We start from the raw sequence: 72089 nt of genomic DNA on the forward strand, positions 1-72089 counted from the left end.
AACGGAACTCTTATAGGATCACTCGTGCGTCTGTCTGTCTGTCCGTCTGTCACAGCCTATTTTCTCGGAAACTACTGGAACAATTAAGTTGAAATTTGGTTCACATATGTAAATTAGTGACCCATAGATGGACATGTAACGTAAACAAATGAATTTTAAACATGGGGGCCACTTTTGGGGGGTAAATGAGAAAGTTAAAAAATAAAGTTTTTCTAACTATATCGTGTTATATATCAAATGAAAGAACTCATCTTGAGAATTTCAAACATATTTTTTTATAATTTTAAAATATACAGGTTCGAAGATATTTCCGAAAATAGCCAAAAAAATGACCATTCCCCCCGCTCCCTTTATGTCCGAAACTACGGAGTCTAAATTTATGAAAATATACACTATTAGTTATTTACCTATAGATAACAGGAAAACCTATTAGAAATGTGCAGTCAAGCGTGAGTCGGACTTAATGTACGCGAAACCTTGAAACGCGAGTCCTATTCGCACTTGGCCGGCTTTTTCTAAAAAAAAAATCGCTCCATACAAACTTTCAATCCTCTTTTCACCACCTTTTAAAAAACATACTTCGCTCCCGATGCAAATTTTCTACCGTTTCTTCACCATGAATTGGGGAAAGGCAATTTAACTCCCTTAGGGAATACATTTCTAAAAACGCTGAACAACACAACAACAACATACATACACACAACATTTAAAATAAACACATTTAACATTTTAAAATACGTCTCACGAAAGTTTAATATTGATTAATATCGACGCTGAAATCACTTACTTTTTTCTAAAAAAAAATAATTCGCTCCATACAAACTTTAAATCCCCTTTTCACCACCTTTTAAAAAAAATGGTGTCTGTAAAGTCGGTTTACAGACGATAATTTTGCGTGATAACGTCATAAGAAAACATTACCATTACATTACGTAACGTTACCATGGAGATTTGTCCACAACGTTACCATGGAGATCCGTCCACAACGTGACACTTTCGTGCATGCTACCTAGTGTAGTAAATAAAGGTAGTGGACCCCGCAGTAATTCCTCAGCCAGAAAAAACTTTACAGTATGATAAAGTATCAATAAATAAAAAGTATTGTATAAATTTCCAAAGAATAATAATAATAGAATTAAAGTAAATACCTAAAGTCTTAAATCGTAAATATCTTTTTACGGAAAAATGCTCCGTTCAAACTTTCTTCACCAGACATATTCATGTAACGTATTGCAACAATATATGAAATATCAAAAAAATATCCCAGCAGAAATACCAGTATTAATAAAATAAAATTTTTTGGCGTGTCTTGGACCGGAAAATTGCTCAGTCTAATTTTTTCACTGGAATGCCATTTTATTGCCGTTTTATACCTACAAAATGAAAATCTAAAAATTTTCCACTCTCAGTTTTTAATAGTTCTATAATACATACATTTCGATACGCATTTTTTTTGGATTTTTTTACCCACTGCACCAAATTATATTCTAAGATCATATAAGAAGAAAAAAATGACAGAGCAATTTTCCGATGAAAATGAGCGTCAAAAAAAGGAAGTATCATAAAAATATATTCTCATGTTTGACAAAACTTTTATATTTTTTTCTAGTATCACATACTGATACAAATAACTTATTTTGTAAAATAATTTTGGACTGAGGAATTACTCGGTTCAATATATAATCAGATTTGTGTTTTTACCTAACTTAGGAGTATTTTTTTTTTGGATATTTATAATGTTAGTCTCGGCTCATACTATACAATAACCAAGCTAAATTTCATCGACTGAGAAATTAATGCATGGGTCTCCATACAACAACTTGCTTCATTTACTACACTAACCGGTGTTCATCGATTTATAAGACGTTATCACGTCAAAAATAATGCATGAAAAATGCTTAATCCTACGACAAACAACAAAAGAGAAATAAATAAATATTATAGGTTATAGTACGGGTCAATAGTTTTTACAGTTTTATTGTGGATCAATAGTTTTAATAATTTAACTAAAATTATATTTAATTTAATTTGTATAGCGAAATTTTTAATTTATTCAGTAAAATTAAAATAACTTTATTAATATAAATTACTAAAAGACATAAACAGGAATATAAAATTAAAACTAACTACAATTAAAATAACTAAAACTAAAAATTAAAAATACCTATCAAAATTTGGTGCCTTCGGGAGGGTGCCCAACACGCAGGCAGCGTTCCCGCGCTGGATTGCGATGGCAATTCTCTGCGCGAGAAAGCTGCCCGCGCGGGGGTCGCCCGTTGCCTCCCTCAGCCTTTTCCCGAGCGCCTTGTGGAGCATTTGTGCGTCTCTGCCCCACGAACCAAGCGTCTCGACGCCAAATGCGACGAATTCGTATTGGGCGACGAGGCAGCTGTATTTGGCTACCTTTTGACGCTTCCGAGTGTTCGCCGCTGCGCCAGCACGCCTGCTGGTCGATGGGACGTAGGACGCCGCTAGCGTGTCAGCGCAAGTGGCGTATACCAACGCACGACCCATCTTCCAGGGAATCAGTGACATCCCGTCAGGGCGCTTACCGTCGTTCTGCACTATTTGGGGCTCCAGAGCGGCGGGAACTCCGGCACTGACGAGCGCCCTTCTCAGGATGTCATTGAGGGCGGAATGGCGAGACAGGCGGCCGGCACCCGAAGAGCAGGAGAGCCCGTGATGGCCGAGGCTATCCACTTTAGATCCACATGAAGCGCAGTTGTGGTCGGCACAGACAGCAACTCCTAGCCGGAGACCAGCGGCTATGCGAAGCGTCTCTTGGTCTATAAAGGTGCCGGTGTTAGGCGAGGGATACGCGTGTAGCCACTGACATGATTCTGGCCTAGATGATGCCAAAAGCCTCGCTCGGTCCCTGCCTGTCGCGGTGTCCAGAAGTGAGTTTAGAGTAGTGACTGATGCTATGTTATCCCAGGCCCTTTGTATCTTCGGTCGAGACGGAAAATTTTAACTCGGTCCAGCTAGCCAAGCATTCGAGGCCTCAACCAGGCACGCAATCTCGCAGTTTGTAGCCGGAGAGGCTTTGAGAATATTACCTGCGAGATCGGAGGTGCTATGAATTGAGGCCAAGAATGCCGGCAAAGCAACACTTGAAATTTTACGGGTATTACCCAAGCCAGCATACCTTATCGGTAAGGTGGCTTGAGTCCATGCCTGCTCGCTAAATCGGATGTTCAAAATTGATTCAATGTGGGATTTTAAAAGTAGGTCAAGAGGTCGGAGTAGATGGGGGTATTTCCAGATACGACAACAGCGGAGCAGGTAGGTGAATTTTGGAATGAGTAAACAAAATTTTAGAACAAAACAGTGCAGAATGACTGCTAATTTTGAGAAGGCGGTCCGAATAGTCACTAAATTTTGAAACAGATTTACTCAAAAGGGGAGGGATGGCTTCATTGAAGATGGGTGCTCCGAGAAGATGTAGACTGTCTTTAGATATATTTTTGATGGATGGCGCGATGTTATTAAAACTTTAAATCATTTGGGATGCCGAAGAAGAATATACATTGTCGGAAATATATAATTCACATTTATTGAAATTTAATTCCAGCCCAATGTCTTTAAATTTATTTTTAATTTGTTATAAATCTGCTAAGACAGTCTGTGAATCGCCACCTAGAGTCCCATCGTCAAGTACCACACGTTTAATTTGGAATTTAGACTGTGAATAGGTTATAGGTAGGACATTAGGAATAATAAGTATGATTATTTTTTTTTAATCACATCATAGATATTGCAGCTTGTAACGCTTACTACTTTAACGTAAATAATACAAAAAGACAACTAACTACCAACTTCACTTTCATTCGACGCCTCAGTAACTGAGGCGTCTGCAACTGTTGCTGACGTCTGTTCTTCGCTACTCAGCGATTCTACCAGCTCTAGCATCTTCTCTTCAGCATCAGGGTCCGGCCCGAAGGGATCCGGCTACCTGGGATATGGCAACGGAGGCGGCGGTTCCTGCGAGTGGACGAACTTCATGAGTTTTGCGCGGTGGGACAGCGTTTTGGCTCGTTTCACCCGCTGAGCCCGCGCCGTCTCCACCTCGCAGATCTCGCAGTAGCTCCATTCGGGATCAATCGCCGCCTCGCAGTTGGAACACCGTCCTCTTAGGGGCCAGTTTGCCCTGCAGTGCGGGCAAGTAGCTGAAAACGATTACAAAAAGTTATTATTGTTATACCAAATACTAATTGTCATAGTGACAGTGTCTGCTTTCCCGGCTCTCTCTATTTTAAATGTTTTGTATAGGTAGATAATATATGTAGGTGTAGGTACTTACGATTTTTTGCATTTCACTTTATTTTATTTTATATTTTAGTATCAGAAATTCACTCAATAAAATTATTGACAAAGAACTGACATGTGAATTATTGAAAGAGAACTGACATGTGAAAAGAATATAACACAAAGTGGCCAGCTCGTCCAAAGAGGCCGTCTTTACAGCCTGGCGGTCCTGCACGCTGGCTGTAGTTATAAGTACCAGGGCTCTAGAAGTGCAACAATGTTCGCAGCACAATAAGTTCTCGTAGCAGATGGTGCGTATACATAATTATGACGTACTCGCGCTCACCCCAGTTTGTACCAGGGAGTTAGGAGCTCAAGCTGGAGCTTCGCGCGCTGATTGTTGCACCTTTGAATTTATGCGGTCCTAAGATCTCACGTGGATATAGCTAGGTGAAAAATCGCTGAGTAAAAAAGTAGCTAACAGCACATTAAGTAGTACCCTATTACTAAGACTTCGCTGTCCGTCCGTCCGTCTGTCACCAGGCTGTATCTCATGAACCGTGATAGCTAGACAGTTGAAATTTTCACAGATGATGTATTGTTGTTGCCGCTATAATCAATCATAATAATAAACGGTTACATGTAATTAACTTTATTTAGAAAGCACTCACCGCTCATTACATATACAGGGTGATTCAGGAGACGTGAGCAGGACTAACACTGCGCATATCGTTAATTATAAGCAACTGTTTCGTATCAGTATTAGTGAGATTAACGTTAATTTTCTAGTCGTGTTGAAAAAAAAAGTTATTAATTTTTTTAAGACATGGTCACCCTAAAATTAGAATAATAAACTACCGATGTTCTGTGTCAAATTGAATGTCATTACTGTCATCACGGTCTGGTTACTTTTGAAAACTCGTATCTCACTCAAGTTTGACAGTTTATTTTCTTCGTAATCTTAATGCCATTACGGTTAAAGAGGTTTTATGTTTAATAATTAGGTCCTGTAGGGTGACCATGATTGTTAAGAATTAAATTTGCCCTCACCAAAAAGTAAAAAAATAGGAAAAAGTGTGGTTGTTTCTCCTAAATACGACAGTGATCGATCAATTATCAGTTACTGAGTGTGCAGGATTAGTCCTGCTCACGTCTCATGAATCATCCTGTATAGTTATTATAATTTCTGTACGAATAATTTTTTCCAGAAAATTCGTTGCATCTAAGTATATAGGTTACTTCTTACCTGTTGCTTCATTAATCATTTTGATATTGAAATGGTATCCGTCTTCCCCCTGCCAAAAGATTAATGGATATTGTAACCCGTCATAAGCCCTGTGCGTTTCAGATACACGTTTCAATTCATTGTTCCGACGATGAAGCACAATATCTCTTGAATTCAAATTCTCTCCGACAATAACAACAGCCACTTCATCAATTGTTGGTGAATTAAACCTCCTCGTGTGCTTACTGGCAGGGGTTTTGTCAGCCCTAATTACGATATTATGGCTGTCAGATGGCATTCGATCCAATGCTATTTTGAACATTTTCACTAAATCATTGTTCTGATGAAGAAACGTTTGCAGTTCTTGCTTCATTGTGAGCACAACGCCTATCAACTTCCGCGTCCGAATTCCCCATAAAATAAATTTGTAAAAATTGATGATCTGCATCTGCTGGAGGTAACAGTGCTCCAAGTAAGTGGTAAATTTGTCTTTGTATCTGCAATTGTTCAAGGTTTGTTAAATTAATTGTATTTATTAAATTCATTTCAATGTTATCACCTTATCAAAAACTTTTAAAGTACGTACCTTGTAAGTGGGCATAAAAGTATCCTGTACAATATGTGTTGCACCAAAGGACGTCATTTGAAAACAGCTGTTATATTTTTGGATGTTGGCCAAGAAGTGTTTTGAATTATTTTCCATCCCAGAAACCAATAAGCGTAATGGATGGATCTGGTGGTGGGACTAATAGGGAATATTAGGCAAAGCTCTGTGTAGGTGGCGCCACTAGACATACAGTAAACAAAGCTCTATATCTCTATGGAAAGCTCGTTGACATCATCAATGACACATCATGTCATGGTGTCATGTTGTCATGTCATAAACAAATAATTAGTAAAAGTGAAAAGTAATTAAGTAAATTATTATAATAGGTACATAATTTTAATAATCATATTTAATTACTTTTACTGTGAATATGGCGCCCTACGGATATTTAAAGGTCGAAGAACTTAAAAAGCTGCTTCGGGAACGTGGTGCAAGCCTAAAAGGAAATAAATTAATAGTTTAAAAAACACTAGAAAAACACGCTTGATGCCTGATCGTGTTCAAAATCCATTACGTGACCGTTCTCACAAGTGCAAACACGACTATGATACGATATTCCATCATGGAATGCCAGTGCCTATCTTCCGGCTTTATCATCAGACTTTGAAACCTAATCGTGGTAAAAGTTCATTTCAAGACTTTTCTAACAAATCCAAACACAGCTATGATACGATGTTCCATCATGAAGTTCCAGTTCATATCTTCCGGCTCCATCATCAAATCAGTTCGACAGTACCATATTATTGTAACTACATACCTACAGCTGCCAATTTTCATGGCGCTACGATCCTTGGAAGATGGTTAAATTAGATTCCATTACATAGTTACATACAGGTCGACGGTCGACCTAATAAAAGCGTTTTAATTACTTACTTAATCATATTTAAACCTATTTAATTCCATTTTTCAGAATGTAATTTTTACTTTTGTCTTGTTCCAGGCTTACCCTATACGACGAACATAATAACTTGGGTAGCATAAAAAGTGGTTACACAGGTTACACTGAAGGCAACAGCTCAAAATCTTTATTCACGCCATTGCCGGAAAAATTTAAACACATCAATTCTAGCTCAGATTTACACTGACGACCTACACTTTCTAATCTTTCTATAGAGTCCTTACAAAGATAATACCTACTGTTAAAACCTGAGTGTGTCTAACTATCCAGTTGGCGACCTGCAGTGTAATCACTTATTGTACTACAAAAGTTATTGTTTTCATAAGCCTTGAAACAAGTAGTTTTCGTCGACTCATTAGTCTAGTCTAGTTTTTTTTTTTTGTAATGCCATTATAATATGCTACTGTTACATTGTTAACTTATAAATAGGGTTTGCACGACGGATCCGAAATGTATGGGAATATCCGCGGATCCGGATTCAGATCCGGATAATTTCATACATTTCGGATCCGGATTGCAAACCCTACTTATAAATGAATAAATGATTATAAGTGTTATGTTTCCGAATCATTTCAAACTTTATTATATACAAATTATTACTTTATCAATAAACAAAGGAGTCGTCGTAACTAGTCGTGCCCACAGAGCCAAGGACAATTGGACATAGACTTTCTTGGGCCACAGCTTCTTCAAGATAATGAACACCACAATCGAATGCTGCCATCTCGTACGAAGCGTTACATGTTGTTGTATTAAAACCAGGCATATAGTTTTGCAACTGTGGGTTATCTACACTATTTTCTTGCGCCACAACATAATCAACACCACAATCGAATGCTGCTGTCTCGGATGAACATTTAGAAAGGGAGCTAAGTCATCAGACTTCTCAACATGTGTAAGCATTAATTTTCATTTCGCCTCACTCGCTTCAGCCTGTGTTCTCGCCTTTGCTTAGATATTATAACTTCCGTTTTAGTCCACTGAAAGATGGAAGGCCCAGGTTCCCTTCTTATAAACGCGCCTGGTATTATATAATCCTGAAAATAATAACAAGAGTTTAGGTTATGCTCAGAATAAAATTGGGTAGTAAATGTGACGGTTATTCCATTATTTCGAAATTCTTACCTGAAAAGTTTTCAGATGCAATGAAATCTTCGGATTTAAAATGTGCTGAACATATCTTTGAGGTTTTTTTTTGCTTTACGACGTACTACCGCTTCCCACAGCGTTCATACACTTTGGTCTTTCGGAAATGAATGATTCCCTTGATTTCTACAGCCAAATACGCAGCACTGATGCATTATTGTATTAACATATCTTGTAAGTATTAACCTTATTTTAAACTCAAATTATATTAATATATTTAGCAATTTTATTTTAATCCCGTTTTGAAAGACTTGTCAAAATTGTCAAAAAACTGTTTACTATATGGATCGGTCATGCCCTCTGGCGGAAGAACAATGCAGTAATATTCCCTATTGTGGCAATTTTACTTTTCCAGCAGCGCAACATACTGAACCCTTCAGATTCACCATTGTATTTTAACGCCTTACAATATTGACAAATGATTGTCATTTCCCCAATGGAGACTGATTTTATCAAACTACACAACGGGACTTAATCGCGTATTTAACCGCGTGTGTTTTTATTCGCGTGTTTTTGTACGTTGTGTAGTTTGATAATGTTTAATAATCGTGGAAGTTTAAATCAGTGTTGTGGAGACTGATTTGTCGGCACGATAATCTATTTCCGGATCATAGTGGAATCCTGCTCGTTCTAAGTTGACAGGGGCACTGCGTCTGCGAATTCGGTCAGTTACTAGAGTCTGGCTAGCCAAATTTTGTTGACAGATATTTCCTTGTTGTATCACCAATTGTCTATGCTTTAAAAAAAAGTTAAAAGTCTGTTGTCAATTTATGTCATTCATTCAAATTGTTCGCGGTTTATAAGGCGTTTATTTTAAATAATACTTAAATAATATTAATAATGACTATACCGAGTGAGGTCCGCAAACTATTATTTAAGCTCGTAAATAATTACGACAATGTGCGAAGTCGACGTGAAGCGTTTTATAACGAAAGACTGCAATGTTTACAAGTCGGAAACTATTTAGTAGGTTGGTGCTCTATATATATTTTGATACTTTAAGGACTAGTTTTAAACTTCTAACATTTCCCTATAACTGACTGTACTTTACATAGTGGTAGAAATTAATGTGAGCTGACTTTGAGTGCAGTCAACGTATATTTAACTTATTTCCTTAGGTACCTTACGTGTGCACAGAAAATCAAAAATATTTTCTAGTATCAAAACTATAATTCTTACTACACACAGTGTGACTAGCCCAAGATTTTATGAATTTCCCGCCAAAACTTTGGGTAATATTTCAGTAGCCAGACTCTATATGTTGTGTCTTGCACGCTGTTGTTGTGTCTGATGTGCACGAACTCGTTGCATACGAAGCCTATCCACTTCAGGCACTCTAGAACGCAAACTAATACGAATATTTTCATTATCTGTCTCTCGCTGGTCATCAGTGCGGGCAGCACGTAAGGTTGCTCGTTGCACATTTGATTGACTTCGACGACCTAAGTCAGGTCAAGTCAGTCACCGTCTTCTTCTTGGCATTTTAAATATTAAAAGTAAAGAAACTTCTCATTCACTTTAGTAACCTCCCATGCTGCTTTTGACTTCGACGACCTAAGTCAGGTCGTCTTCTTCTTGGCATTTTAAATATTAAAAGTAAAGAAACTTCTTTTTTGTGTGTTTGGCGTTTGTATTTTCCCACACTTTCATTAAACCTTTTATTTGTTGGTTGTCATTCTGTTCATTGGTGCGTTCAAAACTTTTTAACCTTTTTAATATATTGTTGGCTTTAACAGACGACCGCACCGGACCACGAACTTTCGATCGTGTGTCAGAGGGCCTACCGCGAACGCACCCATAAAGTTAGACAACCAACGATGACAATCTTTTGTGACAGTGACACTATTTGTTATTATTGTTTGCATTGATAAAAACTTAATACGCGATAATTCAAATGTAGTGGTAATACGCGATAATTCAAAAGTTGTGGATATGTTTTCTATTCAAAACCCTTTAATATAATCTTTAATTTGAGGAACTCGAGTGTACCGTATCGACAGGACCGATATCAAATGTTTGACAGGTACGTTGGTAGGAGCAGTTTGTACGGGAAAACAAAATTGTTTGTCTTTACTATCTTTCTCTGAATTTATCAATATTTTCTCACCGTTCAAACCTTCCATGGACTTCTACAAATAATTCAATGCCAAAATTAACCAAATCGGTTCAACCGTTTTCGAGTTTTAGCCAGACAAACAACAGCATTTCATTTTTATTTATATAGATGGGGAATACTTAAAGTTTATTTTTAATTGAAAATTATTTACCTTTATATATTTTTTTCAATCGAATGATACAATTTGTTTAGGCATCCTTCAAGAAACTGTCAGGCAAGCCCCGTCCCTAAGTACCCACCCCAGCCGTACTCACCCACCCTGGCTGACGACATATCTTTACTTTAGCATATCTTTGTTTTAAATTATTTTGTATTAATAAATATCCTTAGTATAACAATTAATATCACATGACTAATAATGAGATCAACAAGTATGAGATCCTTAGTACTGAGAAATATCCTTAATACGAGTACGCGTATAGCAGATAATTAAATTATCATATGTCCATGAAATAGTTGGCAATACAATTTAATTTTTAGAAGCATGTCTCAGTATGATTTTTTTAAATCAATTTCTGTTTGGCGTAAGCCACAGATATATATTACAACCTATGCACATTACACAAGGTTTTTTGGCGCAGCTTTTATTTCTGCAACGACGCTGAACAGTCACCATATCTGGGAGATGATCAGTTCCATTTCCATTGGCGGCCTGCCTCTTTTATACACGGTCTTAGGAACCTCAGTCACTTCTTCGCTAACATCTGGAGTATTATTATTCTATATAATAGCTACCTACTTAATTAGCTACTTTCTATATAATACTCTTCTAATATTCGCTTAAACTCTCTCATCTGCAATATTTTGTGCGAGGGTATCTGTAGCGATTTCATTTCATTTTTGTATTTTATCAAGGAATTAGTTATGGTCAAATCCACGAAGTGAAGTATGAATCGCACAGTCCACTTATTTGTCCTCATTCGTGCCGGACATGCCGTTAACATTCTATCGGTGAGGTCCACTCCTCCCAACGGCGGTTCAATTGCTCTCGTAGAAGGTATAAATTCAAGTTAACAAAATCCAGATAATATTTAATATTTACACGGTACATTACGAAATAATAGGTATCTGGGAGACCGAACTTTGCTCGGAAAGCATATAAAACCTCAAAAATGCGTTTTCCCAGAGATAAGACCTAGCTAGATCGATTTTTCGTCCCCGAAAACCCCCATAAGTATACCAAATTTCATCGAAATCGTTAGAGCCGTTTTCGAGATCCCCGAAATATACAATATAAATAAATAATTAAATATATAAATAAATGTACAAGAATTGCTCGTTTAAAGGTATTAGATAATTATGACAATTTGATCATTTTCTGAATCAATGCCAGGGTTGCTATTCGAGCTTTCTGTCAATACGTCACCATTGTTGTTATCTTAACAAAAATACAAAGATATTACCTAAATAGGTACCTAATTAAAAATAAATAAAGGTGTATTTGCGTCTTGTTTGTTTTTGGCGGTTGCTCGTCAGATTACAAAATTATGTATCCATTTAAGTTTGTAGCCATATTTGGTTACTATAATGAATGTCCAAATAAGGTGACAGTGCCGAGTATACGCCCAATGTTACAAATTTATGTATACACTAACACGTAAACAATACTGTGCACGTATTGATGCATGTTTATATGACTGCAGATACTGTTACAATTTTATGTATACACGACATAAAGGACAGCTATACAAACTGCTTCCTTTTTACTTAAAGAGGCGGTTAAGCCTAGAAGTACTTCACCGTAGATAATATTATTTATGATTAACAAATGATGCATGACATATCATTAAGTGTTTCACTGTCATGTATGGCACATACTAAAAATAAATACGGATATAAAAATTATAAAAATACCGTTTTTAAAATACACCAGTTATGGCTTACCGTATCGATGAACATATGAAACACCGGATTATTTCGATGCGTGAAAGTGGAGTATCTGTTACAGATATATCCGAGGAGTTAGGCATTACGGTAATTATAGTTATGAGTTCTATTGGCAGATATTAATCGTTTTACGGAGATAGTAAATATGGTTTTTTATTTTACCATAATTTTTATTACAGCGAAAAACGGTGTATCTCTGGATTGAGCGTTGGGCGGGTGAAGGAAACGTAAAACCTCGCGTTTCTACAGGACGGCATAAAAAAACTTCCGCAGCCAGCGACAGGCGTTTGATCGAGGATGTCATGGTCCGACTTCGAGCAACACCGGCTTCCGACACATCGGAAGGGAGGAGCCCAAGCGATATCTCACCGTACAAATCTTTCTGCCATTTTTCGCGGGGGGAAAGGTGCACACAGTCGCACTTCTCACACACTTACATACAAAATCCAATCTGTAATGACGACACAAATACATAGAAAATGACACACGTCAAAGACAAATCTTGCAAACCTCGATCTCTTTTTGTGTACGGACGAGTGACAAGTGTCACAACACGCACACTAACACATTTTCGTTGAAGTATGTTATTGTATTCTGAGAGATGAGAAGTCGGATTTGTCGCTCGACCGATCCGCAATTTGTACTGAGCGAGCAAAATCGATAAATCCAACAATTACATGAGACTAAAATATAATAATTGTGTTTGAATGTAATTAAACGTATGATATATGTTAAAAAAAATATTACATGTGAAATGTAACACTTTCTTTTTGTAAATTTGATGTCCCCGACCTCTTTTTATAACAATAAACCAAGCAAACAGGCATTTTTGTGCAGCAGTGTTCACGCGCGCGTCTGGACTTGGTCTAGTGAAAAATCCAAGTGCAACTAGTTTTATTACCCGCGCTAGATTAGATTGACGCGCTAATCTTGTACCTCGGCAGAGGGGAAATAGTGCGAATGCCGCCTCCCTTCCGTGTTGCTCGAAGTGGTCCGACGTTTCGTGAGCGTCCCAACTTACGCTGCAGAATTAAACGTTTGTTCAAATACAATACGAAGACGTCTGCGAAGTGTCGGATTGCGTCACAGAATTCCTGCCAGGAAACCCCACCTGACTGACCGTCACAAAAGAATGAGAATGAATTTCGTAACAAATTTTAAGGATTTTGACTTCGAGAAAGTTATTTCAGTGGATGAGAAAACATTTACCACTAATGCGGACGGGCGTGTTTCCTTATACAGAGTCGACGAAACGCGTTATGATGAAAATAATGTGCTGCCGGACCGAAGGAGCGGCCGGCTGTCTTTGATATTTTGGGGATGGATATCTAGTTCTGGGCCCGGAGAACTGATTGAGATCACAACGCGTTTGAATGCGAATGGGTATATAGAAATATTAAGAGACGTTTTAGTGCCGACTGTTACAAATGTGTTTGGGGATGTAACAATTTTTCTTCTGCAGGACAACTCATCTGTGCACAACTCTCGGTTGGTGCAAGCTTGGATTGATGACTACCCAACGTAGTGTTATTAAAATTGAGTCCCAAATCACCGGACCTCAATGTGATCGAAAATATGTGGGCTATGATGGTGCAAAATTGGGATTCGTCTCAAGTGAAAACCATTAATAGTTTACGCGAACATGTTCATCAACTGTGGGAATATTACAGAGGGACGAACTATTGTGAAAAACTAGTGAGTTCAATGAAAACTCGTCTAGAAGCCGTAGAAGCAGCCGAAGGCGGGTACACAAAATATTAATCAAGCAGTACAGAAATACTAGCTAATATTATTTTATTAAGCACATGAGAGCTAATATTATTTTTTAAATGAATAGGTCCTTTTAAGTTTTCATTTTAAAAGTAAAGTTACAAAGCTACCATATAACAAGTGTTTTATTCTTGATATTTTACAGTATTAAATATTTGATTGGTATGCCTCCGCAGGTATATCTTAGAGCTATTAGCTTTATGCTGTATAAAACTCTGGCACTTTTATACAGGTTGTAAAAAAATAGTGACGATCCGTTTAAGGGCGTAATTTGTATTGCATGCCGTATAGGAAAATCAAGGTAAAAACATTTTTGACGCGAACTTTGTTACTATAAAATTAAAAAAAAAAAATTTTTTCTTTCGCATTTTCCTACTTGGAATAGTTAAATTAATAGTTAAATTTTAATAATGAAATCGCTGTACAAGATTTTAAATTGGCTACAAATATAATGACCACCAAATATACTTTGGTACCCTAAATAAAAAAATCATGCTTACCAAAAAAAATTACTGAACACCAAAAAAATAAGGCCTAAAAATACAAAAGTACCACCATTTTAATTACGACTGCACTTCAAATTGTATTCAAATACCAAATATATTGAATGATCACCAAAAATCATTAATGATCACCAAATCTTGAAGACCAAATTAAAGCGATATTTTCACCTAAATAAACCACTATGATTACCAAAAAATTTCTACATATTACCCAATAAAGTAAACTGATGCCAAAATTACTAGCCCCTCCCGCTCAACCCCCCGTACCCCGCACCGCATACCTACCTTAGCTAATCTACTTTTCTAGTAGCATTTCGTTATGCTACTAGAAAAGTAAGTCAAACTGCTATCAGTTAAGTGGGTTAGGTTAGCACTGCGACCCTTACAGAAACTAAATGTTACTAGAAAAGTAGGTTAGGTTAGGTTTGAACTGCGACCTTTACAGAAACGAAATGCTACTATAAAAGTGGGTTAGGTTAGGTTAGAACTGCGATCCTCACAGAACCGAAATGCTACTAAAAAGTGGGCTAGGTTAAGTTTCAACTGCTACCCATACGGATACGAAATGCTACTAGAAAAGTGGGTTAGGTTAGGTTTGAACTGCGACCCATACAGAAACGAAATGCTATCAGAAAAGTGGGTTAGGTTAGGTTTGAACTGCGACCCTTACAGAAACCAAATGCTACTAGAAAAATGGGTTAGGTTAGGTTTGAACTGCGACCCTTACAGAAAAGAAAAGCTACTAGAAAAGTGGGTTAGGTTAGGTTTGAACTGCGACCCTTACAGAAAAGAAATGCTACTAGAAAAGTGGGATAGGTTAGGTTTGAACTGCGACTAGGGAATGCAATAACCGGCCAAACTTCATAACCGGTTTCGGTTACGGTTATGCCCGTAAAATAACCGAATATCGGTTATAATCGGTTACGGTTATTTTCGACGAAAAATTATAAATTTACAATGAAGTAATTAAAAAAATACAAAATATTTATTTTAGTACCTACAGTATTAGGGAATGTGAGTATAAGTCTTCGTTTTTTAATAAAACACACCAAATACAGTAAAAGTAAAATATGACCTTGGACGTGATACAATATTCAATAAAAATATTTCATAAATAAGGGAAGTAAATTTGGTATATTTTTGTTATTAAAGTCCACGAATGCCAAAAATTATAGTCACAGCCAAAAATGGCAGGATTTTGTAGTCATTATATGATAAAAACATACAATTTAAGTCATAAATAAATAACCGAAAATAACCGTAACCGGTTATTCGAGTTTCCAATATTCGGTTATGAAATTTTGTCAAAATAATCGGTTATAACCGAATATTTCGATTACGGTTATAACCGATTTGCATTCCCTAACTGCGACCCTTACAGAAAAGAAATGCTACTAGAAAAGTGGGTTAGGTTAGGTTTGAACTACGACCCTTGAAGAAAAGAAATGCTACTAGAAAAGTGGGTTAGGTTAGGTTTGAACTGCGACCCTTACAAAAAGAAATGCTACTAGAAAAGTGGGTTAGGTTAGGTTTGAACTGCGACCCTTACAGAAAAAAATGCTACTAGAGAAGTGGGTTAGGTTAGGTTTGAACTGCGACCCATACAGAAACGAAATGCTACTAGAATAGTGGGTTAGGTTAGGTTTGAACTGCGAACCTTGCAGAAAAGAAATGCTACTAGAAAAGTGGGTTAGGTTAGGTTAGGTTTGAACTGCGACCCTTACAGAAACGAAATGCTACTAGAAAAGTGAGTTAGGTTAGGTTAGAACTGCGACTGTTACAGAAATAAAATGCTACTAGAAAAAGGTGAAGAAGTGGAGTAATTAATTTAATAGGATAACGGTAATTATATTAAATATTTGCACATTTTTAATTAAAATGTGGTTACAATTTTGGTGGTCATTTACAATTTTTGGGTTTACAATGATTATTTTGGAGTCATTTGCTTTAATATGATATCAAGATTTAAACATTTGGTTATAATTTTACATTAAAATGGAGTTCTAATTTTGGTGGTCATTTACTATTTTTGGGTTTACAATGATTATTTTGGTGTCATTTTCTTTAATAGGATAGCAAGATGTAAAAATTTGGTTATCATTTCACATTAAAATGGGGTTTGAAATTTGGTAATCATTTAGTATTTTTGGGTTAATAATGATTAGTTTGGTGTCATTTCCTTTAAAAGGATAGTAAAGTGAAATAAAATTGGTAATCATTTCACATTAAAATGGTGTTATAATTTTGGTGATCATTCATTATTTTAGGGTGGTAAAATATATTTTTTTGGTATTAAATTTTACTAAATCTGGTGATCAGTTAAATAGCAGCCTTTTAAATTACATAAAATGAAATATCATAACTTAGTGAAGACCAGATCGAAAACATATCTCTTAAAACAATATAAAATAAACATATTGGTAGAAAACGTATTCATGATAAAGTCACTGTTTACGAGTGTTTAAATAAGATACGGCGTTTGAAGATTAAACACAAAATTAAGTAATGTTTTGTGTTAAATATAAGGTTTTTTATACGAAGGATAGAATATATTTATGTATTGTTAAGATTAAAATAAATACATTATTAATTATATTGTTTTTGATTTATTATATTGTTTTTATGGTTTATTTACCGCAGAAATTTACATTGCAAGTATTGAATTGAATGAATATTGTTTTATTTATTTCTACGTAAACAGCTTCGTTCAAGTATTTAGTTTTCAGTCGAACACACTTAATTCCCACAATAATATCCTATTTCTTACTTTTATTGTGGTTTTATTATGTCGATAATTACATGTAAACATTATGGCTAACCCTTAAAACGCCAATGTATGGCTAGCAGGGTTGCACCGGCAATGAGCAGTGGGCCTAGTGGGCGGACCACAGGCTTTCTTTTAGGAAATAATGATAATAAATAAAACTAGATATTAGGTTAAATTTTTTTATAAACGCAATTATATGCAGAAATTATAATTCAAAAGTAAAAATAAATCTTTAGGCCTGGCTAAGGGTTAAAGCTAAAGTAACGCAGAAGAAACAGTAAGTAAAACGTGTTCTAATACACTTTTGAATGTATTAACGACGTCCTGAGTAAGTTCGTCGTCAATAACTTGTGTAGGTATTGCAGCGGATGTAATAAAAGAATCCCAATCTTCGGTGTCCAAGATGACACATAATTTTGCGTTAGGCGGTAAATTGAATTTGCTCAACAACATCGCCTTATGGAAATCCGAAGGCCGGTGGAGATTCACTTCATAGCAACCGTTAGCAAGACATTTATTTCCTTCCACCATTACTCTCTTCAACGGATATTCGTTTTCCATTTTATTTTTATTATAACCTTTAACTAGGTTAAAGAAATTTCTGAGATACTAGATTCACGCACAACGCACAAGCTATCTGACGTCTAAGTGAAGTTCTTATTTCTTGTGACTTTGAATTGAATGTCAAAGCTATAGCTATAAGCTAGTTTTAATACATAACATAGACTGACCGTTATATCCATGAATGATTCAAAAGAAGACTCTATATTCTGTAGCCTCCTTGTGACCAGTTAGAACTTATTGACGGGATGACGAATAGGAACAGATTTTCAGTGTGACCAATAGCTACAAAACTACTATGTGACTTAATATAACTAAATTTACTTGTGACGGGTTGAATCAAATATTATTGCTTTCGGCAGTATGACCGATTAGAACAAAATTTTGGTGTGACGAGTTGATGCCTAAATCTGGAATACGATACTAAATTATGGCCTTAAACGGATCATCAATATTTTTGTTACTCCCTGTATACATCCAACCAATTTGATTCCTGGACAACTGTGAAACTGTGTGAAACCGTACTACTAACATGAGTCACAAAAACCATCAGCATCCTATATAAGTAAATAGACAAGGCTGTTATAAGGTTACCGTAGCAACCAAATTTGATTATAACGTAACCGTAGCAACGTTAGTATCATTGGTGAAAATAATCGCGGAGAAAATATTGACTCACAATAATGACGTCATGCACAAAATCTGGTAGGTTCATATATTCGAAAAATAAAGTTGATTGACGTGTATATGTCGCAGTCGGATCGTATAATCCGCCGTATTACATTACGGCTAGCCGTTTTCAAAAACAGGGGCGTTTTGAAATGCGGCGGTTTAACGATTAGCCGGATTGAATGCGGCTGAATGAAAATCCGCCGGAATGTATTCGGCGCCATACGTTCTTCAACACGGCTAGCCGTAATGTAATACAGCGAGTCATTAGCCGCCGCTTTGACAGTTTTTAGTTCCCATTTTTAACACCCGTGGCGCTGCCTGACAAACGCTGGGGTGTCCATCAAAAATGGAGTTCGTCGGACTGTTTCTTTTCAAAAAACATTTCTTTCGCAACTTAACTAGACGGAGCCCCGCTTCGCGGGGCTCCTATTTCTGAGCGGTTTGCCCTTCGGGCATCTGAAGCTACCTAACGAACCTAACTTACCTACCTATTGATTTAGTGAGACGTCCGTGAAAACATTACACTTTGGGGAAAAAAGCGTAGGTAGGTAAGTAGGTTAGGTTCGTTAGGTAGCTTCAGATGCCCGAAGGGCAAACCGCCCAGAAATAGGAGCCCCGCTTGCGGGGCTCCGTCTATTTAAGTTGTGAAGGAAATGTTTTGGAAAAGAAACACATGTAGTGCGGTGGGACCATGGTAAAAATAAATTAAATTGCAAACATTGTCAAACTCCGGTTACGTGGGCGACCGAAAGAACTGGTCACTCTACAATCTAAAATAGTAGTACGATGCGGCTAAACGTTGACCGCCTTATTGAAGAACGTATCACAATGACAATCCGGCTAATCGTCGAACCGCCGCATTTCAAAACGCCCCTGTTTTTGATAACGGCTAGCCGTAATGTAATACGGCGGATTATACGATCTGACTACGACATATACATAAAATTCTAACAGTATCTGCAGTCATATAAACATGCATCAATACATGCACATTATTGTTTACGTGTTAGTGTACACATAAATTTGTAACATTGGGCGTATACTCGGCACTGTCACCTTATTTGGACATAAATATATTATAGTAACCAAATATGGCTACAAACTTAAATGGATACATAATTTTGTAACTTCCAGGCGTATACATATCTTTGTACTCGACTATACTTACCACCACGAAAAGTAAAAACTTCGTTACCAAAAGTAGGTAATTGTTTATCGGTTGTCTGTTGAGGCGTTTTTAATTTTCGTACAATAAATCCTTTAAAATGACGTTAGTTCACTTTGTTGGAACGGCTTATTATTTGATGCTTTGTTCAAATCATACGAAGGCAGAAGAAATCCTCCATTCTTACCCGTGAGCCGACATCATGCATTTTATGTTTCATCACGTTTATGTGCCCGGATTTTATCATATTCTAATACAGTAGAGGTAATTTGATTGAGGTTACATTATGTCTTCTATAATGCTACTGCAGTAGTATATCCCTTAAAAATAACTTAGCTGGAATGTTTAGTTTTGCCTCCGCAAAAGGTAGGTATTCAAGGTGAATAAAGGACTCGTTGGCAAAACTTCAAAGTGCCTGGCGAGACGTGAACACACTCTGTTAACCGTGATAGTTTTAGCAATTGCGCGGGTCTACCTATTTAGTACAATAAATATTTGAACCGGAAAATCGCCTTTATTCACATTTATCCTGCGCTTAATCATAGGTTCGTAGAGTATATATGTACATACAGTAAGATGTACCTATCTGTTTAAAAACAACTTGTACAATAGGTTACAAATGTAATTCATTATTATTCCTTATCTTACATATATATTATACATAGTCAGACATACCCAAGTTAAAAGATATATTGCTTTCAGAAACAACAATGTAAACTGATAAGTCTGTTTTTATAATCTAATACCTTTAATTTAATCTGGTTTGTTATTGAAGTTAATTTGACTCCTACATACACTGGCCGGAAAGTAACGTTACTCACCGCACGCTAAGCGCAACGTATACAACGTACATACAATTTAAAACATCTTCTTAGCTTAGTCGCCCACTGGCTATGCAATGTAGTAATATTAATCATGAAGGTTGTTCAACCTTCGAAGCGAATTGCTAAATTAGTGTCAGGTGGGGTAAACTACGCCTCCTTGCGAGGGCCAGGCAAACACGCCTATGTAATCATGGCATCTGGAATAATATCCTAAGGGCACTGTCGTTCCCACTACGGACGCTTAATACGCTACGAAAGTTTTTTAGACTGAAAAATTAGCGTTATGTTCGACACCTTTAATTGTTATATTAAGTACCTAAATATCCTAAAAGACGAACTAACTAATGACCATAGAGGTGGCAATTGTATTGTGATTTTTGGCAAACGGTGAGTGTCGTCAAATAAATGTGTGACCAAGTTGGACAAGTTCTCCATACAAACGTAGTTACGCTCTCATTTTAATATAACTAACTAGATTGCGCTAAAATGTTGTACTTACAATAGGATAAAATATATATCTATGCCTGTAATTAGTTTATGTAGCTTCAGGTACCATAGTTTAAAAAATACAACGAAGTTAAGTTTTTCATACAAAAGTTGTTTTTGCTCTATTTCGTTTGTTTAAAAGCTAAACCAATTACAGGCATAGATATTATATCTCACGTCATTGTATGTGCAAGTTTTCATTACAATCCTACACGTAGTTTTAAAATGAGAACGAAACTCCGTTTGTATCGAAAGGTGAAATTCGGCCGAGCTTGCTGCGGACTCCTTTTGTGCCATCACCAATAGTTTGGCTTCCGCGTCCTGTTATGAAACACGATAATCCTACGGTTTTCACCAATTTTAATTAGGTCATCGTTTCAGCTAATAATAAAACACAGTAGGTACTAATTTAATAGCTGTAATGAGAAGGACCCGTATGACTATGAACAATTTAAATTGTTTGCAGAGGGTTGAGTAAACTCGAGCCGTCGATTGAAATATATTATCTACAAACAAAATTCAGGATTCGTACGTATCTTTTTCTCTTACCTTACCTTTATTTAACCCACTCTTTCGCATAATTACCTTACGTTTAACAGTTAAAAATATACTTGAAGTTTAGCAGACTAATCGAACAAGAATGTTTCCTGACGAGGAATTTGGTCGTGTTTGGGTCTCCCCAGATATATCGACGCGCATTCGGCAAAAGCCGATAGAAAAAAACTTTATGTCCACGCAATAAGAGCGAAAAAGCCGTCGACGCGTCGGCAGGCGCCGGCCGATGCGAGCAGAGCCGAACGACGACTTTTTCGCTCTTATTGCGTGGACATAAAGCTTTTTCCTATCGGCTTTTGCCGAATGCGCGTCGATATATCTGGGGAGACCCTTTCCCATAATAAAAGATTAGGAAGGATTATTAAGTTATTTTCTTTTAATTTATTTTGTAGGAAAAAAGGATTCATTAAAAGAGATTGTATGTATATCTACTTATATGCTGATTTATCTATATGTACACACTGCACTGGTATCTACTTATTATTTATATACTAGTACCTACTTGTTCGAGGATTGTCTTTTTTTGACATAACGCATGAAGATATATTGTATGAAAATATTTTTAACACTATCCCAAATAGCTCGAAAACAAAAGAAGATCAAAGACTGCTATTAAGCATACACTGTTCATGAGGCCTGCCAGTACACCACCTGAAAGAATGACCAAATCCTTTGTCGAGGGCTAACTACTCTTGTTCGCTGAGCGTTTTAAACACTTTACTTATATAGTATAATTAAGATAGGTGGGTTATCTTGCCTGTAAGCTATTAAGAGCTCTCCATATAAACGTACTACGTAGTTCCCATTTTCATCTCTGGATATTGACAGATATATATACACTTATATACGTATTCATGCTGTGGATCTAGCCGGTCATTCATTGAACCCAATTTTAGGTCCTGCACTGATGCTAATGTCCTGGCGTAGCGAAAAATAATAGATAAATTTGCAGAGCTAAAGGGATTCGTAAAAACTTAAAATCTTAGTATGTGAATAAATAATATCGTTTTATTGTTGTAAAAACTATTACGTAGCAGTATTTGTGACTAAAACTTTATACACTTGCTTATAGGTAATGTTATTTTCAGAAGGAAGAAAACAATGTCGAAATTCAGAAAGCGTGTTATTGTGTTATCTACGGTTTTCACGAAGAGTCAAAACTCTCTGTTAAATATGATCGTGTGCTTGGTGTCACAATAGGGTATTATACTGTATTTAAAATAAATTATTTTACACCATGCATGTAATAAAGCACCAGATAATTATTAGAAAAACACAGATAGGAGTTATTTTTAAACACAAGTTCTATTTAATAAATCGGATAGATATATGAAAAGTAGGTGAGTTGACCGTGACGTCACGATGTAATGTTTCATATAAATTCCATATTAGCAAATCGTTTTGACAGTTCTAAAAAAGTAACTGATTTGACTAGTAGGAAAATACCCTATTATTCCTTCAACTAGAATACCTATTTATTTTAGAAACACGTTTATACAACAACTAAGTAATACTTATGTGCTGAATAACTTTTATCCTATTTCGACTTGCATGCCGTCCTCATTTCCAAAATGTAACCAACGCATCTGGTCTTCAATAGCATCATCCGCATTATTGGCTCTTCGTAAATCGTGCCAATTTATATCTTCATCCTGTACATAAAAACGGTGATTGGGTTTACAATTTCACTTTATAACTTAACAAACTCTCAAACGTAGAAAAGATACCTGAAGTACCTAATACGAATTGCTTTCGGGGATAAAATTTACGAAATGCAGGAATATGTTTTCCCGTATTCAAATTAAGAGAATGCATACGAAGTTTAATATAGAAGAAAAATAGCTTGTAATAGGTAGGTAATATTCGAAAAATACATTCTACAGTTTCTTTCGCCTCCTTCGCAGATAAATATTCTGAAATGATTGATTATTTTTTCTTATATTTAAAGTAAGAGCATGTCTAATACAAAGTTCAAGCTTTCTTACTTTAAAAAAAACTCGTTTATATTTTCAAACCTTCAACCCCATTAGGGAATTAATTTACAAAAACGCTAAAATTAGTTTTCTTGTACATATATAAGTAAAGGGCCTGTCTATGAAATTTCTAGAACCACGCATTAAAAACTAACTTGTTCTCCATAGTAGGTAATCTTCTTCTCATTTAATTTTATAAAATCCCTTCTAAGTTGATTACGTTATGAAAATAGTCACTTACTTACTGTAAAAAATGCAAACTTTTAGATTCAGTAGTTTCGTTCTGTGTTGTTTGTAAGTCGGTCAGCTATCCAGTGAGTCAATAACTCAGAACTTCTGTTATTAACAGTTACTTACTGTGTAGTGGTTTTTTCCTACTTCTTGGTTTCCAAATGTAATTTTGAAGTTTTTTCGACCATTATCGTTGTACCTTTCTCTTATGTCTTTAAGGGGTATCACAGGTCGTCGTTTTAATACGCCTAAATCATTCATATAAGGGTTACTAAAAACTTGAAAAATTTGAATTAAACATATTAATACAGTGGTCGCGGTCGATATGTAAGCCATGGTATCGTTCGAAAACAATGCTCCAGCTAGCCAGTAGTTGTAATATTATTTATCAGTAGGTGGTAGATGAATATACTGGCTTTTACGCAAGACTGCGTCCGCGTGGAATAACTACCTCTATGTACCCAATCATATCCACACTCGTTCAGCCCTTTTACGACATTGAGCTACAAACTTTCATATGTGTGGAAAGTTAACACGTCACACATTTGTAATACCGTGAATATAGCCAACTTTGCCACCAGGGGAAACTTTGCCCAAAACGACAATTTTAAGCAAATTCGTTAATGTAGAAAAATTTAAAATACTTATGGCCACCCTGCTATTTTTAGCAGAAAATATGTAGGTTAAATTTGTGACAAAACTATACACCAAACATGTGCACAACTTGACTTGGCAATTTTCAGCGAGTTGTATAGGGTATATTTCGGCGGGCAATAAAATGTTAAAAAATGAATGCATGTAGAAAAAACTTGAGAACCCTTTGACAAATATTTCCGGGTTTCAGTTATAAAACATGAAGCATAGATTATGTCTATTGAGGTTTAATCTAAAAAGGCCTAAAGACACAAAAGTTTTGGCGGTGGGCAATGTAATCCGGTAATTTACAGACCTATGGATGCCAACATTGCCCACCACCAAAAACGGCTTAGGGTTGTCACTTTTGACAAATTTACCCAACTTCGCAAGTAAAAGAAGGTTATGTTTGTACACTAAAGTAAGTTTATAAATATATACTGTATTTGATTGGTCTTATTATCCTTTATTTAGATGTTTTATCCCTTTTACGCATGAAAAATACAGCAAAACTCATATTTTAAGCCATTAAACTATTGTAACAGGTTTTCTCTAAAGTGACAACCCTAGCCTTTGTAAAATGCTTAGGTGAGTCTTGTATGGAAAAGGGCAAAAACGGGTAGGCAACATTGCCCACCCGATTTATTCAAAAGTTTACATACTTATCGATAAGTTATTAACAGGGAATGGTAGGATTTCCCAAAAACTTTTTGTGATTCTTAGACATCATCATCATAAGAGCTGTATTTCAGCACCAAATTGACGTGGGCAATGTTGGCCACAACCCCGGATATCTTTGCCCGCCCTCTAAAATGCCAAAAAAGTGGGTAAAAACGGGATTTAATTTTTTTTTCTTAAAGTAAACTGACGCGGTTGATTACAATGGACGTGCTGAGCAAAAAAAGTCATACTATATCATTTTTTTTTTTGAGAAATTCGTGTTTTTTCGAAAAAAGCGGGCAAAGTTGGCTATATTGACGGTAGGTACGTAGACGGCATACCTACTTTAAAAGCACCCACACTTTATATAGGTACATAATAATATTATCAAATTTATTGTGTAACGAAACGAATTGAATTTAAATATTGTGTGGGTTTCTTATTTTATTACGATGTTACGAAATTCGTTTCCTATAGAATTATATATTATATACCTACAGTTTCCCATATTTTTTAAACTTTGTTGTAACTATGTTAGTTGTTCTAGATAGTCCAAGGGCTTTCAAATAGCTCTACGTGACTGCATGTGTTATAAATGAAAATTAATATCTAGTTAAATTACAAATATTACAATACAAAACATACTTGCTAACTGTTCGACCAAGGACGTTCGTTCATGACGCCTATTCAACCTATAGATACACCATATACAGGGGCTCGTTCGACGTTTAAATTCGTAGTATTGTAGGTTGTACTTGTATAACTTTAAATATGGGACAGAACCAGAAATCAGGGAAAATATTCACCATGCCATAGAAAACATAGAAATTAAATTGACTGTAAATGCATGAAACGACCAAATAATCACTTTACGCAATAGGGTTTACCATTTTAAAAAAGCACCCTTTTTATTGTGTGGCGTGTCACCATGGGTGAGCGATCGATGGTTACTCTTGTGGACAACATACAATTTTAATTCTTAGTAAACAACAAATCAAGATCGTTATCTTTTTGTGTTAAGGATTAGTTGTTTATACTTTCATAGAATTAACTGCGCGAGCTAAAAAGGTTAACGTAAACAACGTCATAAATTTGTAAAACATTCCAATAGATTTTAAACACAGTCCATTAGATTAATCGAGTCTTGTACACAAGTACAGCGTCTTAGTCCATGTGAACCATGTGGTCATTTAAATAAGGTAAGATTTCGTTTGTTATTTCTTATACCATCCGGTGGTACCTATACCCTTATTTTACCGCCAAAAATGTTGTTACCATTAATGCCGTTTCATTGATTATTCATTTCAAAGAAACATACTTTGTAACTTAATTAAAATTCAGAATATTTATCCAAAGATTTATAAATAAAATAAAAGTCTGACTGAACAATTATTATTCATTGAGTATTATTTGTACGACACTACAGTTCATAGAATATTGGTTTCAACTATTAAAGGTAAAGATAAAGAAAGAGAAATCTATTTTTATAATAAAAACAATGCACTTTCTAACAAAAAAAATGAAGAAAGTAGAAAAGACTAAAAAACGTATTTTCAATGTTTTATGTTTACCTTTTTTTTTAAGTGTAACAGGAATTTCAAAACAAAAAAATATAGTCATAAAGCTACACTTATTTAGTTTTTAAAAATATATAGTACTTAATACTTTATTTGGTGTAAAAGAAATTGATAAAACATAAATATTATAAACTATAACAAACCTAAGAATGAGTAAAACTAACTTAACAAATAAAATATCACCCCACTCTGATTGTCTCCCGGATCAAATGTGCCAAAAATACTGGCGGCATTACCCCGCTGAATGGCCAGTGATATATGTTGGACAAGGAAAGAACCAGAGCGAGGGTCGCAGCCCCTATCCCTTAAACGTCGCCCAATATCCTTAATATAGTTTATTATACAAATCTGTTGATAAATGGGAGATAAAAAATAATATTAAGCGTGGGTCAGAGTGATCTCAATGCATGATCGTCCGTGAAGTAAGGTTAAGTACTTATTGTTTTAAACACACGAAAGGTGAACATATTTTACTGTTTTGGTCTCTTAGTATTTTTAATGAAACAACGCAATGTACATTTATTTTATATATTACAAGATCCACTGCACAGACTGAGGTCTGAACATTTAAGACGAAAGTGGAGGACCCGCACGAAATCGTCTTTTCATACAAACGTAGTCCTCATTTTCCTCCCTGAATATTAACATTATTGAAAATATTTTGAAAAAAAATTGTATTATATCAACCACAACTATGCCCCTACGTTTGAATTTTTCGAATTTTTTAATTCTTATAATAGTTAGGAGCATTTAAAATTTGTATAAAATCTGTTTTTCGCTCCTAACTTTTACTATAGGTAATCAAAAAATCCAAAAAAGTCTAACGTAGGGGCATATCTATGGATATTTTCCTCCAGCCGCGGCACTGTTTTTTTTTTTGCATTTGCACCTAACAATTTCTAGACCTGCTTCTGCAGCAACAGGCAAGTTTGTCCATGTAGGCTCCCAGTTGTTGTTGACCTTCGTGCAACCCCAAGTAGACGGACAGGGTAGATTTTGAGCTTGTGCTAACTTACCCCTAACATGCACCCCTTGATATGGCTCTTAAAAATGCCGATATAAAGCAGTTTTGGTCGGTGGAATGTGTTCTATCTGCCGGTCTTTCGTGGTAAACAGATATTTACGGCACTCATTTACTGAAGCTGATCTGAAATAATAATTATGACACGCAATATTCTGATTTCTGGTTTAAGCTTAGATCCTATTTTATATATGTTTCAAAAAGCAGAAAATCTGACCTATCATATAAAATGTTACGACGTATTTTTCGATGGAAGCCATTGCCTCCTCAATGCGCAGTTCGATTGCTGACTTGAAACCTACATAACAGGTCAGGAAAGGCTTCGCAAGCTTCAGAAGAACTTCTCTTTCCTTTACCATTGAACGAAGATACCGTGTCACACCCTGTGAATGCGTGAAAGAGGGGCAATACCTTTTCTCTCTGTGGCCCTGTAAATAAAAAAAATATGTATAAAACACCCGTCTTTTATTAATTTACTATCACCAAATACACCATTTTTACCTAAGGCGGTGGCGATATCAGGGCAGCACTAAGAAACCTAAAACAGTAAAATATATTCACCTTTCGTGTGTTTAAAACAGTACCTAAAACCTACTTCACGGACGATCATGCATTGAGATCACTATGACCCACGCTTAATATTTTTTTTTCACCCATAATTTATCAACAGATTTGTATTTAAAACAAATATTTTTTTTTTTAACTAAATAAGTGTAGCTTTACGACTAGGTATATAATTTGTATTAGATTTCTGTATAAAAAATAATTGGTAATTACCTATAAAAAAATCAAAAATACGTTTTAGTAGTCTCTTCTCTATTCTTGCTTTTCTCTATCCTTATTTCCTTTCCTTTTCGTCCTTGGTGGTGACGTGGCCCTTTCGGCCACGACACCAATCTTATCACAAAAAAAGCAGTCGCTGGTCACTATGTCGACCAAACTGCGTAATTAATAAATAAAAAAACGTTTTAGTAGTGTAAACATATTTTTTTTTGTCAGAAAGTTCATTGTTCTTTTCTAAAAATAGATTCCTCATCCTTAATTACCCGAAAATTATATATATCATGCCCTAATAGGTATAATAGTTTTAGAGAAATGTTGCTTCAAGTGAAGCGCGGTAGCGTCGAAATTCCCCTCCTCCCCTCACTAAATAAGCGGTGACTCTCGATGGCCCGCGGTCTTAATCTGCTCAAGAACAGCTAAGAAACATCTGTGCCAAGTTTCAGCGCATAGTCACAAAGTGCAAGGTTCCCATACAACAGCGTGCACTATCAAACCAGCTATGTAGGATAGAATAGAAACAGGAACAGGGGGCCTAGCCGAAACGCATTTCGAAAAAAGATATCGCTAACGAATCGATAAAAAATGTATGGGAATGACAGGTACCGTAGATGAGTCTGTCGAAAAATATTAACGAATACAAAAATGTTAGCCAAGTTGCAATGTTGTAACGAAACGCAAAACATTCGTTACCGGAATTCGATATCTGCCATACATTGTCTAGCCAAGTGACACTTTTGACAATCGAAATGGATTCGTTATCGCCTCCTAGGTGTCAACACGTAGCGAGAGCTATCCCGTTGGAGATAACTAAGCGAAGTACAGAAAAAGGCCGCATAACAAGTGATTGTAATTTTATTGTGAAGTAAAATGCACAGTTTAAGATTATTGTGGGCGGCTCACAACGCAGAAGTTTTGCGGAGACGCAGGCGCCGTCAGCAAAATCGCCTCCGGTTAGAAACAGTAGAGAAGATGCCGGAATTGTTGTTCATTCAACAATTCCGGCTTAGCAAATCTGTTTTTAAACAACTGTGTTCAGACCTGCGTACCCAGACCAGACTTCGTGGCACACGTGAAATCCCTTTAGAAATAAAGGTATGTGTACTTACTGTCTTTGTGTCATCTTGTGTACCTACTATATTATTATACGTGTTCATTATCGCTATGAATAAAACTAGTATCTTTTGTTTCTTAGGTTTTATGTGCGCTTAGCTTTTACGCCACGGGGTCTGACCAACGGATTGTGGGTCTAACCCAGCATTTAACTCAACGAACCGCAAGCCGTTGCATTCGTCAGGTGACCAACGCACTGAACTGCGAAAACATCAGTGATAAGTGGATTGTGTTTCCACAAACACAGCAAGAGCGAACCGTATTAACACAAGAGTAAGTCTTTTACTTTATTACTATCCCAACTTATTTTCATAATGAATTGTATTAATAGTAAACTGCAGAAACTTAGTATAGTATAAGTATAGGGAAACTCTTACACAAATCGACTAAGTCCCACAGTAAGCTCAAGAAGGCTTATGAAATGGGTACTCAGACAACAATAATTATATTATATAATATAAAAATACTTAAATACAGGCCGCAGGCCGAACTTTTGGACAGGGCATTTCTTTTATGATTGGGCCCTTTATAGGTTTTTTATACTGTATTTATAGGTAGGTACTAATTTATTTAAATTTTAATTCTAATGTTGTTTAATGTAATTTAATATGAATAAAGTTTTTCTTAAATAACAAATAAATGCCCTTACCAGGATTCGAACCCAGGACCATATCATATGCCTAAAGTGCTTAGGCACTACCCTACCCTACTAGTTACAGAAATTTGGGTAAAAACACTGTCTTTTATATCTTTTAATATTATTTACAGGTTTCAAAGGAGATTTAGGTTACCAGGGATTATTGGAGCAATCGATTGTACCCATGTGGCTACTGCCAAGCCAGACACACAGGAGCATTTATTTTTTAACAGAAAAGGGTACCATTCTCTAAATGTGCAAATGGTAAGTTAAGTTGGTGGCTGTATTATCTCCGTTTGCTTTATGTTCTATAAGAACTTTAATAGTGTGTGTGCTATGTGTTGTACAAATCAGAATGTAGAAACCAGCCCCATCCTGTAGATGCACCTTTTAATGTCACGTAAAGAATAAACTTTTTTGGTAGTCAGGTTCAAACAACACAGAACAATTTTTTTTTTGTTTGCAGATTTGTGATCATGAATTAATAATTAGAAACATCAATCCAAAATTTGGAGGGGCTACGCATGATGCCCACATTTGGGCATCTAGTATTATTGAGCCCTACATGCGAGGACTGCATCAGAATGGAGAGCAAGTTTGGTTACTAGGTATTTATTTGTTCTGTACTTTTATGAAGATGTATTATAAATACATTTTATTTCATAAAATAAGAATTCTTGAAATGGTTTGTGTCACCCATAGTATGGATATTTTGGATATGACAATGATTATTGAATGTGCAGAATATATCAATATGATTTACTTATTTGATCTTTATTGCACATTATTATAATATAACACACTTGTAGCAGTTATTGGCACTAGTCATTTATCTTGCTATTTAGAGCTTGAGCTTACTATATAAACTTTAGTGCAGGAATAAATGAGTGCAAATATTGAGAAAATTTAAGTCACAAATTATTTATATATATTATTTAAATTGAATATAAATTTATATTTGTAAAGATGTTATAAAAACAATATATAATATATTAATATATATTAGGTACACATACTGACCGACCCTATATCACTGCAAGCTGAAATTTAGCATGGAACCGAGGATTTACATAGGTACCTATAATAAATGAACAGAAAAAATATAAAATCTGTAATTTTCGCCCTTCCACCACTGTTAATGGGGTGCGGTTCTGAATAAGTACATACGAAATAAAACTAGGACACTTCCTGAAGCTGAAATTTGGTATGGAGCCTAGGATTTATTTACATATAAAGCTGTAACTTTTTTTACCAAAAGCTAGTGAGTCGTGACTGCAAATTGTGCATGAAATGTTTTTGGTGGGCTACTAATGCTACTATATAGGTACCTATAAATCAACTAAATTACGGAGAGTCTTAGATGTCTACAAATAGCATGATTTAATGTTATAAAAAAAATATATATAAAAAAATATGCATTTATTTCAGACAAACAGTCCATATTTTGTTAGTAAGTACATTTTACACTTTAAAACTATGTTATGTTATGAATGAATGTACTTACATATTTGGTTTGTATTATTGTCTATATTTATAGTGTATATATATTTATTTAGGTATTTATTTAATTTGTTATTGCACAAACTACAATTGATCTGCTTAGATTTCATCCATTCAGTACCAAAGAATGTCCTGCTGTGTGCACTCAAATTGTAACATGTTTTTTTTAAATAGTAAGTATGATTTTATTTCAGGCGACTCAGGATATCCCTTGAGGCCTTGGGTAATGACGCCAGTGCTAAATGCTGCTCCAGGCTCAAGAGAAGAGACGTATACAAAAAGACACGTACGAGCTCGCAACTGCATTGAGCGTTGCTTTGGGCTCTTAAAATCGCGCTGGAGGTGCCTGAATAAAAAACGAACACTAAATTACCAACCATATGTCGCCAGCCAAATTACACTAGCGTGCTGTGTCTTGCATAATATTGCCATTATTGCAAACCTTCCGCCGCCAAACGATGGGTCAGACATTGAGAATGATGGGGACGACCATAGCTCGTCTGTAACTGCCAGCCTCAATGTCAGCGGTCAAAATGATCTGCTCAGGGGTCGAGCGGTATTAAATAATTTGATAAGTAGATTATAGGGTTCCCCATTAAATAACAAACATATCTGTAACCATAGATTTATAAGGCATAGATACCTAGTCCGTATACCCCCAGTGAAGCCATTTCAAGTTTCTGTAATGTTCGTTTCAGTTTTCTGACTGATCTGCTTCTGTCTGCGAGATGGAAGGACAAAATTAGACTAAATCGGAATGACGCAATATGGAAACATTGGAAACCGACTAAACACAGTCGAATATGCTCTGTCCTATTTAAATTTATTCTTATTATTTTATCCACATTTGTTAAAAAAAAAATAGTAAAAACTTATCAGGTATTTATTCTTATTTCACAAAGTACAGAAATGCAATGAATGCCAAAATAAACAAAAAGCTTTTGCTACAAAATCGAATCTACACACTTCCAAATTATTAATAACCATTATTATCGATTACAGAAATAGAAGACTGCTTATAGACAGCTTAACAACTCTCAATGTCTGACCCATCGTATTATAACCAAGTCTGGATGTTGTTAAAATTCCCCTACTTTGAGAGAAGTAAATGAATACTGGCAACATATTTTGTAATTTGTATATATGTGTGTGTGTTTGCTGCGCGTAAAACACGAGCGTCGTACGCTCACATCCATCGTGTTTCGGCTTCACTTTTGGCAGGTTAACCGTATGGGGACTATCTGTGCGTTATGAGTCTGTATTACCTTCATTAACAAAACACAATTAACATGTGACAATTTTCTTCGTATCCGAAATGAAAAGTATAGTGTTTAACTCGGGCGAAAAGCACCCATTCTTACTCGAAGTATTGGCGCTCTAACTTCGTTCAACCGCCGAAATACCTCGTCAGAAATGGGTGCCTTCCATCCCTTCTACTATTAGTGCCTTTACTTGCGCGTACCAGGGTAACTAACTCGGAGTTAACCGTTTATACAGTACCTACAATTTAATCCTGATTAAACGGTTAACTCCGCGTTAGTTGGCTAACCCTGTTACGCGCAAGTGACCCTGACTGTAGGTAGGTATGTATTAATATTAGTTTTTACTTTAAGATAGACGAGGTACGTAGATTTTTTGATGTAAAATAAAAATACAAATTATGTAAAAATAAAAAGACAATATTGAATAGCAATAAAGTTTGTTTTATTACCTTCACTTGTAATTAACGAAAAATTACTAACCTATTAAAGTCTTGCATCTCCAATTTAACCTACTTCTAATAGCCGTATCGTTTTAAAAACGTATCACAGACGACATAGGAACAATAATCTGGTACCAAGTAACTCTGTCTGGTACCTGTCCGATTTTCTATCTTTAAGTTAGCCATAGTCTTCCTATGGCGTACTTGATTTTACAAAAGCGGACAGGCTATAACGTAGACCAGTGGTGGGCAAATTTTCTTCATGGGGGGCAAGTTTAAGAAATGTTACAGGCGGGCCAGAATTGCAGTGGTCGAAACCGACCAGGACAGTATAATTATTGCAAAGGATCGGTGGCGGGCCAGATAAAATCCTTTCGTCGGTCGTACTTTGCCCACCACTGCCGTAAACAATAATTTAATATAGATACATTAAAATTTTTGGCACTTAAGTAAATATTATTTATAGCACCATTAATGATAACAAAATTTAACAAAAAAATATTTTAAAATTTAAAAATAAAATACAACAGGCAGTCTTTTCTTCTAATAGTAATAAAGAAAATAACGGGGTGGAATAGCGTACAGTTTAATATTTAGGTATTTGTTTTGCTAGGTTTCAAAGCACGAGGGTTGAACAAACTTTGTTGAACACACAATTTTTCATCACACCTACGTGAGGAAATTTCGGCACGACAAGAGAAACAAATAAAGTACGCTATTTGAGTTAGACCAAGAAAAGTCTGCAGCGATTTTGATAGCCCACGCAGTGCAAGTGTTATTTTAAACGTCAATTGTCTATGAAATTATGACGTATAAATAACACTTGCACTGCGTGGGCTATCAAAATCGCTGCATGGTCTAACTCTACATCCGGTTTAAGTTCAAGTTAAAATATGAATATAAATTAGAGATGCCCCGAATAGTGGTTTTAGCCGAATACCGAATATTCGGCCCCTCTGTTGACCGAATACCGAATATTCGGCATGACATGCGAACATTTTGAGTCACAATTATTATGAAAACTGTTCGCAAACAAAGCACAACGTTTGCTAAGATTTATATTTTTATGTTAGAGTCAATCAAATCGTGCCTTCGTATTTAGCTACTTTCCAAGAATACATTTTAAATAGTAAGTATGTACTTATACCTAGTTTTTGGTTATTTTTTTGTGTAATTTTTCTTTTTAGGTAGGTGCAACAGATATTTCGGTATTCGGCCTAATAGTAGACAACATTCGGCCGAATACCGAATATTCGGCACGAAGTGGCCGAATAGGCCGAATACAGAATATTGGTAGCATCTCTAATATAAATTCTCACTAGTTTCCACTAAGGCGTTACCAGTCGTAACAAAGTAAGAAATGTAATTCCTAGTAGTGAGAATTTAAATTTTTATGTCGATTAATGTCAAAAGTACTTAGTACATAAATATAGAGTGGGTTATTTTTTCAATTCAACGATTCAGTGAACTGCTCTTAAACTAAGTAACATAAAAAAATAATTGTATACAAATCCGTTCAACAATAATGCCATGAACAGCAAAAACTGATTACCTGACTGATTACCTGATTGATTGACTGACTGAAAGCTGACTGAAAAACTGACTACAGATTTTTTTCTCAATAGTTCCTAGTAGTTACCATCAATTCCCTTTCAGCAAAGAGAATACACTGTATATTTACTGCCATCTTTCGACAGAACATAAAACTGTTACAAAGCCATTTGATTTTGATCCTTATTCTTTCACTGATATGTGTTAACTTATTAAATATTAATATTAACGCCATCTACTCGACTATATGCCAAAGGTATGGTGCAATATTTTCGAGCGATGGCGCCATAACCTTCAGCCTACTCTAGAGTAGATGGTGGCGTTAACATTAATATTTAACAAGTTAACACATATCAGTGGAAAAATAATGATCTAAGTCAAATATCGTTCTAAAAGTTTTCATCGTCTGTCGAAAGATGGCAGTAAATGTACTGTAGCTACATAAATTACCATGACAGTAACTCTCTATTTCAAATTCTCTTTGCTTTCAGTGAAGTGCTCTTAAACTGAAGTAAAATAAAAAAATAGCCAAGAGTGATAGAGAGGCAGAAACCGAACTTTCGATTGTCGTGTTTCACGGTAGGCCATGTGATTGACCTAGTGACGAGGGCGTCACTAGGTCAATCACATGGCCTACCTCTACGCAGAGTTTTGCGTAATATTCCCTATTCACTTTCGTGTTGACTTTTCTCAGTTGTTTCCACTGGTAAAAGGTGAGAAAAAATCTCAGTTTTTACCACTGGTAACAACCAGTGGCCTTGCATCTCAGTCAATTAAACGAGTAAAATATTATTCGTCTACTTGACTGAGATGCAAGGTGTTGGGGATGTTGTTTAAATTCGCCAATATGGCCTGCCCCACTTCGCACAAACGGCGCGAGACCTCAATCCGCTCTCTCTCGAGACGGAGCCTCTCAGTCTCGCGCTCGTTTTCCATTTGCAGCCTTAACATCTCCCTCTCGTGAAGGTTGTTCTCCCTCGTTTCTTCATACTGCAAGCGGCGGTTTTCAATTAAGACAAACTCGGTCGCCGCTCGGTCAAAGGGAGTGAGAGTCCTCCTCCGGCGTTGTCGTGCCAGACGACGGGGAGAACTCCCAGCAGAGGATGGCGTCACTGCGCCAAGGCGCCGTGTGCCAACTCGACGCCGACGCGGACTTTCTGCCGCCGGTGCCCGCATCGACACACGTGCCGGCGCTCGCCTCGCCGCGTGTAATGGGCCGGGCTGGGACCCAAGCCTCGTCGGAGTGGACGGCCTCGCTTGGTCGGATGCCCACGACGGTCCAGGCTGCGGCTCTTGTTCCCGTGTCGACACACGTGCCGGCGCTCTAGTCGCCTCGTGTGGTGGGTCGTGCTGGGACCGAAGCCTCGTCGGAATGGACGGTCTCGCTTGGTCAGATGCCCACGAAGGTCCAGGCTGCGGCTCTTGTTCCCGTGTCGACACACGTGCCGGCGCCCTAGTCGCCGCGTGTGGTAGGTCGGGCTGGGACCGAAGCCTCGTCGGAGTGGACGGTCTCACTTGGTCAGATGCCCACGAGGGTCCAGGCTGCGGCTCCGGTTCCCTTGTCGACACACATGTAGGCGCTCTAGTCGCCGCGTGTGGTGGGTCGGGCTGGGACCGAAGCCTCGTCGGTCTCGCTTGGTCAGATGCCCACGAAGGTCCAGGCTGCGGCTCCGGTTCTCGTGTCGACACTCGTACCGGCGCTCGAATCGCAGCGAGGGATGGGCCGGGTTGGAATCCAAGCCTAATCGGAGTGGACGTCCTTGCTTGATCGGCTTCCCACGACGGTTCGGGCTGGGGTTCCACAGCCGCTCTCACTGGTGAACGATCTCGAACCTCCACACACGATGAGTTAAGTTGGGACTCTGATGCCTGGATTATCCATTCTCCAACTAGGTGTGCTGAAATAATTTAATGTATATATTGAGTATCATGGCACTTAAATGCGGGCCATGCATGGCAAATACAAAAACTATAAACACGACGCAACTGTCTCTAAATTATTGATTATTACAAGCTTTTATTTGTTGTCTGTCTGTAATCAAATCTTGCAAGTTAAATTTGATCCACTTCCCGGTTTCCGATTGAACTGAAATTTTGCATGCATGTATAAATCGGATGACAATGCAATATTATGGTACCATCGAGCTGATCAGACGATGGAGACAGGAGGTGGCCATAGGAACTCTGTGATGAAACAGCGCAACCTAATTGTGTTAGGGGTTTTTAGAATTATGAATGAGTATTGGTTGTCTGTCGTAAGAAAAGTACAGTCAGCGATAAAAGCTTGTACCAAAAATGAAATTTTTGCCAAAAACTTATAATTAACTTGCAATGTACCTATACAGCGTGGAAAGATAAGTCGGACCCTGGAGGGAAACTACCTTAAATCCTTAAGTTGGCTCATTTTACTTAGAGACATTCCTTTATTTTTAAAAAGAAACAAAACTGCATTCAAAGATTTTTCTTTTTTTCTTCAATTTCGCTTGTCTTGTGTTCTAGGATTTAAGGTAGTTTCCCTCCAGGGCCCGACTTATCTTTCCACACTGTATATGTAACTATGTTTGCACGGGTCAAATCTTGCAAGTTAAATTTGACCCACTTCCCGGTTATCAATGAAGATGAACATTTGCATACATGCGTAAGTCGGGTGACAATGCGATATTATGGTACCATCGAGCTGATTTGATGATGGAGACAGGAGGTGGTCATAGGAACTCTGTGATAAAACAACGCAAAGTAACTGTGTTTGGGGTTTTTAGAATTGTCTCGATGAATATTAGTTGCCTGTGGAAAGAAAAGTACAGTCAGCGACAAAAACCTTATATATGAAATTTTTGCCAATTTTTATGATAATAACAGTAGGTTCAAATCAAAGATTTCAACCATAGATTTTCTGTTTCCAGATGCCTTTTCTGTTACACTTTAAATTCAAAAGTAACATTTATGTTATATACTCAGAAGGCTCCATACAAATAATCATACGTCACACTACATTGGGCAGTTTCGGGGCATGTCATTGAGGCAGAGGCCTATGTCCACCAGTGGACGTCCTCTGGCTGATATGATGATGATAATGATGACTTTCAACAATGTAAAAATGTGTAATGTGTGTATGTAAGTGTGTATGTTTGCATGTGTATAACTAAATTTTTGCAAATATAAATATCTTTTTATTTTGCACCATACATTTGAAAAAAAAACAACATCTAATGTATATCATTCCATACCTTCATAATCACTGTCCTCACTTTGCCGCCTTGTGGTATTAGTCTGTTCAGTTTCTTCTTGCAGTGACTCACTTTGCCGCCTTGTAGCATTTGTCAGGTCAGTTTGTATTTGCAGTGGTTGAGTCTGGCTCTGAAATATAAAAAAGATGTACACAATATACTTAAAAGATAACTCGCATATTTGCAATAAATATGATAGAGTAACTAATGGAGCCTGTCCAAGTTGTGTGTGTTACCTATTGACATTAATGATGTCATCACCCCACTTTGATTCCAAATGCCAAGCATAGTTAGCTTGGTTAAAGACTCTAAGCGCCACTTTCGCCACCCCTACTAACCTGGGGTAACCGGTTAAACCATTAACCCAGTGTCAAATTGTACTGGTAACTCCACGTTTAACCGGTTAACCCCGGGTAAGTGAATGGTGCAAGTGGCCCTAAGAAGTTAATTGTTAGCATGTAAGTAATGCCAGGCAACGAAGTATATCTAGGTTAACCCCGGGTAAGTGAATGGTGCAAGTGGCCCTAAGAAGTTTATTGTTAGCATGTAAGTAATGCCAGGCAAGGAAGTATATCTACTACCTGTCTGGCACTTGCATCTCCAGAAGTTTCATGTGTGTAGCATTCAATGTGGTAACTGACAAGCGCTAGTCCCTAAAGTTCTTTGGAGTTCAGAAGGGCATGCAGTAGAAATAAATATACTTACCAGGCCTCTTTCAGTAATTTCTTGTTGCCCTGAGACAGCCGCAAGCCCCATCACTGCCAGCACCCGTTCCTCGAGTGCAGTAAGGGCTTTTCTGCTGTGAGGTCCACCCCCTGTACCGCTAGCATGCTTTTTTATATTGAGTGCTTTGGTTTTGGTCTTAGATTTCCAGTCGGCCCAAACCTAAAAAAAGAGTTTGGATTTTGTCTAATAAAGAGGATTTTTTTAGTTATTTTGCTAGTAAACTAGTATTGACGACCGGTCTGGCCTAGTGGGTAGCGACCCTGCCTATGAAGCCGATGGTCCCGGGTTTGAATCCTGGTAAGGGCATTTATTTGTATGATGATACAGATATTTGTTCCTGAGTCATGGTTGTTTTCTATGTATTTAAGTATTTATATATTATATATATCGTTGTCTGAGTACCCACAACACAAGCCTTCTTGAGCTTACCGTGGGGCTTAGTCAATTTGTGTAAAAATTTGCTATAATATTTATTTATTATTATTATTATTTATTTAGTATTATGGAGCCAACAGCATCAAAGGTGAACATTAGGCATGGACGGTACGGTTGAGGAAATAGATTCTTTAGCAGTTTATGGTTCACTTTACATTGGACAGCTCTTAGTACCTACTCTTAGTAGCTGTACAACCAAATTTACTTGAACCTCAAATTGCTAAAGAATCAATTTCCTAGACTCTACATGTAAATAATAGTTTAGTAAGTACTAAAGAGATTCATTACAATACCTACATGGTAAGTACCTAACTTACCTTTTTCCATTTTTCGGAGGGTTTACAAACGCCTCCACCAGTGGAATTAAGCAGCGACGTCAGCTGCTCCCATAAACGGTCGCTTCTTAAACGACCTTGAGCGGCTGCTTGCGGTCTCGCAATGTCCCCATACCTAGGTTTCCATAATATATTTAACACATTTTAAAGTATTTCATCACAATACAAAGCAGAACAAGTAGGAAAATAGTATCTATGAAGAACAATAATACAAATGTAGACGTCTACATTTGTAAGGTACGTACCGTTCCATGAACTCAATCAGTAGAACATACTGCTGATAAGTCGATCGAGCCCTAGGTTCCATAATAAAATTATGATGAACACTGGATAATATATAAACAAAATTAAACTTTTCCGCTTTGACCGCTTCAACTTCAAATCATTTGACACTTTTGACAGGTGACGTTTCTTGACGGTTTTGAACGAGAACCACAGACAACACACACGACAAAACTAATTTTTATCGACTTGGCGCGTAGAAAAAGCGTTAACTAAAAAGATTGCCTCTTGGCTAGGTTATTGTAAACATTATCGACCAGTCGCTTGCGATCGTAGAGATCGAATCGATACGGAGCGAATGTAATTCGGCTAGGCCCCCAGGCGGGTCAACGTATGACATTCTTCGTGCTTCCCGTTCTTTATTATGACTAACCTGTATATAAGTTACAGTTCTTTATTAAAATAATCATTAGGTAATCCATTTAATTCCGACGAACATGATCTAACAGGTCATATGTCTAGAGTACCTAGCCATGGTTATTACACCCTTTAAATAAACCACATAGCCCTTGTCCCTGCATTTTTTTCACTCTCAAGTTATTTTTTAAAAGCTTGCCCGTGGGACAATTGAATGCGACAAGCATATTTATTTAACTAACAACCTTACCATTATATTGGATTTGTTAAGAATTTCATGTAACGGGTTCGGCATGTTCTGTGAGTTAAAAGAATATGTAATGCAATTCCAACGTTCTCCTACTATTAGTATAAATGTGAAAGTTTGTAATGCTTCGATTTCTAGATATACTTGGATTTGTACTGGGGGATGCAACAGGACAGCACTGCCGCACTGCTGCTGGACTGCAGGGCCGAGGAAAGTACGATTTCTATGCGAACGCAGTCGTAGACAAAAGTTTTAGTAGGTACCTACCAAACAATTTCAAAACAGTAATTCTATATAAAATGCAAACAATCAATTGACTCATATTATAATTATAAATAATCCAGTTAATTTATCGACTTTTGTAACGTGATTCATTTGCGTCAAATCCGGTAGTTCTGATTTTTTGCAGACTTGTTTATGATGTTGGCTCAATGAATACTTAATCCAAGTTTGTGACCTCGAGCGCCGAAAGCAACTTAGTTAAAAATATAATAAACCGCAAAAAAAAACAAAAATATGACACAATTATATGGATTGACAGGGCACACTATGCTGGCGGCGTGGCAACATCTGTAAAATACTTCGACCGGCAAACCCAATTGAAAACGCCGTGTAATTATATTTACCAAAATGGGGCCCCAGAGCCGCATCCTATATAAAATTTACTTTAATGTATTTTCATTATTATTTCAGCACTTACAAAATCTAAATAACTAAGTATCATAATCGTAACTATAAAAGGATCTCTAAAGTTCAGACACGGAACGAAGAGTGTAGTTTACCTAATGGTTTGTGTCCATTAAAGCAATGATGGCACCGAAACAAATGATTATTGGGAATTTGTGTTTGTGTAAGCAAGTTGGCATCCGAAAAAATGGCTAAAGCTAGCGGCACTAAAAAAAGTTTCTCTTCGTGGATATCAAAAAGTATGTATTTTTTGTAGTACTTTTTTAGTACCTATATAATTTTTTTTTCATAAGTATCAGATGGCATAGTTAAAGTATGTTTTTTTTATTTTAAGAAAACAAAGTTCATGTGGCGAAAATACCCGTGACGAACAAAGCAGTAACCTTACAAGACTCGTTGAGACCAATTTTAATAATCGGGCAAGTATTCGGCTTATTTCCTGTTGTCGGATTGTACAGCAAGCACGAAGCTAACTTGAGGTAAAATTTGCTCAGTCAGTAGTACCTACACCTAGTTTGTGCTAAAACAGTGATACCGGCCCGGCGGCATTTCAAACTCATAAATATTCGATTATCGAATACGTAATCTGGTTTATTTTTACTGGCGGCACAAAACAAACTCCTAGCAGGGCACTTACTTTCACTGATAAAATTATAGAATTGAATACGAGTGGTCAATGTCAATACCACTTGATTCTTAATCTACGAGGGGTGGCTGAAAAGTAATCTACCTGACTATGAAAGAAAGGACGTAACTGGGTAGTTTATTTTTATTTTTCTATATAATCTCCTTCTACCGAAATGCATTTATTATATTTGTCAAATAATTACATTAAGCCTTTTAAAAAAATATTTCGGTTGGTCGTCAAAATAGTCGTTCGCCGCGGCTATCATCTCATTATCAGTAGAAAATCTTCGCCCCCTGAGATCTTTCTTTAGAAGTCTGAACAGGAAATAGTCACAGGGGGCTAAATCTGGGCTGTAAGGGGTGGTCAATGGCGTCGAAGCCATTTCTGGCCACGGCTGACTGTGTAGTGCGAGCCGTATGCACAGGTGCGTTATCGTGTAAAATCAGAATTCCTCTGTTAAGTTTGCCCCTCCTTTTTTCTTTTATGGCGTCTCTCAGCTGAAAAAGTAAATTTGCGTAATAAGCAGCATTCATTGTCGTTTTCTTAGGTAAATAATCTATTCGTAAAATCCCTTCAGCATCCCAAAAAATTGTCGCCATAAGTTTACTAGCCGATGGACGAACTTTGTACTTCCGAGGAGGCTTTTCGTCCTTGAATTTCCATTCTAGTGATTCCTGTTTACTTTCTGTGTCCCATTGTCTAATCCAAGTCTCATAATACGTCACAATCCTGGAAATAATTTCTTCCTCTTTCCCGCGACTCATGTCTAAAAACTCTTGACAACATTTGACACGACTGTCCTTGTCCGACGCGGTCAGCATTTTGGGGACCCAACGGGCACTAACCTTAGACATGTTCAAATAGCCATGAATTATTTCATTTACCTACCAGTTCCTTACTAATGCCCACATCTCTAGCTATCTCCCATTGTTTCACTCGTCGGTCTTCAAGAATTATATTTTTCCACCTTGCTCACATTTTCTTCAGTGATGGCAGAAATTGGTCGTCCACTACGAGGACCGTCTTCTAGGCTTTCGCGGCCCGATTTAAATTGCCTAGACCAGAACTTAATTGTGAAATCGGAAGGACACGAATAACCAAACACGGGCAACATACGTTCTTTTATTTGCGACGTCGTATTTCCTTCTTTAGTGAGAAATTTAATCACTTAACGTAGCTCAATTTTGAGCAAATTATTTTTCTCTAGCCACATGTTGCAAGCATTCGAGAGCCAAAAACAAATAAAGAGCAACTGACGAATAAAAGTTTGAAATTTAAAAAAAAGAATAGTCTTGATAAACACGAATTCATAGCGGCCAGTATTTTTTTTTAATTATTTATAGGCTAGGTAAATTACTTTTCAGCCACCCCTCGTATGTTTTGCATGAAAAACTCAAATTCGCTTAATTTTATGAACTATATCTGAAGCCACATAAACTAATTATAAGCATAGATATACTTTATTCTATTGTAAGTACAAAGTTTCAGAGCAATCTAGCTAGTCGTTTTAAAATGAGAGAGTAACTACGTTTGAATGGAGAACCGAGCTTGATGGGAACTCTTAACGTACTGGCACCAGTGAATGACATAGAATCAGTACCCGACACTTCTATTTACATACATCCAAGTAAATAAGGGTAGGAAGCCGATTTCTGAATGTGGTGGCAACACTGTGTAGTTTAGTCGGTCACTGGAGCGACTACGTTACGATAATATTTTCAAAGTGTCAACGTCATAATTTTGCATGTCATAAGTTAGGTGTGCTCTAATAAGATAATAAAATTTTAGGTTTTATTGGATTTCCTGGAAATGCCTTTATTCATTAATACTATTGAGCGGGCAAATATGGATGTGCATAATGTGTTTTAATAAAATGTTGCGCATGGAAACTACATTGCAGACTACATGTAGGTAATCAACATTTTGTTATTTTAGGCTGGTGCCTAACGATTAGCCGACTTAGCAGGTTATTTACTGGAATCATAAATTACGTAACATGTTATGGATTTGCAGACAACGTTTCACTGAACAACTATTTGCCGGGCGACTTCGTTCGTCGTTCTCTTTATCACCTCTTGATCGAATTCTTCAACTGTGCGTGATTTTTGGTTACAGATCTTTATGGATGTTTTAATTTTCTTTATTTAAATACTTTTCAATTTTTAATGCGTTGCCAACTAAGTTCAGGAAATGGTGCCCTATGGTTTTGCCTAGCTGAATTCAATGTTTTTAAATTTACGTCTGTATTGTATTGTATATTCATGAATGGACGACGCAAAAAATACGAAGACAATTACTGACATTGGCAATTTTTTTACATCTATCATGATCATGACAGTTAAGTAGACAGGAACAATCAAACTTGAAATATGTACCTAAATGCAAATAATGAATTTGCAAACCATACGTAGGTACGTTATATTACAAATTGCAGAAATGGAATGTCTACTCAAACACTTCTCTCATACATAAAGGGGCGTTAGTAAAGTTTTTTACCCACCTGAACATGATTATGATTTATGTCTCGCTCCATACAAACGTTTAAGCTAACGCCATTAGCGAATGTCTCAATAAAAGTGTTGCATTTTATTTCGCGATGTAAGCGGCAATAGCCCTGAAGAACCTTTTGAAAAAGGAGTGACACAAACGTCTGAATATATCTTTTTAGCGCCAGCTATCTTCTATGGAACTACATGTATATCTATAGCTTTGTTTCTACAAGCGTCTTTAAAATGGCCTAAATTAGTCAAGCACGCAATTCAAACAGAAGATCTAGATCCCAACTTTGATACAAGTGTGACATTAAAATGTTACATTACTTGCGCCGTTGTTCTTCTTCTAGCCATATGTAAGTAATTTAATTAATTAATTAACCTTTTCGACGCCGTGTCAAACACAAAAGCTGTCACGCGGACGCCACGTCACCGAAGTGTCAAAACTGAAATTGAACTTTATGCATATGCACGTAGGTCTATGTTGCTCTGTGTTCTGTGACCGATTAATCGGTCTTTGGCGTTGAACCTGCGGTGCGGATATATCGGTCATTGGCGTCCAAAAGGTTAATTATGAGTAAAAATGGTGTCGATTCTGTATGAACGATTTGATAAGGTTTTCATCTTGTTTAGACACGACCTTGAGTCATGGCATCAGCCATCTCACGCGCCTAAATAATCTGATGGTGATGAATAACGCTGATTGGTGCTTGTGAAATGCAATTAGAAGTCTCACAGACGACTCAAGGACGTATCAAAACAATATGAATACCATACTGCTTTCGTGATGACACGTCTAACTGAAAATTTTGGGGAAGTTTTAAAAATAAATTTGAATGTTGGTAATATGTGTGGAAAAAATAATCCTTACCTATGATCCTAATTTAAAACTTGTGACTTCTCTTGTACTACCTGATGCATAATGTCCAATTGTTGCGACAATAATTATAAGAATAGTATATGAAATGGAATTCAATATAATAAATAGCAAAAAAAAGTAAACAAAGTTAATATATTTTATTTAAAAAAGTATGTTGTAGTGAAATACAAATAATTTCACCGATTTTTTTATTTAAATTGAATCAAACATCAAACTTTTAATTAGCAAATAGGCCACAGGGGCACTTTTACATGGCAAACTTTTACAAGCTATAAAAATAACCTAAAATTACAATATCAATTAGAAATATGGAGTTAATTAAATATTAGATATTTTATCAGAGACGTATACAGTCTCTAAATGTCGAACTACACAAAAAAAACTATAATAAAAAAACAAACACAGACAAATACTAAAATTCTTTGAATATAAAAGTCTCTAAGTGTCAGAGATTAAATATATACAGGGTGTCCCAGAAATCGACGTCAAGCCGTAAACGGATGATAGACCAAGTCATAACAGTTATCATAAAAATACAAAAAATTTAACGACCAATTATTTAAAACGTAATCTAGTAAGTGTTATACCATTTTGGAATCCTTATTAAACGCGCCAGTTTTTAACGTTACTTGCCAAACTAGCATAGTACATTTTTTTCAGTGCAGTCAGTTAAAGTTGGGCGAAACAGTAAATGTAAATAATTTGGTTTTGTAAAAGTGTAATTTTCTTCCAAGTAATAGCAGTTGGCTTTAAATTTTAGGCAAAAATCTACAGAAGCATTATTCAAGATTACATAATAATAAAAAAAATAGAATAAGTTATGGAATTTGTAGTAACAAGAGTTAAAGAACCATTACAGGGTGTGGATTTTTTTGTGAAGTTTTAAAGTGACCATATTTTTTAAAGAACATGAGTTGGATTTATTTTTTATTTTTATGATAACTGTTATGACTTTGCCTATCATCCGTTTACGGCATGACGTCGATTTTTGGGACACCCTGTATATTATGTGCGTGACCCAGTCACAATAAGATAACTTTTGTTAAATATTTGTTTTGAACTCCATTTTAACACCATAATAAAGAAATATATCGTTTCAGTAGAACATATTCTTTCTCTGCTGTATGCATTGAGTGAAGCCATAGCGTGTTATTCTCATACACATATTAGTACGTACGAAGGATTTGTGAGAGTATCTTATCCTTGGGTGTACAACTTTATGCCATATTCCATTCCACTGGGCATGATAACGCAGGTAAGTTATCAAAATGATAGATGGACACAAATCATTTCCGGATTTAATGGTTACCTACTTCATGAATTTAACTTACCTGATCTTTTTTCAGTTTCTGCATATTCAAGCAACGCTTATTTGGACCTTCTCTGATCTATTTGTAATTTGTACGAGTTATTACCTTACTTCACGCCTGGATAATGTCAATCGAAAGTTACTAATAGCACAAGGCAAGGTAGGTATATATTATGTATTTTGAATTACCTGTAAATTTACAAGTGAATAAGAAAATAAGTAGGATTATTATAAGAAAAAATCGTTTTCCCAATTTTACCTAAGTAGCGGATATTAATTTAAATTACGTTCATTTAATGCGTACTGTAATATAAAACAAAAATTTATCCATCTTGTGATACGAGGGCTGCCATTTAAGTTGTGTCGTTTGCAAACCTCCCGCGATTATTTTTTATAAAACATACGACGTTTTCATATTTAGAATTCGATAACAAAATAATGTTTTTGTATTGGTCGAATAGTTTTATTGTAGCGTCTGTTCAAAGGTGATAAGTCGGTTGTAAAAATGGGAATATCTAAGGAAAATATGCGTGCGTAAATTTTCTACAACTTTCAAAGGGAATTAACGCGACTTCAATACTTTGAGGAGATCACTTCTGTATTTAGTGATGCAGCACCATGTCTTAGGACAATAGATCGCTGGTATTTAGAATTTCAACGTGGGCACTCTAGCCTCAGTGACAAGTCACGTGAAGGTCGTCCAAAAACCGCCATGACGCAAGAGAATGTCGACGCCGTGCGGCAGCTAATCGTCGAAGATCGTCATGTGACATACTGTGCAATAGAGGCATCCGTGGGCATTTAAGGGACTACTATCCAAAAAATACTTAGCGACGACCAAGAAACAGCCCGTGTTAGATGGTGTCGCCAAACTCTGCAGCGATTCAACCGAGGAGACTCAAATACTTGTATGATATGGTTAGTGGTGACGAGTCTTGGATATATGCTTACGACCCAGATTCCAAGTAGCAGTCAACTGTCTGGGTCTTCCAAGATGAGCCAAAACCGACCAAAGTCATACGCCCACGGAGCACTTCAAAAAAAATGGTTGCCTCGTTTGTGGGAAAGGGTGGCCACGTCGCCACTATTGTACTAGAAGATCGCAAGACGGTTAACGCTGACTGGTATAAGTACCACTATTTATTTGGCACAAGTAACTAATCACAGAGTTTTGAAACAACAACTCAAGACGTCGTATGATACTGCACAATGACAATGCAAGCTCGCACACCGCCCGCCAAACAAGGACTTTTTGTAAGCAGGTAAAAAGTCGAAATTTTAGATCACCCGCCCTGACTTGAGCCCTGAGCCCTGATTTTTTACTTTGCCCAAAATTAAGCAGTCTTCGAGGTCAACGTTTCAGCACACCCGAAGGAGCTGTTGACGCATACAAATCGGCCATTTTGACTACCCCCACTTCGAAGTGGAATAAATGTTTTAAAAACTGGTTCGAACGCACGGAAAAGTGTATTAAATATCGCGGAGAATTCTTTGAAAAACAATAAATGGTAATAATCTATTAGGTTGTCTATGCTTATTTCAAACGACATAACTTAACCCTTAAATGCATGTATTTTTTCTATTTGCCCGAAATTAATATGTATGTATTACGTAATTGTTTGCGGATTATGGGAAAAATGGTAAAAAAATTATAACATCGATTTTCACTGCGAAATCAGTGTTAGAAGTGGAATAGGCTAAATCATATTTTATGTAAATATGTAATTTTCAGTAATAGATATATGAAAACTTTTACTACCATCAGAAAGGTACACTATTTGTGAATCACAAATTGTAATATACCTATGATAAAGCTTTTAAATATAAAATAATTACGAACCCCGAAAACACCGTTCAAAATCACATACTAAAAATCATCATCTTCTGGATTATTCCAAGTTTTCCGACTTTTCGTCTTAAAACGAATGTGATTTTTATAAATTAAAAATACTGCAGCGTGTGTTTAATCCTTAAATGCATGATATAAAAAAAAGTAATAAATGCATGGTATAATAATATACTCCGCCTGGTACTCTATTCCGAGATTCGCGTATGACCTAACTGACACGGGCCTACGTCATCATGCTGTTTACAGGTTCTCAAACTTTAAAATGTGGGAGAATTTTAACCAACGGTGAATATTATTTTAGCGGCATTAACTTTAAGTTATTCATGTAGAAACAAAGTAAAATAAAACAAATCTAATGTAATAAATTAAACTTTATTTATCTATACAATACAAACGTTTGAAAAACTAATTCACAGTTACACATTAACTACCAAGCTTACGACGTGAAAAGTTTGGAAAACACTGCGACTGCTGACACTGGGCGAGAAGGAAATAACAATTAACACGCGTTCGACAAGGATGACGGTCAGGGCATGAAGTTATCTAGATCCGAATTGTCAAATGTGACAGCGCTATCCTGTGTTGCCAGTAATGTAAACAGAATTACCCGAACGTCTGAAATTTCTTTCGTGAATCGGAAGATATTACTAACGAATAATTAAAAATGACGTGTTATTGTAAAATTTAAGATAAAATACATATAAATGAAAATTATAAAATTATAAAGAAATATTTTAACTTATTAACCACAGGTATAATGTACCCATGTAACATGTTATGTTGAAATAAAGTGGCAATGTTATTGTGACGTAGGCCCGTGTCACTCTGGGAAGAGAAGACCATGTTTTATTAGACCATGAATAAATGTCACTTTGGATACCTGCATATTGAGCCACAGGCCATCAAAATATACGATGTAGATCTACATCATTATGCATTTAAGAGTTAAAAGGCAGCCCTCGTTTATTTTGTACGAAGCATAAATTGGAAGCGAGTCGACCATGTAACGATGTAACGAACAAAAACAAAAGTATACAATCACTAAAATTAATGAAACGCTTGTTTTGAATACACAAACTTCTTCTTCTTCCTCGCGTTATCCCGGCATTTTGCCACGGCTCATGAGAGCCTGGGGTCCGCTTGACAACTAATCCCATGATTTGACGTAGGCACTACAAAAACTTGTGTGTTTTATTTATCGATTATCAGTAAAGCGGTTTGGTTTCGAAATAATATTATGATTATGAACATTAATAGAGAAAAATTCTCTTTACTCGCAGGAATATTCTCGGGAATGTTCTCAGCAAAATTTGTGCGACTAAAATGTATACTTACTTACTATGTTTTTTTTAATCGCTCCTTGAATAGAGTAATAAAAATAAAACTTAATGACAGTTGCGGATTTGTTTTTATAAAATTTGCTAATTCATATATATATAGTGCTGGAAACGTTAATATTTTTAATGATTTAAAGAACAGAACACGGCTTTCTCTCATGTTTATTCCACAAATGGCCCGCACGCATCTTTTTTGGGCTATAAAAACAGAGTCTCTATGAACAGAGTTCCCCCAAAAAAAACGCCATATCTTAATATTGAAGCTACGATGCCATGATATTGGTTTTGTTTATATTAATAATTAAATTGTTATTATTGAGCCATGTTACCATTTCATCTAATACTAAATTTATATCATGTTCATAGTTTGGCGTCTTTATTTACCATTTTTGAAAGTTTTAGTAATGCAAATGCAGACATTAATTTTTTTTACAGACATTCTACGTGGTTTTTCCAAGTTAGTTGATCATCGATCATAAGCCCTAAAAATTTTGTTACAGCTAATCTCACTAACTATTGTATTGTCAACATATTTAATATTCATATTAGGTACTGTTTGTCGTTGGTGAAAATGCATGGTATTGGTTTTGTTTAAATTAATAATTAAATTGTTATTATTGAGCCATGTTACCATTTCATCTAATACTAAATTTATATCATGTTCATAGTTTGATATCAATTATTGTGTGTTCAGTACTTGCCGGCATCATTCTGGCGGAGCGCGCGCGAGGAGTATAGCCGCGCGACGCAGCTCGTAAGGAAAGTTGACGATGTCATTAGTGGAATAGTCTTCATATCTTTCGCAAACAACTTATTCTTCGTGTGTTTACAACTGTTCAATACTTTAGAGTGAGTATTTTCTAACCTAATATTAATGTATGACCTTGTTCTGAGAAAATCATGAAGCTGTGGATACTGGAATTGAATTATGTAATACCTACTGGAATTGAATTAATAATTGCTACTTTATATTAGGGCTTATTGATATTTTGTCAAGCACTCGTTTATGCCAGGATAAGTTTAGGTTTTCCACATCAACATGCTTCGTGTCCAGGCTCTTGAAGCTCAGCTCTCGGCCTATGGCCTCGCATGAAAACTCGCTTCGCTGGGACGATTCGGGCTTTCAGCCTTATGGACCTTTTGGCCTCTGGTTCTTGTTCAAGGTCTGCTCACGTGTAACTCTACATTTGGCACAAAAGCGTTTTGCGCTCAAAATGCGTCAGGCCTTCGACACTGTGGAGAGCTTGGCCTTCCACCTCGCTTTAATTTACTTACTTATAATCGTATATAATCTCGTATTGTTGTCTAAATTGCCAACGATTAACTTTGCGAATACAGAAATGTTTTTTTTTGTTGTTAGTGAAATCACATGTTAAAAAGTATAATGTCCATTTCAGAAACGGAATAAAAGGTACTGGAGCCTGCCGTGCTAGTCGTCTCAAAGGGTATGTGATAATTTATTCTACTAAATAATAATGTGCAAAAATATAAAGCGCTAAAACCTACGTATATTATAATATAAGCTCTAAGTCTATTATACAAAAACAGCAATTTTATGTACAAAAATGAGAAAACCATTCAAACTTTATGCACATCGGTCCTTATTATTATAGGCTCATTAAAAATACTTTATTTAGGAGAGTAAATATGAAAATCAAGATAAAGCTCCGGGCGAGAAAAGACAATTCTAGCGGTCCGCTAAAGGGTCTAGCAGGCTAAGTGAACAAGAAGTGCCCCCAACGGCGGATTTGGTCATTCTTTCAGGTGGTGTACTGGCAGGTCCTAAGAACACTCTATGCTTAATATCAGTCCTCGATCTTCCTTTGTTTTCGAGTTATTCAGGATAATGTAAAATAATCAGTGTATCATTGAAAGTGTCATATTTTGTAAACTGTTCAAGTCTGATTAATTAACCAAACAAAATTATATTTGACAATAATAAAATAGACTACAAAATGCATGTTTTTAACCTGCCCTTCGGCCGCGTACGTAACCAACCTTTCGTAACTGGTAACGAAGGCAGAAAAAATGATCTTTGTACGATACTGGTTTCGAACAAAGAGTTATTTTTCTTCATATGTATTCATTGTTTCGAGAGAAGAAATTGTCTATTTGAAGTTACTAATAAACAATATCTATTACTCATACGTAACTGAGTAAATATGTTTATCATCATTTAGCGTAGGTAACATATGAGTATGTTATGTAAAACCACTTCAAACTTCTTACTAACTGACCACTTGATATAGTAGATTGTACAACAAGGGCATAAAGTGACCCATTTTTACCCGAGGCAATTTTTTAGTCTGAGCGAAGCGAAGACCAAAATAGTAGACGAGGGTAAAAATTGACATGTATGCCCTTGTTGTACACTCTGCTTTTCACTTCGATTGCGAGGAAAATAATTATATTTTTCACGGCAATTTACACCACGAAAAGCGAAAGAACATAATACATAACCAATTCCCGCCAACTAACTTTTTAATTTTTTTTTTAATTTTCAACATGTGATCAGAGTTTCAGACGCTTGGTTTTCTGCCAAGTCAAACATTTCGGAGTAGTTTTGAACGATAATCGACTCCTATTTTATGTGATTTACTAAATTTAATGACAGAAAATACGGATTTCTAATAAATTGTAGCAAAAATAAAATTATATAACAAGTTTTGTCATCTACACAATTTTATTGCTCAGTAAAATTGTGCAATATGTTTTAACTGTTTGGCTGTTGAGACCGATTACCTTAGTCTTAGAAGAAAATTTTACTTTTATGCTCTAGAGCATAAAATGCGATTTTATGTCGTCTACGCACGACATAAAGGTGCACTTTTTGAGCATGAGAAGTGAAAAAGTATTTTATTTGTCAATGTCCATCGGCAGTCACAGGCTTAAGCTTTTAATATTTTTTTTACTGTCTAAACTAGCCTTGGTTTGCGAATTTTTATGTAAATATGAGTGAGAGTGAAACATATTTTGTTAGAACACGGAGAGGAGGGGTGGCTTTAGGTACTATTTAACGGTTGGTCATACCATAGAAAAAAAATATTCGAATGGAAATACGTACTGGCTCTGCACTAACAACAGCAGTGGCGGTTGCTCAGGCAGTATAACTTAATCTACGGGAAGTAATATTGTTAAAAATAAAGAACTTACATGCAAACAAGACTTTGGAAGAAATAAAGTTCTGAAACAACTTGACGAGCTAAAGGAAAAGACTAGCACTAATTTCGAATCTATGCAAAAGCAGTATGATGATTTCGTGTGGAAGCTAGAAAACGAAGGACTACATTTGATTCAGAAGATTCCCGATTTCCAGAATGTCAAAACAGGCTTTTACAATGAACTAAATAGAGTTCTAGGCGTAAAAACACTTCGGTTTATGTCCAGTGAGGAAGTCAATACCTACCTGAGAAAGTTAAAGATTTCTTATTAGCTGTAGCTGACTACAATAATGAAAATGACGGCAAGATGATTATTTTGTTTTGCAATAAAAACGCGAGGGAATTAATTCCTAGTTTTAAGCACATTTTATCTGATGGTACGTTCAAAGCAAGCCCTAACACATTTAAACAGTTATACACGATTCATGGTTGCAAAGAAATAGGCTCGGCTGTTCATCCATTAATTTATTGTTTACTACCAGAAAAAAACTACTTAAACATATGAGATAGTATTTAAACTGATCAAGTCAATGTCAGTCAATGTAGACTATGAAATAGCTGTAATGAGGGCAATCAAGAAAGTTTATCCCAGTATTTTAATCAAAGGTGTTATTATCACTACAACTGATGCCTGTATCGCAAAGCGAAACAATTAAAAATAACCTCGAAAGTGAAGAAGAGGCACGTGGCTCGATGTGCTGGTTTAGCTCGTTTACCGAAAGATTTTACGCATAGCGGTCATATGTTGTATAATGAGCATGAGTCCATTAGGTAAAGATGTTACAAAGTTTAAGAAATATTTGAATAAGCAATGGATGAAAGAAATGCCTTTCTCGAAAGTATGTAACTGTAGTGAATAAATGATTAGGACCACAAATAATGTAGAACGGTGGCATAGTAGATTAAACCGATATCTGGGCCGGAGTATGCCCACTGTTCCAGCTTTACTAAATGTTTTGTCTAAAGAGACCAAATTAAATATTTTCAGAAGACATACCAAAAAGTCAGTAGGTAACTTATGTTGATAGACGAAGAAATAAATCATTCCATAAAATTATTGAAACTGGAAAAAAAATTGCGTGGGACAATGTTTAGGAATTATGTATCCGTATTATGTTTTCTAAAGGTTTAACGTACCTACTGTGGCATAGTAAAATTGTTTATTATAGATTAATTAACTGATTTTGGTTTTGTTGTAATGGAGTTCTTATACCTAAGTATGTTTAATGGTCGACTTATGCCTGAAAATTAAAACGTTACACAAATTTAAAGTCTCTCTCTTTTTTATTTATTCAACACACCCACTAGAAAGAACATATTTTATCATATTACTGAGTAATTTCATGATGTTTACAATGTCTTGCACATATTCCTGTTCAAAATTAGTTACGATTGTCTTCCGCTTCAGCCACTTTTGACCAATTTTGGCGAGGGTGGAGATGATAGCTGCACGCTTTCGTGCCAGGCGATATATACAAATTGTGAATATAAAGCATTCTAGCTTTAAATAGATTTGGTATATCTTGGGTTTCCATCGGATATCCGCCGAAGACGCAGGCATTATTTTCTGGCGTCCTTTTTATCATGCCGGTAGTTTCTAGTGATGATGAAAGAGGTTCTTGGAAATTCTGGAAATCCATTTTATATTTCAATCGATTTCTATTACTATCTGAATGGTGGAACCGATGGTGACTGATTACGTATCAAGAAAAATAACTCTTTGTTCGGAACCAGTATCGTCAAAGATCATTTCTTATTCCTTCGTTACCAGTTACGAAAGGTCGGTTACGTACGCGGCCGAAGGGGTAACGTGCATCATGTCCTTATACTTCATTATAAAAAAAACATTTTTATTCTATTTTTTTTTACTTACAAAAAAATATGCATAAGTAGCCACTGATAGGGCACTACATACACATAAAAATTTTGCATAAATCTTCGTGCGTCATGTCAAGAAAAAAAACATTATCGAACAAGTAGTTACTAGCATATATAAATAAAGTACCAGTGCAGTGTGAAGATAAGTTAGTATGTATGTAAGTATACAATCTCTTCTAATAAACCTATTTATAATGCATCGACGATAACATGTCAACATTGGGTCGATTGCGTAATCATTGGAAATTAATAATATTAGCGGAAAACTCTCTTTTGAAATAAATGGAATTAGAAAACAATTACTCTTTTCTAACCTTTTATTATTTCATACAGTGGACCTGTGCATACGCGGCAGTATAAATCGGCTAAAAGCTGGGTTTTACTATTTACAAAAGCAAAGGCTCTTTTTTATGATATACTTAAGAGGCAAACGAGCAGACGGATTACCTGATGGTAAGCGATTACCGCCTCCCATGAGGATTACCCAGGATTCAGGATTTGCATATACCATGTAAAAAAAATACATTCATCTGGCAAATACACTTCGACATCTTCCAAGGTTTCGAAGGAAAGGTCCGGTTATATATGTCTTAGAAAAAATGTATAAAAACTGGGCAAGCGGCTGATTCATATAGCAAATGCACTAATAAGTGAAGTTACATCAATGATATTTTGTGTGGTAAGTGTCGACTTTTCGAATGGCGACACAGGCTATAATTACTTTCCTTTTCAAGCTCAGGACTGGTCTTTCAAATATTTTAATAGCAGGCATATGGTATTAAACATGCACAACAAATATCGAATATGTGCGAAAGTGTTTTGAAAGCTTTTAATAAGAATATCATACAAACAAATAAAGTTGGAAAAGGGGTGGTTTCCAAATATGTATAAATGATACTCGGCAAACTTATGTTTTGTAATCAGGACGACCCTGTTTGCCGGTTACGAGGGACCCGCGTACTTCATCTTCTCTCTCGTGTACCTCATCAGTCGGTCTGTGGCGGTTTCACTGATCGCAGCGCAAGTAAACAGCGCATCTTTGCTGCCTGCCCCAGTCTTATATGATGTCCCGTCACCGGTGTACTGCATCGAGGTAAACATACAATTAAAATAGCATTGTGCTTGTTTCTCTTTTTGATGTTTTTATACTTTTAAATCTTTGATTATTTTTTAAGGTTCAAAGATTCATTGATCAAGTGAATGGAGACAATGTGGCATTAAGCGGACTACAGTTCTTTATGGTCACTCGCGAGTTGCTATTAACGGTGAGAACAAGCAGAAAATTACATAATATGAATACTATTAAATAAAATGACCTATTCGTTTATAAAGTTCTAAATATTATTTGTTTTAGGTTGCCGGAACAATAGTTACATATGAGCTAGTAATGTTGCAGCTTACACCTTCAACTCAAGTGCCTACGGCTAATGGGACTTTGACATAGAAAATATATGCAGTCTTATATTTTTTATAATTTTTAAATAATAACTACCTACCCACCTACCAAAATTACACCAAAAAAGTTTTTCTTAAAGTAGAATTTTGATTGTGTGAGGGTTAAGGCGCGGTGTCTAGTAAAATGCGCTTTTTTGTAACCATAAGAATAATAAATATTTACAGACTTTTACAAGGATTTCATGCATTATTTTCTAGTATGTATAACTTCAGTCCTTGAACTACATACTTTATTGCTTGTCAGAAACACGAAGGCTCATTACGAGTATTTTCTCGATAGAATCTTAAGTTGAAAATATGCTTAAAATTGTCTTTATTTCCTTATTTTAGAAGTAGTACGACGAAAATGTATATGAAACTTACTTCATACGATAGCTTTTAAGTAAATCTTCTTTATTGCTTAACCTTTTATCGATAAGTACGTTAATTTTTTCATTCATAATTTTATGAATTCCTACATTTTGCCTACTAAATTATACCCTACGCGGCAATACCTTACTTGCGCCCATTCCTCACGCAAGTACGCCCGTGACCACTGTCAGCGTCGGACCTATGCTAGGTTAACGGACGTTTCATAAAATGGGTAATCACAGTGTAAATATGTAATACACACAATGTTTTTCAACATGCGAAGAAAAGCAAAATAATTCTTAAATACGGTGACATTTCAGACATTCGTCCGTCATATTGTCATTTTATAACAAGTTGTGCAGCAAAGGCACACACCCATCTAACTAATCCGGAATTCAGTCACGATTGATAAATAGGGTATTTGACAATTTTTTTATGAATAGTATCAACGGATCAGGTCTGTTTTCTGTCTTTGATGTCTGTATGGGACCCATTGTCTTAAAGCAATACAAAAGTCACAAATGATGGTCAAAGTCTGGCACCCGCACTTTACTTACGAAACGCTTCTAACAAAATGGAAATACATCGTGACGTCACGATGTAACGTTAGAGGCCGTTTCGATGTAAATAAGTACCTATGGAAAACAAGGAAATTGTGATTTTGTCGGTGAAATATTGCGTTTATGTATATTGTTGATATACAATACTTTTTTAAATAAAATGTAAGGAATCGAATGGTTATTTTTCATTATTTTTTTCCTATTTGGAAGTTAAAAACATTTTTTGAAACTTTGAGGTCTTGTATTTTTTTATTATTACCATATATTTTTTAAGATTCCAATTTATTGTGGTAAATTGCTTATTTTCTATATATTTAACTAGATTTAGTTATATGTCTCAACAACCCTATTGTGTGAACATGTTTTAAAAGGCTATTAAATTAATCAAATTGAATAATTTTTAAAAATGAGTAAACATTGATATAAGGGATTCAAATATTATGTTAGTGTTTAGTGTATGGTGGTAACCATTTCACCACTTTTAGTTTCCGAGTTACATGCGTTTTTGTGGAAGAGGTCGAAAAATAGCTATAATGATTTTGTGTTTAATTGGATTAGGTATTAACATCCTAAGGAAAATAAGTGTAAGTACAAATAATCACACTAAACTTTTTTGTAATATATTTTTTTAAACCCATTCTCGTTTTAATTTTTGTTTTAGTTTTAAACATATATAGACGAGTTCGTCTCCAATCTGTTCTAAGACTTTTTGACACATCAAAAGAATAAACTCGTCGCACACAGTCTTGGATAATTAACTGGTGCTTCCGGATGCTTGATTCCCAAATTGTTCATATTGACTGGCTAAAAAAGGATCGAATTCAGCTAATAGTTCCAAAATCATACAATAATTTCCATTATGCGGATCGCCAAACTTTTCGTTTCTTCCCCTGAAAGCGAGGCCTCTTGAACACAGATGCTTTACTACGGCTACAACCCTTTGCAGAAAGTTTCTCCAATAAGCTGCTTCCTCGTCGATCTCGTCTGTTAAGAATAGCACTTCTAGCTTTCAGACTAAGTATGCTAGATTTACGACGAGCAGAGTTTTCATGCTGAGCTACGCGGTATTCTGCGTTTTTCCAATCCTGAAATCCTTCTTTTTCAAATTGGGTTTATTATCTATTTGAACGAATGCCAAACAGGGCCCGCAAAATAACGTTTATTACTTTCAGAATAAACTAGCCAATTTCGTTCTTTGATTTCGTTATTTTTCATTTTTCTTAGGAAAATACCCGTATGCAAGAAACAACGCTGATCACCATATGTTTTTTGAGTTTTCGAGAAGTCACAAGATTTGTTTTGGTCAAAGTCGTCCCTTGCGATTATCTCCCTTAAACTGTCGTTGATTGGCCGTAAAGCTGGATCTTTGTTAATATCTGTAGTTTGGGTTTGCACTTGTTCAAGTTCAACAGATGGCTGCTCTTGTTGGGCCAGAAAGTCCATATCCGTTTCATTTCATTTTCCAGATTGTATTATTTCAGTGCATGATGTTGTAGTTTCTGGTTTATCAACTTTACTCTCATTTTGTTGGGTGGAGAGGCGGATGAAAGAAATTAATATTATATGTAAACGTTTGTTCTATTGCACTAATATTAAATCAACACAAGATCATACATTTTTTCAGTTACAAATCAGAATTGACAGATAGCTAAGTAACACACTCTTTAACCTTTGTAGTGGTGATGTGCCAGCATCTTCATCGAACTCCAACACTCCTCCTCACAACACTACTACTGCAGCACGCCCAGTTTGCCTCTAAGGATAGCAAGTCTGGGTCCTGGTAGTGCCTTTGTTAAAAGGTCAGCCTCCATCTCTTCCGTACACTTGTACGCGATCTTTAGTGCACCTTCTTTTACACAATCTCTGATGTAATGTACTTTCAGATCTATATGCTTTGATTTGGAGGATACTATAGGGTTGTGTCCCAATTTTATGGCGGCTTGATTGTTGCTCCAAATTGTTATCTGTCCGAAATCAATGCCCAAATCTCTAAACAGCGATCTTAGGTGAACTGTTTCCTTCGCAGCTTCTGTGAGAGCTGTGTAATCTGATTCTGCTGTTAAAAAGGGCCACGCTTCTTTGTTTCTTGGATGCCCAGCTGATCGCTGCCCCGACGTATTTGAAAGTATAACCAGAGCAGGACTTTCTGTCCAATTTGCAAGAGCCCCAGTCAGCATCCGCCATGCCTTCTAATGGCTTTTGTGACTTAGAGTAAGTTAGGCCGACGTCAGTCGTGCGTTTTAAGTATCGTAGTACTCGCTCAGCTGATTTAAAATGCTCCGGTCCAAAACAATCGTTGAATCTTGATAGATAATTAACGGCGTACGTTACGTCAGGTCGGGTAGCGACTGAGAGATACATCAATGTTCCTATTAGATTTCTTTAAGGTATGTTATCTTCTCCTCCTTTCTTGTTAGGCTCCAGATTTAAGTTAATTTCCATCGGAGTAGACGCGGTTTTGCAATCCTCCATCTTAAATTTCTTTAATGTTTCTTCAATAAATTCTATTGCAGTATTCCGTTCCATTGTCGTTGTTTATCGGTTTATTATAAAACTTTTCGACTTTGCGTTTGTATTCCTTAAATTTCTCGAATACTTCGTTTTAGTGCGATATGAAGTACCTAGATGCAACAATATTTAGTGTAGTCGTCCGGGAATGTTAGGAAATATTTAGAACCATCTAGTGTTTCGATGTTGACGGGCCCGCAGACGTCACTATGCACAATTTCCAGCGCTTGTGTAGATTGTGGTACGTCTAAGGATGAGAATGGCAGTCTGCCCATCTTCCCTTTGATGCATACTTCGCAGTCCGGTAAATTTCCTCCTCCTAGTTCGAGTCCTTTAATCAATTTCTTGCTTGCAGCTAACTTCAAGTCATTTTCATTAAGATGTCCAAGTTTTCGATGCCAAATTTCAATGTTGCTAACTGTCTTTGCTATATTTGCTTTTTCTCCCTTTGTGTAGTACAGGCCGTTTTCTTTCGTGGCAGTTAGAGTTACTTTACCTTTTTGATCTTTAACGTATGCCTTATCTTTTGTGAACAGTACGGTGTTTCCTTTTTCAGTGATCTTTGCGACTGACATTAAGTTTGATGCCAAGGTAGGTACGTACAACGCATCATGGAGGTTAATTGTTTCATTGTGGATGTTTATACGTACTTTGCCTATGCCTTCAACGTTAGCGGTGTGATTTTCAGACGCTAGCCGCAAAGTTCCAGTTTCGGAGTTCATGTTCTCAAAATTATCTTCCTGTGCACACATATGGGGCGTGCAGCCGCTGTCCAGACACTAGGTATCTGCAGAGGTGATGGACAGACAAGCAGGCGTTATGCTGAAGTTTTTCTCTTCCCTTTTGTGGAATGGTTGATTTGGCTGATGTTTATTCTTCTTACTCCAGCATTCTTCGGTATTATGCCCCTTTCTCTTGCATTTCTGACAGTATTTAGGCTTTTTCTTGGAATAGAATGTACCTTCTCTTCTTTCTTTTTGCGCATCTTGGTTTTGCCTAGCTTCGCTTTCTTCTATAATTTTAATTTTCAGCTCTTCAGGCTTTGGTAGGGTATCCCTCGATTCTACCGCTATTCTGAAGTTTTCGAATGAAGCGAGTAAGCTGTATAGCATCATTATACTTAGTAGATCAGTATTTAAAGTTATACCCATGTCTGCTAATTTATCGACGGTGTCCATGAAGTCGTTAAGATGTTCGCGGACGTCACCGTTATCATGTTTTTTCAGTATGAGATGCTTTAGCAATGTTGCTTTTCTTGCGGGACCAGTACTTTGGTAAATGCTTTTTAGTTTTTTCCAAAGCTCGGACGAAGTTTTGCAACCTTTTATTTGCTTCAACTCTGAAAGCGAGATGAGAAGTAATAATTCTGACCGTGCTAGTAGATCTTTGTGTAGAAATTCTTTCTTTTCCGTCTCGTTGCTAGCAGCTAGTTGCATCCGGCTCGGGTATCTCTCCGCTTGCGTATCCCCACAGGCCATTTTTGATTAGCACTGCTTGCGCTTGGAGACACCACGTATCGTAATTTTCTTTCGTTAGGGCTTCGATCCAATGGTACGACGACGAAGCGGTTGCTGCCGACGTGCTCATTTCGAACGAAGTTTTATTTTTACCGACTACATTTAACTAGCAAACCACGCTTTGCTACCACTTGTTGGGTGGAGATGCGGATGAAAGAAATAAATATTATATGTAAACGTTTGTTTTATTTCACTAATATTAAATCAACACAAGATCATACATTTTTCCAGTTACAAATCAGAATTGACAGATAGCTAAGTGACACACTCTTTAACCTTTGTAGTGGTGATGTGCCAGTATCTTCATCGAACTCCAACACGTTTCCACTTAAAAAAACTGTCAATTTTTGATGTTTTATGAATAATCTGTTCATGTGCCTCTTTTTTAATTTTAGCTTTTATTTTATACTCAGCTCCACTGAGCCGCTTAGGCTCAGTTTCCCCCTGGGTTGAAAGGTCAGATTGCAGTCGCTTTCTTAAAAACCTACCAACGTTAAAATTCTTAGGATTAGTTGTCAAAGCGGACCCCGGGCTGTCATAACAAAAATAATTACATGAATAAATCACGCAGAACGAAATGTTCCTATTATTAAAACTAAGCTGCATATATTTCTATTGATACTAATTAATTTGCCTCTCAATAAATCCAGTACAGTGTAGATACATTGATTTATTTATCACAATTAATAAAAATAAACAAAAACATACCTGAAAACAACTTTAGGGCACTTTAAATAATATTTTGTACTAGGTTTCCGAATTTATAATACGCTTTATCATCACTCGACATTCGACGACACAGCCACTTTGCTACAACATGTAAAAAAATGGATTGAATCCTTAATATTACACCCTAAGTTAGAAGATTGTAAGTCTTTGGAGCTGTAAGTACATTCTTTTTTTTTGTTTTCCCCTGAGCTTCTTTGAGCATTACTATGTTTTTACCATCGGGTGTTAGAGAAATTAGTATGACAAGCAAATTAATATCTTGTCCAAATACATCAACCTGCTTAGTGTCGGTCAGATTCTTCAATGGCAGTTGTAACACTTGTAACAGTCAGCAAGTCAGCGTCATCTTTAGCAAGTCGTGAACGTATGCCATTTGTGTTAAACTTCTCAATGAGCTGTGAAATAAATCTGTCTTTATTCGCGATATTAGAGAGAAGTTTGGCCTGTTCTACTAGAGTTGTGTCTTCGGTAAAAGCAACTTCTGAGATGATTTTCAGAGTAACCGTCGAAAATCACAAGAATCATTTGGCCAAAATTTATTTGAATGTACGAGATGACCCGGTCCGGATATAGGACGGTTGCCCGGTTTTGGCCTTTTTCAACTTTAACTTGAGTTTACTAAGGTGTAGACAACTTTACAAGTCTATGGTTTATAGGTGATACAAGTTGAGTAAACTACAGCAACACAGATGCCGATGTCGTGTGTCAAAGTCAATTTTGACAGTTATGAATTGACCCTTATATATATGACACTAAGGCTATCAGTTAAACGGTAGGTCTTAGCTTCGTAAATATAAGCCATAAAACTACAGAATGCCTTTTTGAAGTGAAAACTTCTTTAGCGGCGCTGTGCACCTTTTGTGATGGGGAAAAATGATAAACTCGCGAGAGCGTAAGACGTAAGACGCTTCGTAAGACGGACACGTGACCTGATCGAAAAACTGTTACAATCTCATTGAGTTTTCACTTCTGCCGGCACTCCCGGAGTGCAACCCGTTGTTTTTTTTTAAGTCATTTCGATTACAGGGTAAGGAAAGCGTATTTTTTTAAATCTTTGAATGTATTATTGTTTTTTTACGAAAATAAAGGAATGTTTCTTTTAAGTGAAATTAGCTATCTCCATTATTTAGAGTAGTTTCCCTCCAGGCGGCTTAGCACGGTCGCGTTTTTATCCCTTGTCACCATGCCTGTCACGTTCTAACAAGTATGTAAGTGCGAAAGGGACGGGCATAGTGATAGTCGATAAAAATGGAACCGTGCTGAGCCCGCAGGTGGTATTAGAAAATTCCTTCCTGTATATTATAATTGTGTTATGTTTCTCAAACATATTTCTTAAACTTTAGTCTGGCAAACACCACTTGTCAGTCAGTAAGAACCAGGAAAAATTGTAGGTACTCATAGCTTTAGAATAAGACAAAGACAGTATGATTATCTCTATGTTTAGACAGTCAGTCCTGGGCCAAACTATATAACGAATCTATTTTATACCTGCCACAGGACCCTAAAAATTATCAATTGAATATTTTTCTTAGCACCATTAAATAGGTAGGTACTTAATTTTCATTATATTATTTCAATGAATTACACAGATTATAGAAATTTTATAAAATATGAAAATTCAGTAGGAAATCTAATATTTACCTGGGGAAGCAATGATTTGACTCAAACATTCTTGTTCACTGTTCACAGCATAGTCCACTTCTAAATATTTTTTGATGTCCTCAAACTTTTTTATCATAATTATTGATTAAAATCGTTTTTACTCCACTTATAAAACTCGATTGAGAATATTTCCCATAGTAAATTGAGAACATTCTCGAGAACGGTACGACTATACGGAATCCTACACTGCCTGAGCATGGCCTGAATTGAAAAACAGATATATTAAATGCTTTCACTGCCGTTACACTAAATACAGTTGACTCATTAAAACCCACCTAGCGGCAGCGTGTCTCGCCTTCCGCTTGATAGGCAATAAGTTGCCAATGAAACTTTCTCGATTCCCTTAATGAACACCGCAGATCTGATTTCACGCCGACAGTTTGATCGACGAGTTTCACAAGTTTGATAACAGGTACCTATTATCTTTATAGATTCATTAATGTGTTATACTTACCCATTGAAGTTATATAGATTATGTACTGTTGTTACAGGCGATTTTGAATCATCGTAAAAAATACAAAATTTAAAATAAAACAACTGTCTACAGATTTTGGGGAATCTTTTGATTCCTCAATCACAAAATACTTGTCGTGTGCTAATTGGAATGCATTCGTTAAAATTAAACAAACCCTAAAACAATGGCACCGAAGAAAATTGTGATAAGGGTGAATTTAAAGCTCATAGTAATTTTTATAGGTAAGTATATAGGTAAGTAACCATAATTCTAGTTTGTTTCTTTCCCGTTTCGCTATTTCTATTTTCACCTTAGTCAGCAATATGGCCTCGAGCTTTTCCGTTGTTGTACATTAATTACATTTGCAGTTGTGTTCTTGTTACGTTTTTATAAATGATGTGAAGTTTGGGATGTATTTTTGCACAACGCGAATAGGATCATCATTTTATATTCGAATAGCTTCCTGTGTTCCAGAGGATTTAGGAACGTCCAGTTCTTCTAAAAAGTAAAAGTATTTTTCCCTATTATACACGCTGCCCGAAAAATAAGTGCATTCCCGTTGCCAGGGAGGTTTTGGGATACTGAGCAACTTTTACTATAGAACCAACCCCTAAATCGCGAAAAAAAAACCGGATAAGGGCGAGTCAGACTCGCCCACCGAGGGTTCCGTACTTTTTAGTATTTGTTGTTATAGCGGCATCAGAAATACATCATCTGAGAAAATTTCAACTCTCTAGCTATCACGGTTCGTGAGATACAGCCTGGTGACAGACGCACATAGGTCGGAAATCCCGACTTAGGCCGCCAAAAGTCAACTTTCTAAAAGTCGGCTTATCGCAAACTAATTCGTTTTCGAAAAACACCACACTATCACGGAATTAATCCCACCCCACCACCCTTATCAGTTACGTAGGTAATCTACCAGGTTCTCAAAACTTAGTCATCACATACGTTGCACACGCGGTTCTTAGCACTCTTATCCGAAGCAAACATTTCTAAGCCAAGATTAATTTTTGTGGAGTTTATTTGTCAGTGAAAGTGATGGATATTGAAAATTCAGGTAAGTTTCTATTATTTTCAATTATTTTGAATTAGAAATAATTATTTTATGATATATATATATATAACCCACTAAGCATGACCCTTTCCTTGATGAAAAATTTGTTATTTTTTCATATCCAATTGTGAAAATACTATACTTCCGAGCCCGTCCGAGTAATATTTTTTATGTCAATCTATAAATCAATTATATCTTTACATTTTAAGAAAAAATTGGGAGGCACTTTGTAAAATATCGAGTTTCAAAAAGAAAATTCCGGAAATAGCAAATTATTACGTTTTTTTCATCAGCGTTAAAATGTCTTTTCTGTGTTTCTAGGTTCATCAAATGCCTCGGGTTTAAAAGTTGTGACTCGAAAAAACCTGTTTGATAAGTTAAATGAACAAAATTTTCAGTCAATAAATGAAAAATTGGACATTTTGGAAAATTATCTCCTTATGCGCTCAGGTGACGAAGATGAAGAAAAAAAGAACATGAAACATACATTTTCACATTTTAAATCAGAATTTAAAAAGAGATGGATTAAATCACGTCGCATTGTGGAAAATTTTCTGATATCTAATGAATCTTGGTTGGAAGGAAGCTCCGCTCGGCCCATACGCTCTGGAAACGGCAAAGCTTTATATAAATTTGAATGAGTGGCATCCGATGACACCGACAATGCACAAAATACTGATCCATGGCAGAATTACATATTATTGAAAACTTAATAGTTCCCGTTGTACAACTTTCGGAGAAAGCTGCAGAAGCCCGAAACAAACACTTTCGGTCATATCGTTTAAACTATGCCCGAAAGTTTTCTAGAGAACACTGCAATCTGGACATTTACCATAGGTTGCTTCTGACCTCCGATCTGCTTATCAGCAGTACGAGAAAGATAACGAAACCTCGAGTTAAATTATTTCTGCCAGAAACTATGCAGCTATTGATTTCTGCTGAGCCACATAAGGCGAGAGCGGAGAATGATCAATGCTACCCAAGCGATGAGGAGGATTTTTCTTTAAAATTTGATGATTAAATGTCGCGTGTGATTTATTTATTTATGTTAGTCTTTTTGAGTAAATGTATCAGTCGTAATAATATTAGATAACAACCGTTCTATATTTCTCTTAGTTTCTGTAATATATATGTTACTCTTATACCTAAATATAATATATATTATATATGTATAAATATATGTGTATTATATTATTTATATATTTAATGGAAGAAAATACATATTTATTTACTATAATATATATCATTAATATATAAAATAATCAAGCGATATAGAAAATAATCAAAATAATCAAGGAGGAGGAGCAAAATCAATATTTTTTTGGAAAAAAGGGCCATATAAATAATAATTGTAATTATCTAAACATATGTTTTCTTAGTTCGAAATCGTATTTAAAGCGCAAAAATGCAATAAAATATTTTTGGCGGCCTAATCAATCAATCAAACCAAAAATATACCTTATTCATGTAGGCCTCAGGCCTCCATTAGGCTTAATCTAATTATCAGAGCAATTTATTGATGTTAATATTATTCTATAATATACATATCTTAGTGTTAAGTTTGATATGTATAATAAATTGGATTATTATACATATCAAACTTAACACTAAGAATTTCACAAAAGGATCGTCAAACATTAAAAAGATTGTATAAAAAAATACTAGTCTAGAATTTCTAGAATAAAATCTAAATGTCAAATAAAAAGCATAAGTAACAAAAGAAGTAGATAGTATTACATCGGAATATCCATTTCCTCATCAATAATCAAATATACCTAATAAATAAAATGTTAATCATTTCGAATAACAATTAATCCCACGTTGTAATATCATTCATGTAGTCTTGTGTGGTATAATAAGCTTTAGAAATAAGTTTACGCTTTACATGATTCTTAAATTTATTAATAGATAATTCAGTAATATGGTTTGGAAGTTTATTATAAAATCTTACACAATTACCCATGAATGATTTTTTAATTTTATGGAGCCGAGTGAAGGGCACTGCGAGCTTATGTTTATTTCTAGTATTAATATTATGAATTTCACAATTTTTCCTAAAATTTACAATATTTTTATGTACATACAGAATATTCTCATAAATGTATTGACAGTGCACTGTCATTATGTCAATTTCCTTAAATTTATCTCTAAGTGAGTCTCTATGGTTCATTTTGTATATTGCTCGAATAGCCCTCTTCTGCAGAACAAAAATGGTATTTATCTCTGAAGCACCGCCCCACAGTAAAATACCATATGCCATAATGCTATGGAAGTAACTAAAATATACTAATCGAGCTGTTTTCACATCAGTTAACTGACGGATTTTGCCCACTGCAAAAGCTGCAGAGCTCAGTCTATTCGAAAGAGTAGCAATATGGGGACCCCACTGGAGTTTAGATTCTAAAGTTATACCAAGAAAAACAAAACTGTACCATCAACTAATTCCAATTCCTCATCCTTCACAATGACACTTGTTTGCACATGCCTTACGTTACTACTAGTGACAAACTTAATACATTTAGTCTTTTTCTCATTTAACAATAAATTATTAACATTGAACCAATTTACTGCTTTTGAAATGGCATTGTTTACATCATTGTAAGCTTGTTGCTGTCGTTTGACTTTGAAAATAAGTGAGGTGTCGTCTGCAAACAATAATATATCATGGTGGGTCTTAACAAGGAATGGTAAGTCATTTATGTAGATAAGAAACAGGAAAGGCCCCAATATTGACCCCTGTGGTACACCCATAGAGACCAATGACCCAGGTGATCGCTGTCCATTCACATCGACCCTTTGTATTCTACCATTTAAGTAGGACTTAACTAAATTCAGTGCCGATCCTCTAACTCCGTAATAATGAAGTTTCCTGATTAATGTTTCATGACAAACACAGTCGAAGGCCTTAGATAAATCACAGAAGACACCTAAAGCATGTCGTGACTCCTCCCAGGCATCGAAAATATGCTTAATTAGCTCAACACCGGCATCGGTTGTTGAGCGACCCTGTGTAAAACCAAACTGCTTATTATGCATCAAATTATTAACGTTAAAATGTCGTACTAATTGAGAAAGAACTAATTTTTCAAAAATCTTGCTAAATGTTGGTAGCACAGATATCGGTCTAAAGTTAGTGGGGTCAGAGCTGCTACCAGATTTAAATAAAGGAATTACTTTACTATGTGTCATTAGATCAGGAAACTCGCCGTAATCAACACTGTTGTTAAATATAACTACCAAGTCAGGCGCTACAATTTCTACTAAGGATTTGACAGCATGGACAGAGACTCCCCAGAGGTCATTAGTTTGTTTGACATTAATTGATTTAAACGCCTTTATTACATCTGAGGTACAAACATGTTCAAAATGAAGGTCTCCACAACACTCCGGAGCGTTATGTTTTAATAATGTAACAGCAGATGAGGGTGATGAATTTAAATCCTTAGTCGTGGATACTGGTACCTCGGTGATAAATTTTACAAATTCTGTAGCTACTTCTAAATTGGAATCTATAATTTTGTTATCAATGTTTAGTTTAAGCTCTTTAATTGTGTGTTCGAGCGACCAGTCTCCACATTTATAACTTTCCAGGTTGCTTTAACAATGTCGGAACTACTTTTTATTTTCTGACTTAGATAATTTCGCTTAGCTATATGACAATCTACTTTAAACTTCTTCGAATACTCCTTCACATGTTCTTTAAATTCATCACTCTGATTAAACCGCCGTTCCTCATATAAGGCATACAGTTCACGTCTTCTTTGATGTAAGTCCGCAGTAGCCCACTCACTAAAAACTGATGCACCACTAACTACGACCGATTTTGAGGTGAATATCGCATTATAATATAATGATCCATAAAAGTGTGAAAGAATGAATTATACATACTATTAGGACTCATATCGGAAGACAAAAAGGGTAGCGCCTGAACTAAACTTAGCTTCATTCTTTCCACGCGGTCCGAGGTTACTGGTACAAAAGTTATTTGTTTTCTCATGGTATTTTTCCTTAATGCCTCAAATACCATTAATTGACCTAAGTGGTCTGATTCTAAATTGCTGATAATTTTTTTAGCAATAGGAAAAATATCTGTGAAAATATTATCTATACAGGTTGCACTAGTAGCAGTCACTCTAGTGGGCTCCATAAACATGTGGTTGAGATTACAAGATTTAAAAAGATTCAATAATCTACAAGACATTGTTGAATTTTCCATAATATTTACATTAATGTCGCCGCATATAAGCAATTTCTTACTAGAAGATGATATTTTAAGTAGGGCAGATTCCATTATGTTTTCAAATAATTCAAAATTACTTAATGGCGGCCTATACACACAGACAACAATAAATTGCTCTAATTCTACTGCACTTAGTTCTATAGTCCGTTCAACAGACATGGATACAATGTCCTTACGTTCCTTAAATTTTAACTGACTATTTAATATAAGTAATTAATGACCCACCATGTATGGAACTAAGGCTGGTGAACGAACTTCCCGCCTGGTGATTATTAAATTGGGGCATTAATTCATTATTATTTAACCAATGTTCAGTAAGACATAAAATATCAATATTAAAATCATTCAAAAAAACTTCTATCTGTAAATTTTTTCCTCTAATACATTGAATATTTTGATGGACCAGGTGGATATACTTTCCATGTTTGCAGTATTTTTCATTATATTTATTTAAAACTAAATTGCCAGAGACAGAATCTTTTGTCTTAACAGCTAGTTTAAATCTATTAAATCATTGGTTATGACTGGAACCAATTCCATGTTCATACTGCGCTGCTCAATAGGAGCAGAATTGTCTGCCAAATTCTTGGCAGAAATGTCAAGTAAATATGATAGCGATAAAGCTATTTGTCTTTTGTAATAATTTGAAAGGCAACACTTGCCTTTAGTCAAAAACACCATAGGCATAATTATGGTATTTACTAACAAAATTGTTAGTGTCAATTATGCGAAACTTACTACTATATGTACAAAGATTATATAGAGATATATTTAACTTATGTCTAGTGGTATTTTCTGCCTCTGACATTTGCTCACAATAGGGGAATGTGAAAAAAATAATTTCATGCACTGCAAGCGAGTTTAACTGTTCAAAATATTTAATTAAATTATTTTTGTTCACATTACCCCTATTCCCCATAAGAATAAGCAGTGTTGTCTTAGAATTAATATTACTGTCATTTAAAATTTGTTTTAAGATATTTTCAAAGCTACTGTGAGGCAGACAATTGCTGATTGTACTAAGTCCCTTTAAGTAAAAGCTTCCAATTTCATCAGAATACATAATAACATTAGGTTTAGGTGTGCTTTGTTGTGTAGTGTGGAAGGAGCTATTATCATTTACATGCTGTTGTGGTAAACCGTCACACAGGCTTAGGTCGAGTAAACTTGTCGACGAATGTTCTGTCACTTGCTTACAAGCACATGACTGGGCATTGGTCAGTGACTCAAACCGTTCTGAATTAAGCTTAATCTGGGATATTAAATCATCCATGGCCAAAGAATATTCATTAATCACCTTTTTAGAACTCTCATTTATTTTTTCTAAGAATTCTATGGAATCCTCCAAACTCTGAATTTTTAATTTTAAAGTCTGCGTGTCGGTTTCATATTGCAATTGACTATTTTCTAACTGGGCAGAATATAAATCTAACTTATCCACTAAATTAACATTAATTTTACAAAATCTCTATTTTTTTAAAAACAATTTATTTATTTTTGACAAGTTTTGGTTTTTTTTATGAGTCTATTTAATTTAATATATTTCCTTAGTTTGTTCCCGCTGCAATTTACTAACCTTGGTGTGGTAGTATCATAGGCTAAATCTGTAGTGGCCACAAGGTTTTCAATTGGTGCGGCCACCAACTGAGAGTCGGGCCGGACCAGTTCTTCGAACAAGCTCTGAGAGTGTGCCACTGCTGCATTGTGTTGGGCCTCCTGTAGCTCATAGATTTGTTCGTGGGCGTCGTGCAGTGCTCTCTCCAATGATTTGATGTCCTTCAGGGCCTGCTCATACGCAGCACTCTCCTGCTGGCGAGCCGCTGCGGCTGCTTTGCGGGTAAGCATTGTAGACAGTTTTGCAATTGAAATTTAACCCAAAAATAAACAAGGAATCGCTCACTCAAGCTAAGTGATATTTAGGTACGTACTTACGTGAAATAGTGACGATTGACTGTATCTACACTGCGTTCTAACCCTGTACAATGATCAACGCTTTCATATAAACACACTTAGTAAATATTAGTGATAAAAAAACACCCAGAAAGGAATCCAAGGCGAAAGCAGGTTTCAAATTTATAACCTGTAACGGCTACAAATCTAATATTACTCTTCTTTCATTCGTAGTCTGGTATAAAAACGTAGAAATATGTTTAAAAATATTTATTAAGTAACTTTTAATAACAATAACGAGGTGTCGTGTCGTTTTGGTGGTTACTAGTACTATCATTACTAGTACATATCATTACGGCAGAAAAGTTTATTTCCGCAATTCGGACAATATAAATCTCTTGTTTCGAATTCAATCACTCCGTCGGGAGACCAGTGTTGTAGACGACAATTTTCACAATGGCCTGTGGCCATCATGCCCTCCTCCTTCAGAGAAATGGTGTCGTCCGGCAATTCCTCCAAAAACATACCCACACACATGAAACGTGGGAGTCTTAGGCGGTATATGGTGTATCGCATATTTTCAATCTAAATAAAAAACACAATTATTAATAGGATCTACTGACAACTAATCTACTTTATGACTACTCAAGATGCCTTTTAAACTCATACCTGTTCAAAATATGTAAGCGTATTATTAAAAAACTGGCACTGCTCGTCTAAACGCTGAAAAATTGTCTTCATGGCAGGGCAGCATAAGTAGGGCAGATTCCATTATGTTTTCAAATAATTCAAAATTACTTAATGGCGGCCTATACACACAGACAACAATAAATTGCTCTAATTCTACTGCACTTAGTTCTATAGTCCGTTCAACAGACATGGATACAATGTCCTTACGTTCCTTAAATTTTAACTGACTATTTAATATAAGTAATTAATGACCCACCATGTATGGAACTAAGGCTGGTGAACGAACGTCCCGCCTGGTGATTATTAAATTGGGGCATTAATTCATTATTATTTAACCAATG

At 36.0% G+C, this 72089-nt stretch overlaps 2 protein-coding genes and 1 long non-coding RNA gene across 5 annotated transcripts; 2 read left to right on the forward strand and 1 right to left on the reverse strand.

The window, feature by feature from the left end:
* Positions 1–22413: 22413 nt before the first annotated feature.
* LOC134804972 (uncharacterized) lies at positions 22414–24130 on the reverse strand. Its single transcript, XR_010146220.1, has 2 exons — positions 23758–24130; positions 22414–23079 (listed from the first exon to the last, which is right to left on the reverse strand). It is a non-coding gene; the product is annotated as an uncharacterized LOC134804972 (long non-coding RNA).
* A 1336-nt stretch (positions 24131–25466) lies between these two features.
* On the forward strand, positions 25467–56264 carry LOC134804823 (gustatory receptor for sugar taste 64f-like). Of its 3 annotated transcripts, none has more exons than XM_063778083.1 (13): positions 25467–26123; positions 40553–40673; positions 41108–41340; positions 41436–41580; positions 43518–43636; positions 44398–44577; positions 46202–46356; positions 46448–46570; positions 50291–50445; positions 50994–51041; positions 55560–55728; positions 55811–55900; positions 55990–56264. In XM_063778083.1, exons 3-13 carry the CDS (start codon positions 41289–41291, stop codon positions 56077–56079), a joined length of 1326 nt encoding a protein of 441 aa, XP_063634153.1. In that variant the 5' UTR covers positions 25467–26123; positions 40553–40673; positions 41108–41288; the 3' UTR covers positions 56080–56264. The 3 variants fall into 3 exon arrangements, with proteins under 3 accessions (XP_063634153.1, XP_063634154.1, XP_063634155.1); XM_063778084.1 differs by having other exon boundaries at positions 40553–40669; XM_063778085.1 differs by lacking the exon at positions 41436–41580 and having other exon boundaries at positions 55990–56262.
* Positions 28423–33216, forward strand: LOC134804595 (putative nuclease HARBI1). Its single transcript, XM_063777706.1, has 5 exons — positions 28423–29397; positions 29498–29688; positions 30184–30316; positions 30519–30660; positions 31747–33216. The coding sequence occupies exons 1-5, from the start codon at positions 29173–29175 to the stop codon at positions 32136–32138; spliced, it is 1083 nt and encodes a 360-aa protein (XP_063633776.1). The 5' UTR covers positions 28423–29172; the 3' UTR covers positions 32139–33216.
* Positions 56265–72089: the final 15825 nt, after the last annotated feature.

The sequence above is a fragment of the Cydia splendana genome, chromosome Z (assembly GCF_910591565.1).
Source record: "Cydia splendana chromosome Z, ilCydSple1.2, whole genome shotgun sequence".
In the NCBI taxonomy this organism is placed as follows: Eukaryota; Metazoa; Arthropoda; class Insecta; order Lepidoptera; family Tortricidae; genus Cydia; species Cydia splendana.

What these genes read in the sequence shown, in the direction of transcription:
- LOC134804823 (XM_063778083.1), top strand. Translation starts at nt 41,289, where the DNA reads ATGGCTAAAGCTAGCGGCACTAAAAAAAGTTTCTCTTCGTGGATATCA. An exon ending in TGTTCTTCTTCTAGCCATAT is followed by an intron (nt 44,578 to 46,201) that starts GTAAGTAATTTA and finishes ATATCGTTTCAG; the next exon opens with TAGAACATATTCTTTCTCTG. An exon ending in TACTAATAGCACAAGGCAAG is followed by an intron (nt 46,571 to 50,290) that starts GTAGGTATATAT and finishes TTGTGTGTTCAG; the next exon opens with TACTTGCCGGCATCATTCTG.
- LOC134804595 (XM_063777706.1), top strand. Translation starts at nt 29,173, where the DNA reads ATGCACAGTTTAAGATTATTGTGGGCGGCTCACAACGCAGAAGTTTTG. An exon ending in AAATCCCTTTAGAAATAAAG is followed by an intron (nt 29,398 to 29,497) that starts GTATGTGTACTT and finishes TTTGTTTCTTAG; the next exon opens with GTTTTATGTGCGCTTAGCTT. An exon ending in AGAGCAAGTTTGGTTACTAG is followed by an intron (nt 30,661 to 31,746) that starts GTATTTATTTGT and finishes ATTTTATTTCAG; the next exon opens with GCGACTCAGGATATCCCTTG.